A 72,089-nucleotide genomic window follows, 5' to 3' on the forward strand; every position below is an offset into this window, starting at 1 on the left:
GGAGGTTGCGATTATGTGTCGACATGAGGGTGGCCAACACAGCCATCCAAAGGGAAAGACACCCAGGTCTGTGTATCGAGGACATGATCGTACAACTGGACAATGCCCGCATGTTCTCAAAACTTGATCTGATACATGGTTATCACCAACTGGAACTACACCCCGACTCCAGAGGGATAGCGACCTTCGCCACCCACCAGGGGCTATTTCAATACCAGAGGCTGGGATTTCATTGGCAGCCGAGATCTTTCAGGAAGCTGTGCGACAAATCATCAGACAAATAGCAGGAACCCTAAACTGCAGTGATGACATTCTCATCTTCGGAGCCTCCAAAGAAGCTCATGATGCCGCACTCCTTGCAGCCTGCCAAACCATTAGCATAAACCATGGCCTCACAGTCAATATTGAAAAATGGCGATTTAGCAAGTCAAAACTAAAATTCTTCAGCCACGCCTTCTCAGGCGAAGGAATGACACCCGACCCAGAAAAGGTTGAAACCATCACCAAACTTAAAGAATCACAACAGATAGCGGACGTCCGATCCTTCCTTGGAATGGCCGGATATTGCGCTCGATACATCTCCCACTACGCCTCAATCACAGAACTGCTCAGAAAACTGCTCCAAAAAGACGCACTGTTCGAATGGTCCCTGGCATGCCAGCAGGCTTTTGACTCAATCAAGAGAGCTCTGACAGAAGCTCATCAGCTCGCCTATTTCAACCCATCCTGGCACACAGAAATTACAGTAGATGCCAGCCCGGTAGGCCTAGGAGCCATTTTAGCACAGACGAGTGGAGATGACGTCAACCCCAGACACGTGGTAGCATACGCCAGCAGAGCCCTCTCCACACCAGAGGCCGCGTACTCGCAGGCCGAAAAAGAGAGCCTGGCCACTATCTGGGCCTGTGAACACCTTCATAACTTCATAACTGGGAAAATATTCACCTTAATCACTGATCGCCAGGCACTACTATCATTAATTGGGAACCCGCGAACCAAGATGACCCCAAGAATTGAACGATGGGCATCAGACTGCAAGAGTACGATTATGACATCGTACACTGCCCCGGAGGTGACCTGAACCCAGCAGACTACCTCTCCTGTCATCCAGCGGGACTCCCAATCACTCGAGGAGGTGACATTTCATACATTGACTATGTCGTGGCCCACTCGCTTCCTCAGCACTGTCTCTAGAAGCAGTCGGAGCTGCATCAGCTGCAGACCCCACTACCTCACTTGCCATCAGCCTGACAACCGCTAACAAAAGGAGAGACTACTGACGAGCAATGCTAGCACACCCGGGGGCGAGCAAAGAGGAAATGGAGAGACTGGCGAGGGTGCAAGCCGAACTCCCTGTAAAAGACCACAACATACTGGTAATGGGTTGCCGGATCGTCATTCCTCCTGCACTGAGAGCGGACGTAGTCCGTACAGCACACGAAGGGCATAGAGGAGCCGAGAACACCAAGCGACAACTACGGTGCCATGTCTGGTTCTCATTCCTGGACTCGTTGGTTGATGAATGGATTAAGAACTGCCACGCTTGTCAATGCACAGGACCAGCCGAGTCACCAGCGCCCCTTCAACCCACACAGATCCCGGACCGACCCTGGGAAAGAGTGGCAGTTGATTTCTACGGACCACTGGAATTTGGAGAGTACTTCCTCCTCCTCATCGATGAGTACTCCCGATTCCCCATTGTCAAGTGGCTAGCCACCACCGCTTTCCCCCAGGTGGCCGCCACGCTGGATGAAGTACTCAGTGAATGGAGAATCCCCCGTGTGATCAAGTCGTACAACGGTCCGCCAATCAATGGACACGAGTTTGAAGCGCTGACCAAACACCTGGGGTTCAAGCATCTGCAGATAACCTTTAGCTGGCCCAAGGGCAAATGGCATGGCAGAGCGGTTCATGGCGTCAATGAAGAAAACGCTTGAGAGAGCCCGCCTTGAAGCCAACAATCCTCATCAAGCCCTGTGCCAGCTGGTAAGAGACTATCGAAACACCCCGCATGAAGCCATGAACGAGACCCCGGCAGAGTTCATGGTCCTCTACGATGTGCACACATGCATTGTACGCGACTCCTCAGAGTCTGGGGGCGCCAATGAAGAGGTGAGACAACGAGACGCTGAAGTAAAAGAGAGAACAAAACAAGAATCGGATGCAAGGAGAAAAGCAGTGCCCAAAGATTTCCAGGTTGGAGACGAAGTCCTCGTCCAACAGCCCATGATCAGGAAAACTGACTTTCGATTCGCCCCGAGCCTGATGAGAGTCACTGCAGTAAAAGGGACAATGGTGACGGCCCAGAACAGAGAATCTGGCATCACAAGGAACAGTTCATTGTTCAAACACTGTGTTAAGAGAGAGGACTGTGAGTCTCCCCCTTCGGAGCCAGATCCGGTACCAAGAGATGCCCGGGACAACCGGTGGGTTCTGCCAGGAGGAGAGAGGAGTCCTAAGCGAACCTGCGAGGGTCCATCAGTCGGAGAGGAATATGCGATCCAACAAGAGAGGCCCCAGTTACCAAGAAACCTTTACGCTGGGTTGAAGAGTGTTGACCTGGACGTTTGAACATAAATCCGGGGGTGATGTGCCCGTTGTTGTCCCTTTAAGGGACAAGCCCACCTCAAGAGAAGGCGGGGTTCTGTGACATGGGAGGGAGGAGGAGGTTGTTCAGCACCGTTCGTGCCAGTCACCGTTACCTTGCAATAAAGTAAAGTCATGATTCAGTTTCTCCGGCTACGCGTCCTTACTTTCTGCATATAGACCCAGTCCGGGTCACAAGCGATGTGTCATATTTCAATGAAAGTTGCTTATTCCACACGAGTTGCATGAATTCAAAATGTAAATGCACTGAAAGCTGGGTATGGTTCTGACACTGCAATTAAGGGACCACATGCAGTTTACTTTGTTCCTTGTTGATGTTGTCTACCAGTTTGTCGTGTCCATAGGTCAGGAAGCATAGCGGGAACAGCCCACAACTGCTCCTCCCTTGGTTCTAGCAACCATCACCTCATTCATCTGCTAGCCCCCCCAACACCCTGCAAGTACCTTGCATTCTTCCTTTCTATTCATTCATTCTTTCTACACATTCTATCATTCTATTTATGTTGCCTTGTCCTTCTTCCCATCCTACCCTTCTTCTCATCTCTTTCTATTTTCTATTTCCTTTCTTTTTCCCCCTTGCCAGGGCCCCCTTCCCCCCTTCAGCCCCCCTGTTTTATTCAATTTCCTGCCCCCTGGTTTCCATATTCAGAACTTCCTGTTCCCCAAGTTGTCTAACCCTCCCCCCCCCAGTTCATCCTAGGCCCCACCTCTTAGTTCCCCAAATGCTTTGCCTGCCCCCCAACTCGTTCTATTGCTATTCAAATCCATCCCCCAGTCCCCTTGAACGGGATGAACCCCAGCCGGCCCATTTGACTGGGGGTCTCAAAACAGCCCTTTAAGATGAGTAGCAGCATCCTCGAGATAGATGGGGATACAGATTCATACTCTTGCACCAAATAACTATGACAACTCAAAAGTTTGGCAAAGGGAGTCCATTTAATGACAAGTATGAAAAACGGGGAGTACAATGAACACCAGCAACCGCTCGATCTTCCTTCTCACTTCAACTCCACTTAATTTCAGAAAAAACACAGTATTTATATCAAAAACTCATCATCACTGACGTGAAATCTTAAAAACCTAACATGCAACGTGATTGGTTATAGGAAGGTAACTTTAACATAGGTACTATAACTGTATATGGTAACGTAGAGAGGGGATTGGATAATCAATGTCAGGTGGGGCAACTATGCCCTTCCTTCAAAATGGCCACTCTAAACATCACTAAAAGTACGACGTCTCATTGGTTCTACTCACTATGGACCCTAGATTACACGGTCCACTATGATTGGGTTGGCATCAACCCCACTCATACTTTTCCATTTACGTCTAGCAGCATGCAGAACAACCAGCCAGGAGCAGGGAGTTTGTCTGCACCCCAGCTTCCCTCCAATTATGTTACAATCATTCATCACCTCAGTGGTCATGTGTCAATTACTTCTTTGTAGTTTGGCCTCGAGTCTGCTTGATCTGAGAAAGTTAAGGAGTATGGGTATGGCAGGGATCCATGAGTAGGTGTGAAAGTCTCATCCCTTCCTGCCTGCCTTGTCACATGATTTGGACACTGTGAAATCGGCCTCTCCCGTGTATTTGATTTAATTCTGCCAGTCTCCTACCATCTGTGGCTTATCTTGATCTTTCTGAACAGGATACTCTGTTCTTTTTCTCTTTAATTGTATCCACTGTTAGCCTTTTCCAGCCGGATACGACCTTGGCTTCTTGGCATGGTTACCTTCAGCTGGGTTTCTCTCCATCTTAATTCTCGATTTGTTTGCTGCAACTCCTTCTTGAGACCTTTAGTAACCTTTGTCCAATTCTGCGCATGTGCATAGTGGATTTTCACTCATCTATACAGTGCTTTTGAGATATATATAAGTATTGTTGGCGCTTTCCGCAATCTATTTTACTACTAAGCATAAGCAAGCTTCACAATTTCTTTGCTTTTTGCGGTTTCTTTCTTCTGTACACATTTAAACTAACTGAATATCTTCATCATCATGTATATGGCATACGTTTCTGCATCTTGACATCAATGTCTTCATTTTAGGCTCAAGATGTCACTTATCCATGGTATTTCATCTCTTTGTCAGTATTCTTAAGTCATTATATCTTCTATATGTGAATCAGTTCGATTTATTATGACGTCACCATTCGTCTTCCTTTAGTATCTTCTTGGCTTCTTTGGGTTTTCCATTCTGACAAACATCATTCTGTCTTGACTGTAGATATGGTTTTCTCAATGGGTACCTTACTGTCCAGGTTTTCTTAGGTGTTGGTACTTCGATAGGTGCTGTTACTCTGATAGGCACTGGGCAGAGCCCGACTGTGGCTCTCTGCAGGTTTATCTGTTCTCAATACGTCACATATTTTGGCGTGAATGTACCTGGTACTAGGAAGGGGGTGGCTGGAATGTGGATGGTACTTGGCACTTCCTCTTCACTCTCAATATTTTCCTTTCCCGGATCTTCCAGTACTGCCAACCCCCGGCAAGTCTCTTCCAACTGGCTAATTCCCTCAAGAACTGAAAATTCCTTACTCCCCCCAGATGCCTTTCCATTCCCCACTCTTCCCATTCCCACAGATGCTTCTCCTTCCCCCAATTCTTTCCTTTCCCAACTCCTTCCTTACCCCCATCCTTATCCATTCCTCTAATCCATCCTTCCTTTACCCCATCCTCCTGCAACCCCCTTGTTCCCGTCCCCCACAACATCCTCCCTTTTCCCCCTGCATTGGAGTTCGGAGGACTTCCAATCCCCCAAAACTCCCAGGGGCCTCCCCTGAGTCTAGTACTCCTGGTCGCCGTACTTCTAAACTATTGGATGCGCAATCCCCTTTGGGATCTGTCAGCGCTTTTTCTTGGGATCACCATGTAACATCCGCTGGGCCGCTCTGGAAGAAAAAACTCAACACGTTTCAAAACAGTAACCTAACCATGCCTCAGTAGTGGGACGGGTGAGTAGTTTTTCCTCTGAGCTGGACCTGCTCCCCCCTCTGTCGCCCCCCTATGAAGTGCATCTGCCCCTTAACACTGCCCGTGGATGGGGGTCTATATCCTTGTCCTTCCTTCCTTTCCAGCTGTGTCGGCTGGGTGTGTCCGCACTAAGGGCGGCGCCCGCCATTGCCGTCCTGACGGCGTGATCGCCCGGCATTACTTAGGGAATATCTGGTAATGGTTAAACATGACTTTGCTTAGCTGATGCCCGGTTACATGTTTTGCTTTGAGGGGAATCTGTCGAACAGGGATTTCGCTTTCCAGACCTTGTTTGACCACGCTTGTTTATATTAGTCTTTTGAATTCATTTTCATGCACATTTCTTAGGTGACTAATGGAAAGCTAGTCGAATACAGCATGTCGCTATCACACTGACACCTTTTCATTTTCTAATTAAAATAGCTGAATTTGGTTTAAGAAACTCAAGCACATTGCCGGATTGTGGCGCCCTCTCTGAAATGTGTAATGGGGGTAGCTCGAAAGGGCATGGCATGCAACAAGTAAGTCATGAATGGGGAGGCTTGCACCCAGTCCTGAAAATGTACAAAATGTACTTTGGAAACACTGTAACCATTGGCGAGGCAAGGGAGGAGGGGTGATGGGCTGAGAGGCGTGGCCCCAACCAACCAGAGCCAGCATTAGCACTGTCAGCGCCCGGGGCGAGTCCCCTGCAGATGACTGGACTAAAGCTAACCTGTTTTAGGGGGCCAATCCCTGTTTAGAGAAGCACAAAGTGGAGGAGAAGTGGAAGACCCCAGGAAGGGGAAGTGGAGAGACCTATGTTAAAGGGTGTAAAGAAAAACAAGGGGGCAGTAATAAGGGATACGATTCTCAGGGAGGGGCTAAGAGAGAGACAGAGAAAGAGAGGCAGAGAGAAAGATAGGGAGAGAGGTAGAGAGAGAGAGAGAGAGAGAGAGAGAGAAAGAGAGAGAGAAGCAGGCATGCCATGCACCTGACACAAGAGATTTAAGGAGGGTCGGCGGTAAGAGCACACAGCAGAGCACAAAGGAGGAGCTAGAGAAAGCAAAGAGAGGTAATGGCAAGAAATAGGGAAGGTTCCTTTAGGAACAAGACCTTCTCAAATCTTCGAGGAAAAATAGGACTAAGGGTTGTTGTGAGTGCAAGGTATCTTACATCAGAAATAGGAGAGCAATGTTCTTCCACCCTCTGGGACTGTGGCTTGTTGGCTCCCAGCCTCCCTCGACCAGGACGATAATCAGAATAATAAAAGAGGAAGCAAGAAGCAAATGCGGGGTCACTTAAACACTTAAACTCCTAGACTGTGAGTGACTCAGACTGTGATCAACTGTGAAACCTTCAGTTCTTTCCAGAAGGAAACCCAGATTAAGAGACCTTTATTGAACCCTGAGTTCACTTTCCAGAAGGGAACCCAGATTGTGAAACCTTAATTGAACCCTGAGATCACTTTCCAGAAGGAAACCCAGATTGTGAATCCTTAATTGAACCCTGAGATCACTTTCCAGAAGGAAACCCAGATTAAGAGACCTTTATTGAACCCTGAGTTCACTTTCCAGAAGGGAACCCAGATTGTGAAACCTTAATTGAACCCTGAGATCACTTTCCAGAAGGGAACCCAGATTGTGAAACCTTAATTGAACCCTGAGATCACTTTCCAGAAGGAAACCCAGATTGTGAGACCTGTGTTGACCCCTGATATCTTTTGTAAAACCCCTTATTTTAGAGGAACCCATGGCAAGCCATACTGCAGTTTTGTTATCATTTGCTTTTCTTGGCCCAAGTTTGTGGTTAACCCCAATAAAACCATTGGTTAATACCCGACAGAGGTTGTATTGATGGCATTTTGGAATATTACATCACGAAACAGAAAGACTGAGAAACAATGCTCTAAAATACTGTTGGTCAAAGAAATAGCAGAACGGAAATTGAGTTGTGAGTGGAAAAAGATAAGCGTCATGAATACAATTGCTTCAATTCAGTAAGTTGGAGTTCACGTACTTGTAAAGCTCTTAATAGGCAGCACGGCCAGCTCTATAGGCACAGCCCACCTGCAGATTTATTTGGCAGCTCATTCTTCTCTTAACTCTCCATTCCTTCTTAAATTGTCATTTGAAGAAGTGCATTAACGCCTAGGGGGCGCTTTGGAAACACCTTGAAGCATCTGCTTCCTATCTTTATTACTTTGTGGTCAGCCATCAAAGAGGCTCCCCGTGTAAGCGAGTGACTGATTCATCCTACGACATGAAGCACAGTCACTGAGCTGTTATCAACCCAGGATTCACTGCTGGGAACCCTGATTAAGGGCTGGAGATAGAAGAGCTTTCTATAATCCTGCGGGAAAAAAAGTCTTCTTGGAGAGGCCTGGAAGAAGAGATTCATAGTCCGAAGTGAAAGTGATATTTCCCCCGCAAATGTGGCCTCACCAAGCACCTAAATCACTTCATTCAAAGTATGTGAGTTGCCAGAAGTTGTTCGGGCACTGAGCAAGTGAGCGCATCAAGCAAGTCTGCAATTAATTAGGCGGCTCGCGGCTTCCCGGAGAAAATGTTGTGAACAATGGAGGCCAAGACTTCATCCTACAAAACATTAAAAGAAATATACGGACCAAAACTCCATTCCGTTTTAAAGAGGAAGCTGATGGATGCAACGCTTCTCGGCCTGCCACAGCACCAAAGAGCATTCTCTTCTGCACCTATAAAAACAGCTATGTGCCATAGGAAATGGTATGCCATGTTCAACCAATCAATTCACAGCAGGCAGCCACTGGCTCTCTGATATACTGCGGTTCTGCAAAAATGAACATCTTATCATTAATCCTGTGCAAGGAGACAAATCTCTGCTATTCCGCTGCCAGTGACTATTCCATCATAACTCCTTTGCCGGCAAATCTAACACTCTGAGAAGTTCTGTAATGCACTCCCTATGCTTAGCCCTGTCTGCCTCTCTCTTGCCTTGGCAGTACCTCCTTTATAAACAAGATCTTGTCATTTCTGATCCTCCATTTTCAGTGGCAGCTGTTCCATACTGGGCAATGGGGCAGTTCCCCACGACACATTGTGCAGGGGACGAGGCTGCAGATATGCAGAACACTCATGTGATCAGCCTCATAGGTAATAAACTCCGAGACTGGTTTGCATGAGCATTGTGCAGGCAAGGCCAGGCCCATTAGTGTCCCAATCATGTAGCAGAAAACAAATTGTGCCCAGGCATATATGAGGCCATGCAGGGACACTGGCTCTGCAGGCACAGGGTGTCACAGGATAGCACAGTATGATAGGTATAACTGAGGGCATATTAAATTCATAGCTCAGGCACACAGAGAACATTATAGGTTCTTAAATTGCAACACCCTCAAGACTTTGCTTGGTGTTGGGGCGAATGGCGGAACTCGGTGACAGAGCTGTCAGTCAGGCAGCTCTCTCCCTGCTTCTGGTTTCTGCACCTACATGAGAGCAGTGCAGGAGCAGTGGGACAGGGCTGTCATGCACAGGAAAACATTGTGTGTGGGTATGTGTGTGTATATGTGAAAGTAGAATAAGTAATTTCAGTCAAGTCACACACGCCATAGTATCACCCAGTTGCCATCATTTAAAGTTCACATGCAATCATTGCAAGATGGCCGCCTAGTGAGGATGGTGCGTGGATCTGCGCTCCGTCATGTGCCCGACCCTCAAAATACACCTGTGCCATTATACTGAGCGATCCAGAGGGTGGATGATGGAAGATACTATAGGAGCACCCCCCCCCAATTATTGAAACAGCAAAACTCTGCAAAACTCCAACAAACCCCAGCAAAACCACAGCAGAGAGTAAGGCCATGGTGGGCCGCCAACCTACGGCGATCCGCCGTCTGCAGCGGGGTCTGAGTCGCGCGCAGAAACCGTTGTAGGCCACTTGGCTAAACCTACCCCCGGGTCTAGTGTAAAGAAGAAGAGCAGGCAGGGCACCGTTGGTTATGGGGACGTTTGACCCGGCAGATGATGAGCAGCACTGGCGGGCACCTGTGGCAGGCAAGGAGGTGGGCCCCGCGGCATGCAAATATATTGGAGGAAAGACTGTCAGAGCAAAGCTGTTGAAGACAGCACGACCGGGAGTCTAGCGGATCCCCCTTTGCACCCGCGCGGTCTAGCGGCTGAATCAAGAAGGAGACTGCAGTGTGGGAACAGAGGCAACACACAGTCAGGCAGCAGAAGGGAGACTGAAAAAAACCTGCAGCTGCATTAATAAGATCATCCAGGTCCTGCCAGGGCACTGAAGGAGGTATACTCTGACTCGGACAAAACAGCAAAGCGGGTCCCAGCACAAGCTGACAGGGAAAGAGGCAAGCACAAAAGAGAGCCCATCTGAGAAGCCGGCCATAGACTCTCCCCTCACCAGGAGGTGCTATAAGGAGGGCCATATAACAGTGTGTGACGCGGAGGAGGAGAGCGACGGCAGAGAGGGGGCCGCGCTATCTGGAAAAGAGTGGTGTAAGCGGGGGTCATGGTATACAGCACCCCAACGACTTTGTAGACCATCTTTATGACCGTGCTGGACCTACACCGTGTTAAAGGACTGGGCAAGACCGTCCAAGATACAGACCTTTGGAGTACGATACAGCAGTGCTTTGGCGATCTATTACTGGAAACTCCTGCGACGGCCATGGGGATCGACAAGGTCCACAGGGTGGGTCCTAAGAAAACAGTACCGGGAGCCAGGCCCAAAGATGTTCTGATTGCTATGTCCTTGTAAGGTCAAAAAGTGAGTATGCTGAGAGCAGCCTGGACACAGGGCAATATCACTATCAATGGAATTAACATTTAGTTATTCCAAGACTTGGCATTGCCAACCCTGCAAACGCATAGAGCTATGGGCCTGGTGGTGAGGGCGCTAAATGCTAAGCAGACCAAATATAAATGGACTTTTACCTTTGGCTTGCTCTTCACAATAGATGGGAAGCTGCACCAAATAACGGCATGTGAAGAGGGGCAGGCTCTGCTGCACGTGGACAAAGAGGAGGGCTGCGTGGCGAAACCATCCAAGTGCTCTCCCCCACAAGTGGCCAGGCAGTGGGAATGGTCTAGGAACCTTGGAGGCCAGGGAACAGGGGGACTCACCCAAAAGGGTTGTTGTCTTTAGCCAAGGATGCACCACAATGATGTGGGGAGGGTTGGTCTGTCAAAAGGAGAAGGAGCAGGAGGGGGCGGGGCATGTAACGAATGTTGCCAGGTGTGCATTGATACATGTGGGAGAACATAACCAGAATTGCTAGTCGTTCGGAAATGGTGCGAGTAAAGACAAGGGTGTTGAATAGAAAGAATCAGAAAAGGGCCAGGGTGGGTGCAGGATGCTGGGGGGTTTTCTTGGAATCTGCGAGGCGGTATTAGGAATCCTCCCAAAGTTTTTGCCTCAGGTAGTTCCTTAGGCCAGAGCCACAGGGTGAATCCCTGCGGGCATCATAGGATCTTTGGTTTGTGCCCGGGACATGGGCGTAGGACATGGGAAGGATAGGGGGGACATATCCACCGCGCAATTTTAAGTGGGGGGTATAATGGCATATGTCCCCCCGTAGAATCTCTCCCCTAGAAAGTCCCCCCCAGTGCACTGCCACTGTCTGCTGCTGCACATAATTCCTGGCTGAGCTGGGAATGACTGCCAGTGCCGGGCACAGGGCCATCACGAGGGGGGTGCAGGAGGGGCAATCTGCCCCAGGCCTCACACTTGGGGGGCCTTGCAGCGCATTCAATGACAGACCGTCATTCCACACCTATAGAGGCCCAGGGAACGCGGTCTCATGGAGCTCTGGCAAAGATGAGCAAGCTTGGCCACTATTGGACAGTGGCCCATCTTTTGGCTTGACTGCTTTATATCCCTGATAACTAGTGCGGTTTATAGTGACATTTTCGAATGTCACAATTTCGAATGCATTTTTGTTGAATTAAAAATGGCGAAAAAAAAATGTAGAATTTTTTTTTAATTATTATTTTTTTTAATGGGGGGGTTCCCCTCCCTGGGGGGGTTCCCCTCCCCAAACCCCCGTTTTTTTTATTGACCCTTTTTTTAATAACTAAACCCAAAAAACCCATATAAAATAAAAATAAAAATATTCAACTTTTTTTTTTCAACTTTATTTTTCCTCGACAAAAAGGCATTCGAAGTTTTAACTGGATACCAACTAGGGCGGTAGCAAGTCAAAGACTCTGAGAGCTTGTATCCTGTGACTGAGGTGACACATAACACACACACAAAAAACACACATACATACGCATGCGCTGTGAGAGTTAGACCTGCAGCATTGCGTAGATTTTACTAATCAATTACGGAACATCATCTTCAGAAAGATCAACGTCTCCTATTAAACTAAAGAACCAGAAAAAAACGAACCTGCTGCTGGCATTCCACACCACGCTCAGAAAGAGTGCTGCCGACCTTCCAAAACTCTAACAGGGTGGGATGTACTCTTGCCAACCTTTCAAACCACACTCAGGTTTATAATATGGAAACATTATATGCTCTGCATGAACCCACAATAACACGGAAGAGTGTTATGTACTGCATGAAACCACTACAAACAAGCACTGATAAAGCCAACAGATTTGGCTTTTGTGTAGCCATGGGATAGGCATTTGGCATGCACTGCCTGAATGGTGATACTTGACCATGATACGACAACGGCAGCGAAATGGTGTGAACACCTGGGCAAATGATACCAGTGCTAGGCGAATGCCTATGATACCTATACACAATCCATCCAAAACTGTTGTCTTTGAGAATGCTTGTTTTTCATATGACTTCAGTGCAAGGAAGAGATGCAAGGACACACACACTACTTATAAATCAAGTGGCTGAAGGCACTCTTGGTTAAGACACGTTCTATTACACCAGTAGCACAATTACAGCTGCAATTATTATTTGTATTTCTATTATTATTATTAGGGTATTTATTGAGCACAGACTGTGCTTCGGCAAACAACAAAGCACTTTGCAAGTCTAAGGAGAAAGTACACACTGAGGAAAGCAGAGATTCCACAGACCAGGGAGCGAAGAATGGGGGGTGGGAGAGGTTAGGCAGTTTGGCAGCAATGGATATGCAAGCAAACAGGGGAGGAAAAAGGAGGGAGCAGATCCCCAAGTCTCAGGATAGGTGGGGAGTTGAGCCAATAACTCTCAGAAGACTGCTTGGAAATAACACTGTAAGGTCCTCTACTGCAAAAAGTTTGGTGTTACTGTTTCATAGAGATTGCTCAAAGAGTTCTCACATATATGTTCTCATAGATATGTTTTGGTTGGGAAGATGCAGTTAGTGGGTTGGTATGGTGATAGGGATTATTAGCATGGGGTAGTCAATGGGGGAGTCAATAAACAAACAACACCCACAAGCTTTGTGCCTCTCCTGATATCCTATAGCTCTCCTATATGTAATCCAGTGTAATAGTTTTGGCTCATAGGTGGCGCGTAGGCACCACCTAATAACCAAAACTAATAAGGGGTGCCTCCTACCACTCTGAAACAGAGGGAAGAATCCACATATTGCATCAAGAACACTGATATTGAAATTAGCTATAGCCTTCAAACTTTGCAGCAAATATGAAAATGTAAAATGTGCCTTCTTCAAACCTCCCAGGCATCTGGCCCTGTGATCCACTCTGAGAACAATCAAACATGTACTGGCCTAAGAATAAATATATTGACAGCACAATACCTCTGAAAGACTTATAGGGCTGTTGCAGTGTCTTTCAGTGGTTAATCAGAGCCTGATGGGAGACTGGCAGAGTCTATCCCAACCCTGCTGACCTCTCAGAGGCACAGACCCTTTGAGAAATGCCCTAATGTGCCCAGCCATGGGGGAGCCAGCTTGCCCCCACACTGGGCTCCACAGTGGAGAAAACCTCCCATGTCCATGCTAATCCATATGGCAATGTCCACCCAGTTCTTGCCTACCCCCACCCAAAATACCTCCTCATTGGAACTCGTTCAGCTAACTTCATTCAAGCCTTACCATCAAACATTGCCCTCGAAGTGTCTGCGAGTGGTTTCTCAAACAAGTCTTCTGAGAGATAATGACTAATTGAAGTTGTAAACACGCCACTGCTCTAATAAATATTTCTTGACCAGGTCTGCCTTCAGCCACTTGATTTGAAAACACCACGTGTCTTTCACTGAAGTCATGTTAAAAACAAGCAAATGGCAAAGCCAACAGTTTTGGCTTGTGCATAAATATTAGGCATTTGCCAGGCACTGCTATTAGATGTTCAGGTACTCAAACCATTTTGCACCTGCTACCATCAACGGCAAGTTAATACCAATACAGCAGTGCCTTTCCCATGCCTACACAAACGCCCAAACGGTTGGCATTGCCAATGCTTGTTTTTCTTTCCCCTTGATTTACCGGACCATGCATCAAGGGTAAAGCAAATTGACTACTTGGCTAAACTGAAACACATTGAATATAGGCCGGTCTAGTCAGTAATAACATTTATGGTGCATAGTCAGCATGAACATAATTTCTTTTACTGGTTGTGAGTCCTTATATGGTAATAATGGCATATATTGGTGCAGCCTGAATAAAAATATATTTGTGCTGGAACAACCAGCACAAATATATTTTTATATTAGCATATGTTGTGTGCAAAAACGGCATGACATGTATTGGAAAATGTTCCTGTGCACGGTCGGTGATTGCAACTATTGGGTTTTTTCATGTGCTTCCGTACAAAACCAATTGCAAACTGTATAGATTTCTACCCAATTTTGCTAAGAAAGTGCTGTAAAATGCATCATTTTAACCCAATGTTTCAAACATTTTCTTGGGAGTGAGATACCCCTCAAACTCCTCTTGTTTGGTTTGGTCTCCCTCACTGTGCTTTGTCGATCCTGCATAATTGATGCAAACATTTAAGCCTCTTCAGTTCAGAAATTCACCAGCTGCCACTTTACATCATCTGTCACTGTTTATGATGTGTGTTTTAAAGTGCACACAGGGGCAGGATGCTCCTTAATGCTGGTGTGATGCACCACACGCCTAACCTTTCTTCAGTACAGAAATCTAACTTTGCTGTAGTTGATTTGCAGTTGTAATAATTACCCATATTTGGGTTCCTCCACATAAACTCAAGGGGAGATTTTTCGCGTCTCCTGTTTGCGGCGGTGCCGCCGCTGGCCAAGTGCAAAAAATGGTAAGGGGGCCTCACCCAATGTTTTGCCCCGTGCCTCACCACACCTTGTGACAGCCCTGGCCAGGCAGTTGTTTGCAACTTCACTTACATGCAAAGACGAAAGTTCTGCTCGTGGCGTGCCACGGCCCGAGCCACCCACCTGGCCATATTATGTCAGGCACTGCCTGGGCGAGAAACAAACTGCACATGCCCCTGCGCATTGCACCGCTGTGCAGCCTCTGAAGTCCCGTCACAGTGCTGCTGACTACTGTCATCGAAGCGAGCACGGAGCATGAGCGAGCAGGCTGACTGAGGCAGCAATGCCACGTGCTGAATCTCCGGCTGGGTAGGGACGGTCACATCGTATTTGCTTTTGCAGCAGCGACCAGTGAAATTTAAGTGGTTGCAGTCCCACTTGCTGCTTGCTGGGCTGTCTGGTGTGGGCGGAGGTAGCCCTGCAGCGGGGATTCTTGTGTGGACAGAGGTATCCCTGCAGCAGGGGTTCTGGTGTGGGTAGGGGTATGCCTGCAGCAGGGATTTGGGTGTGGGCAGAGGTCAGTGGTTGTTCATTGGATAGGTGGAAAAGTGTTTAATTTGGATCCATCTTTAAAAATATAAAAACCGCTTCTTATTTCTTCCACATTTGCCTATGTGTCTCCCGGCCTTTTCTGTCCCAGTTTTCTTCTATCCTGCCTCTTGTTCTCATGACCCTGTGCTTAAGGTGAGGTGATATATCATCTTTTTTCAGGAAACACATGTACGAAGGAAGGACAGAACCAATCTAAGACTTAGGCTATTCTCATGGATGTACCAGGCTAATACTCAGGGGAATGTGGCAGGGTTACTGATCGAATTCAAGGATTCCCTCACTGTGTACATTAAACACACCCAAGCGGACCCGGTGGGGTAGTACTTATTTATTCTTGGCGGTGATTGAATAACACAGTATAATGTAGGCAACAGTGTATGCACCCAACATAGGACAGCAGGAAGGGTTCCTGCGTAATGCAGAAGCTATGCTGGAGCAGTTTGCAGAGGGTGACATGATATTAACAGGGGATTTTAATCTTGCATGGGTCCCACAGGTTGATAGGCGCTGGGGGGCACAAAGAGGAATATTGAGTACTTCCAGCTCCCTACTGAAGATGTTTAAAGCAAGACCTTGCGGTATATGTGGCAGATTAAGAGGGGAGAGGCGAGATGGTATACATGTTTTTCCTATGTTCACCAATCGCTGTCCAGGATCAACTATGTGTGGCTATCGGCTAGGCTGATGGGAGATTTGGGGAAGGTGGGGCTGGGACCGATTTCCCTCTCCAATCATGCCCCTATATCTGTCGTCTTTCAAGCCTATAAGGAGCGAAGGGGATTTTGGGGCTCGGGGTTCCCGGTGGAACTACTGAAGGATAGGGTGATCATGCAGACAATAGGTGATCAAATAGACCAGTACTTTGCTGCCAATGATACCCCAGTAGTTAGTGTGGAAGGGGTGTGGGACTCGTTTAAAGGGCTACTATGGGGTGAGATGACTGCTTTAACTGCTCAGAGCGAGAAACAATGGGGGAAACTTGAAAAAGAGCTGGAGACTCAATTAAGGGAGGTAATCCAGGCGTTAGCAGAGAAACAAACGAGGGCCCCACAAAAGACACTAAGGCATATCCGGGGTAACTGGATTTGCTACATACGTGAAGAGCTGAAATATCCCTATTGCCTGCAAGACAGAGATATTATGTCAGTGCCAATAAGGCAAACCGCCAGCTGGAACGACAGTTAAAAACCTCTGATGCTGCTCAAAATTATAATTATAATTGTTTTTTTACTCTGCGCTTAATACCAAAGAGGTTTCTAAATGTGGACCCGGGATTCAAACCTGTGTTGCTCTGCGTCATCTTGCTTCCAAGACGACCCGTGCCTACGTGCATTCTCTGAACCACCATGAAAGACGAGTTGATAGTGGCAGAGACTGCATCCGTTATGGATACGTTTGCAGATTTCTATGAATCCCTGTATACCGCCTCCAGCCTGTCAACATAGCACGGTAGAGGCCTTCTTTGATGCAATCTCCTTACTGAAACGTACTCCTATGGAAAGGGAGAAGTTAGAGGCGGATATATAGGAAGAAGCAGTCGAGGCAGCAATTAAGTCTGTCCCGTTGAATAAGGCTCCTGGCCCAGACGGATACCCAGCTAAATTCAAAGCGAGGTTGGTTCCTAGGCTCACTAAATTGTTTAACTCCATAGCAACTAACGGTGCGATAATGCAGTCTGTGTCAGAAGCCAGAGTGGTGGTTTTCCTGAAGCCCAATAACGACCACTGCTCTGTGTGTGTTACAGACCCATTGCGCTAATGAATATTGACGCAAACATTTACACAGGTATCATGGCGAAACAGTTTTTGCCGTTGCTTCCGATGCTGATTGAACCTGATCAATATGGTTTATTGCCAGAAGACAGACTTTTGACAACACCAGGCGGATCTGCCACTTGATCACAAAAACAACGATAAAACAGATTCTGTCCGTACTGATATCATCAGATGCTGGAAAGGCATTTTGACCGTGTTGAATGACCATTCCTTTTCCATAATTTAGAGCATAAGGGTATTGGGGCCATATTCATACAGATGGTAAAAGCTACCTATATGAACCCCACAATACGTTTGCCGATCAATTCCCACCTCTCCAGATGCATTCCTATTCTCCACGGAACGAGGCAGGAGTGTCCCTTGCCCCCACTATTTTATGCTCCATACCTGAACCCTCTCCTTTCCAGAATAAGACACAATCCGGGAATAAAAGGTATTCCATTTGGCTCTCATCCCAGAACAGGCCAACCACTTACCGCTGTACTCCCCCTTTAGCTTGGCAGATGGAGGCTTAAAGTATTTGGTGGTAAACATTGCTAAAACTATGTCACAGATGTATGACCGGAATTAACCAGGAGTCCTATGACAGATCAAGGCAAACCTTGAGAGGTGGAATCCCTTGTCAATGTTGTTGCTGGGACGTGTTGCGCCGATAAAATTGGTTACACTTCTGAGGTTATTGTATTATTTCCAGGCTTCGCCCGTCCAAGTCCCGAAATCCGTTTTTGGCTTGTTAAATAAAATATTGTCAGCATTCATATGGCAGAACAAGCACCGCCAGGTTGCCATGCAGACACTGATGGCCATCAGAGAAAGGGGGGGCCTTGGACTCAGGAACTGCATCAAATATTATGAGGTGGCACAACTGAGGGTGGTGAGGGAATGGTTCTCCGACGACAGATCCAAGCTGTGGGTAAGGATGTACAGAGCAGTGGTGGGAAGGCCTCTGGAGGGCATCTTGTAGCTGAATCCGCAGGAAAGACCACCAAACATGTCAATAAGTCATATTTTATCGATTGTATTCGATATCTGGGACCAATTTCTGGGGAAGGTTGCCCTTTCTTCGGATGTCTCATGATTCACACCACTATTTGGGAATGGTACAGGGAGCTTGTGGGAAATAGCAGAAGATGGGTGGTGTGAATGCCTGCGAAATGATGCAGCCGGTCTGCAGATGTTTTTATACTGTGGGTTGGCATTTTGTGTTGAGTATCAAAGGTAAAGCAAACATTATAAGTGTTATTATGTGGCTAGACTTGCCTACATTCATGCATCCAGTCTTGATATATTTTATTAATCTGGCATGGCATCTTTTATTAGGCATCAAGAGTAAAGCAAACATGATAAGTGTTATTACGTGGCTAGCCTGTCCTACATTTGTGCAGCCCATCTTAATATACTTTCTTATTGTGGCATGACATGTTTTACTGCCCGTGAAATGTAAAGCAAACATTAACAGTGATCTTATGTGGCTATACTGGCTGGTATTTGATTATGCCAGTCTGGACACGTTTTCTTACTGTGGAACAGAATTATTTACTGGCCTCAAGGGTAAAGCAGACTTTATTAGTGCACTTACCTGACTACACTGGCCTATAATGGTGCACCCACTGTGGATATATTTTCTTAATGTGGCATGGCATTTTATACTGGCAAAGTCAACAAGAGCATGTTCTTGTATGGTGATACTGGCATATACTGGTGTACCGTGCATGGACATGCATGGACACAGCCAGCATGATAATATTTCCTATTCTGGTGTTTATTGCGGGCCACAGCATCATGACACTGCTTTGGAAAATTCCTCAGTGTGCTGTTAGTAACTTGCATCTGTTGGATTTCTTCAGGTGCTAACATACTAAACCAATTGCAAACTGTGTGACTTTTTCACAGAATGTATGCTGTTAAACTTACCATTTTAGCCCACTATTTTTGGATGGTTCGTTCTCCCTTTCTACACTCTGTCTCTCCTACACATACGGCAAACACTTATGCCCCCCCAATAAAAAATAAAAAAATCACCAGCTGCACAGAACCTTTACTGAAGGTAATTGCCTTTGCTGCTTGATTCCCTGAGCTCTGCTTTGTGGAGATTCCTCGATCTGTTCCTTCCCAAGTCCCAAACGTGGAGGGGATTTTTCTTGCATGCTAAAATGAGTTCTGCTTCAGGGCCGGTCGCCAGCTTCGGGCATTTTGACATGCTGGCGGCAGAGATCGACACTCTACAGACAGCTACCAGGCTTTGCCGGCTCACCCAGGGATATAACTGGAATGCTCACTCTCCCTAATTACAGACAGGACTGGGCATAACTCGTAAAGTCTCGTAGGGCTGGGTAGGGGTCGGTCACATTTTTGCTATTAGGACATGTTTTGATTTCTCTACAGGTCTGCCCTTCTCTGCTTTGAACCTCTCTGATCACGAAAAGAGGAGTGAGAGAGGCGAAACTACAGAACTATGAAAAGGCTTAAATCCCTTCTCCCCTCCTTTGTACATTTTGTGAATCCAACAAACTACTTACTATTTGGTTATCACTGCGAGATATTCTAATTAAATCCATTTACAAATACACTACTACTTTTTCCTTACTTGTCACATTTAACTTTTAAAGTGTTCATATATTTTGCACAATTATTACAACATGATCAAATTAAGAAGAGCTTAAAACAGGTTAAAGGTTTCCTGGATTGCAGAAACATAATAATGCAAACATGTAGGTTTTAAATAAAGGCTCCTTAGATGTATTAGTCATACATTGATAAGACGAAGTGCAACATCTCGGAGGCCATGCATGCACAATGAATGGGTCGACGATTCTCTCTTCAGGAATAACTTGGTAAATCTGTCTGGTAAATATCGAGGTTTAAAGATACTTTCGGTGGGTGCCAGATAGCCCCATCGTCTACATTCTGGTGTCTTTTGCTTTCTTTTCACAGTTTGTTTTTCTTTCCTTTTTGTTGTTTTTCGTTTTTACTTTTCACTGTGACCATTTCGATGCCTTTAGGCTCCCTTTCCCTTCCCTCCCTATCCTCCTTCCTTTTTTTCCGCCAGAAGGTTTTGCACAAGTGTACCCCTCTTTCACCTCCGCTGAGCTGAGTGCTAAGGCCTCTGTATTTGCGTACTCACCTTTCATGTAAAATGACATTCATGATCTCTGTTGAATTATAATCCAAAGAATTTAAAATGGGACATTCGGCCTCATTAACAGTACCGCGATACAGGTGAAACTGTGGTAAAATGGTGGTAATAGAATTACCACCACTTTACTCCCTCTTTACCGCACCCTCATGCTACGAGTTTTAGTGGTGAAGTGGAGGAGTTAGTTCCAGAAAAACGCCAGTGGTAAATCATTCACTTTACTGACAAAAATTGTTGGAAGCACTGTGGTGGAATTGCCGCTTATGGTCATGAAAACTCCCCATAGAATCCTACTGACCAAGAATGGGGATTTACACTGCCTCGAGACCACTCATAATCCTGTGGCAATTCCAGGGGACCGAGTATCAGTAACCGTATACAATGTGTATAGTAATTGTGTGCCAAAGTACAGCCAAAGGCATAATGAGGGCAATGGGCTAGGCCCCTATATGAATAGGCTATAATGTGACCTACACCAAGCCACTTTTCCTTTTTGAGAGCATTACAGCTATTCCGGTATTCCAAGCAGAAACACCTCATTGGTAATTACCGCTACCACCTGTGTTAACCTGAGGAGTGCCATGGAATTATAGCATTGCCCTCGTAAGGGAGGTAATGCTAAATCTGTTCAGAGTAGGTGGTGACGGCCACCTGTGAAAGCTCACATTTAGAAACCAGCAGCTCACTGTGCTGGCAGAGGAAGCGTGGAAGATGCCCTCCCTTGGCTTTTGGTACTCTAATGGGCACAATTACCCTTTGGGAGAATAATGATCTATGGCAGTGGGTCCAGCAAAACAGTGGCTGTCTCAAGCCACCCCTGGAGTGAGTGTTGACATCAGGATGTGATTGAATGACCTGTGGTCGTGAGTGAGGCCTCTACTTAGATCACTGACAAGACATCATGACTTCTGAAGGGGGCAGTGTGCTGCTGCTGGTCCTCCACCCATGAGAAGGTTGCCTAGGCCCCATGCCCTCCTGGTCTAGATGTCATGGGGAGTGAGAAAGTTGAAGATGGATCTCCTTCCTTGATTGGTAGATACCTAACCCATACATACAGTGCAAACTCATTTGAAGTGCAAACTTTGTTTCTGACAACATGCCATATGGCGAGCCATCAAGCACATCCCGTGCTTGAACCCACAGCATACATCAGTTATCTCCTTAACTGAGACAGGTTGAACCATTGAATTGACATGCATGAGGAAGACTGTGCAAAGAAACGTTTGACGCCATGTTTGTCCAGCATTAAAATCACACGAAATCCAAGTTATGATACATTTGCTTCGACTGACCGAAACTATTTGAAGTGAAGGAAGGACAGCTCTGATTCAAACCCAGGAACACAACAGTGCAGGTAGGATGGTCAGATTCTATGAAACCCATTGAAATGTTGCTATGTTTGCAGCATGGCTCTAGAAACAACCAACTAATGAAGTAAGATTGGACCCACCTTTGCCTCCCTACCATGCATCCCATGTCTGTGTCCCTCTGCATCTCCTCTCCCCATTTAGTTCCATGTGTAACCTTAATAGTCTTTGATTATGAATGTAACATGTTATCGTGTCCTCAGGTTGTATACTCTTTTACAACACTGTGTGGCTTCACAGCTAGGTTTGCACCATGTAAAAACAGCACAGATGTATTAGGATTGCCCCTTCTGTGCTTAAAGAGGCCTCTTCTGTGCTTTGAAATGCTTAGAGATCTGTCAGCATAGCTTTCCACTGCTCCAGGGCCTTGGAACTGGACCTGTTTGATATGACCCTGCTTAGAATACCTGCGGGGACAGCCATCGGGGTATACCTAGGTATGCAGGTAACCTAGCATTACAACTAGAAGAAAGCACATGCAGGTTAACACACATGTGGTACACTTAAAGCGTTTATGCCTACCTTGTTTAGCCAGCCCCGGATGCCCAAAGATATATGCTGGTAACCCTCCATTGCACCTCTACCTTCTTAACATAGCCACCTAGGCTATTGCACAGTGATGACAAGCAGATATCCGTGTCAAAGTGCTTATTACACTGCTTGGTTAGCATCTGCAGAATATGGGAGATATGTAGTCAGACTATAAAGGTAACCTGCCTATTGCACCCAGAGAATCCCATTAGCCTAGTTTCTATGTTAGCCGTTTTACCCCTCTGACAAGATGTTCTACCTCACCCAGTCTATTGCATTTGGTAGACTGGCAGGGTAGCCTGTCCATAGTGCCCCAAAAGTCTACGAGGGTAGTTTGCTTTTCTCCTCCAAAGAAGATTGGGTGGCACAGCAACATCGAAGATAAGCTTCCTCTGAGCTTAGGGTATGTGTAAACGCACCACTTCGGTGGACATCTGCTGCAGGCGCAGCTATCCATCCATGCGCTCTAGAATGCAGCTACGACTATGTCACATTCGGTCTAGCTGGTCACATAATGGTCTTGCACTGAAACACCAGACGTGCCGCAACACCTCAGCCATTATAATACAGCGACAAAGTATGACAAAATTTGGTCTAGCTGAATATTAATCAAGTCTCCTGCAGTAGGGCTCTGTCGTGACCTCCCGCAGCACCCGCCCACGTGTCTGACCTCTTGGGTTGCTTACTGGAGCCTAGCTAGCCCTCCTAAACCCTAATCTTGGCCACATGCACACACACACACACCCATCGCAAGCCTCCTCTTGGATGTTTCCCATACCTGGACTCCACGAGGGCGTTCCAACCACAAAACGAATTGTGGCCCTACAAAGGGAAAATGGCGCTATATAATTGACAACTACTATGCAATACATGCATAGAGCACACGCATTGGCTGCAGGAAGCATATGCAGGCAAGCAGTTCCCAGACGGCCATCTTATCTACAGAACAGGACCGACCCATAACGGTACTCAATGGAAAATGCAATGCTAGCACTGTTTCCAATTATATTTTCAGCAGGCGTGTATTATTCATACCAAACTGCTGCATGTAATGTCCTAAAATATGTAAGTCTTAAAGGAAGGACCGATAAGTGTGAAAAGGTATTAGTCGTATTGTAGGTACAGTTTTAAAGCTAAGAATTAAAAACACATAATTTGACATTCGAATGCATGGTTTCATATGTACCTCTCATCTGAGATGCCCTCATTTAGATGCCCTTTTCCCTCTTTTGCGCATTTGCTGAAATAAGGGGGCATTTGTGGGCATTTTGAAGTGCATCCCGAATTTACAAACAGGATGCACATTAAAATACCCAGAAAGGAGGGGCATACACCTGCGCCTATTAAAACATGCACAAGCGGAGGCACAAATCATGACACGGTCCTTTCCGACCCTGTCATGATTTATTTTTTTATGTGTGACAGCCATAGGGTAAACCACAGCTGTCACACTAACATTTCCATGCCTAGAACGTGTCTGGAGTGCCCTGAGGTGGGGTGATTTGCCACTGGTTCTGTGCAACTGGGAGGGCTTCAGCTGATCTCACACCAAGGCCCAGAGCCATAGGAAGATAGGTGGCCATCCTAGTGCTTTCACTGGATTTCTTGCAAGGCCCGCACCACCTCCAGCTCTCGTAGTCCTACCATTACAGCCCCCAACTCAATCTCTCCCTCATCTTCAATGTTCTTCCACATGCTTATACCTTCTCTTTTAGCTTCCCTTTTTCTTCACCTCCATCTCCTCAATTCTTTGCCACATACTAACTACAAGCTGGTGTTTCCCGGTTCTAACATGCGACCCTTTCCCACACTTATATTTCCACCTCCATCCTCCTCACCCCACTCCTGATCTTCCACCTCTCCGACCTTCTCATCCTCCTCCTCCTCCTTCCCTATCCATCATCTGATGTTCCATCTCTCCACCAGCCTTTTTTCCCTACCCTCCTCTTCCTTTCTCCAACTCCCCTGTCCTCCTGCCTCACTCTGTAGGCTCGACTCCAGATTTACTCCATCCCTAACACCCACCAACTTCTGAATTCCCTTTTTCTTTTTTTATAAAGCCCAGAACCTAGATATGTCACTTTAAAAAGAGTCACATACTCCACCAAAACAAATCATCTTGGAACAAACTTAGATTTACTAATGTGTGACATTAAATGACATTCGTGCAGTAGCACAATGTAAAAGATAATACACCAAAACATAGTACACATCATCAAATACAACATTAGACCCAAATAAGGAAGGTTAAACACACACTTTTAGAAACAACTATTTCTTTGCATAAACATCTTCTGTCAGGCTTCGGGAAATCCTGACTCAGAACTGGAATGGCAAGAGTCTGGAATGGCAAGAGCCTGCTACCACCCAGACTTTCAGAGAAATATCTGGTTAAGCGCCACATTACAAGTATCATGTTCACATAAACAATTAATGTATATGGTAAATACAAATGTACTCAGGAAACCCCTGGCCGGCCATAGAGCCGAGGTTTGCTCTGAGAGTACTTTAAGACGAGATAGCTGCACCTTGAGATGGATGGGGGTGCAGATTTATTACTCCAACACAAACCGTTAAGGACAACTTAATGGTTTGGCAAAAGGAGTCCATTTAATGGCAGGTACAAAAAACAGGGAGTCATGGCAATCAGCAGTGATGCGATAGTCCGTCTCGCTTCAACTCCAATGAACTTCATAAAAAACACATCATTTATACTGAAAATTCATCACAAGTGACGTGGAACACTCAAAAGTTAATAAGCATTTCTATTGGTTCGGAAAAGGTAACTTTAATATAGGTGCTATATCTGTACATGGTAACTGAGTGAGGGGATTGGGTGAATACTGTAAGGTGGCCGTCTAAGCCCTTGCTTCAAAATGACTACTGTAGACGTCACTAAAAGTATTATGTCCCATGTGTTCTACTACTATCGGACCCTAGATTGTGTGGTTCATTGTGATTGGGTTGGCACCAACCCCATGCATACATTTCCACTTTACTTAGCAGCACGCAGAATGGTCAGCCAGATGCAGGGTGCCCCCTCAGCTACCCGGCCTTCCTCCAATTAAGGTTACAATCAATCATCACTTCAATAACAATGTGTCAATTATGTTACTGTGGTTGGTCTCGAAACTGTATCTTCTGTCTGGGAAAGTTCTCATATCTCTTCCTGGGCGGATGCCAAACGTAGGTTTGAACTCGTGCTTCTCCTCGCTCGGATGGTCACGTGATGCAGACACCATTAATTTTCCTAGGTTCTCTCAATTCATGCATTTCATTCTTATTCAGCTTGCCACCTGCCTGCGCTTCCTTTTCTTGACCTTTCAGAGACAGGATATTCTGTTCTTAAGTTTCAATTAGATGTAGCTACTGTTCGTTCCTTCTATTGGTATGACCTTGGCTCTCTTGGCATGAGTTGCATCTGCTGTGTTTCGATTCAGCCGTCTCTTCTCATTTTGCTGGAATATGAATCTTGTCTTGTTTGGCCTCTAGTTACCTGAGTTGATTCTGCTTTTCGTGTAAGGTGGAATTGCACTTATAATAATGTGCTTCGTTTTGAGGTAGATTATGTACAATGGTGCTTGCTGCGCTATTCTTCTACTTAGCATAGCAAGCCACACTGTTTTCTTAGCTTTCTTGCAGTTTCAAGCATATGTACAGGCGTTAGCTGGTTGAATATCTTCATCCTGCTTACAGCTTAACTCTCTTACGCTTTGATAGCTTTCTATCACTTTAAGCTCATGATCTCTTTTCTCATGGTGTTTTGTCTCCTTAAGTCATACTTGGTTCCTCATTTGTTCTATCTGTGAGTTTGTCCGGGCTCTTGTGACGTCACCATTCGTCTTCCGTTAAGACCTTTTTGGTTTCTTCCGGGACGGTACTTAGGCAATCTTCATTTTGTCTCATTTGTTGGTAGGGTTTTCTCAATGGATACCTTACTGTCCATGGTTGACTGGGTATTGGTACTTCAATAGGTGTTGCTCTTCTGATGGGTACTGGGCAGAGCCCTACTACGGCTCTCTGCTGGTTTATTTGCTCATCATACATAACATATTTTGGTGTGAACGTTCCTGGTACTTCAAAATGGGCGATGGTAGTGCAGGCTTTATTTGAGACCTCTCCTACACTCCCCCTCTGGCCGATTCATCGACCACTTTCACCTCCTTCTTTGGATGCAATTCAATTGATTCTTCTATATTTATCTTCACTCCATCGCCTGTGTTCATTCCTTCTTCATCTTCTGGATCTATACATGATGGTTTGAAGAAGTGTCTCTTTGGAGTCCATATTTTTATTACTCCTTTCAGGCTTCCTGCTGTCCTTGCATGTTCGTCTTAATTCCATGTCATTAGTTGACATTGTCCATTTGGGCTACAGTAAACCCATCTTCCCACATAGTTTCTGTGCTTCTTGGTATAGAGAAACTTTGTACCTTCTGGCACGTGCCTGCTGGCCTTCACAAAGTCTCTTATTTCTTCATCAGTCAGTTCTTTGGGCTTCCATTCTGGCTTGACATCAATCATGATCTTCATCCCTATGGCTTTCTTCGCAGTTCTCTGGCAATGCGAGATTATTATCTTGATAACACAAAATCCTAGTAATATCATCACTAGCAGGGCTCCTAGAAACTTGAATATGTCTGCCATCCATTGTGGGACCCAACAGAATAGTGATCCAAACCAGCTATCATCATCAACGTTGTCAGTTTCATCGATCATCTGGTTCTGTAGCTTCATCAGAATACTTATGGCTTCTGTTAAAGTTCAATTTTCCTCGTCGTGAGAAGGTATAAATGTGCAACATGATTCTCCTATTTTTGCAAAAACTCCTCCATCCATGGCTGTGATCATGCCAAGCACATATCTATTCTGGAGAGTCATCAGTGGGATGGCTCTTAACTCTTCCTTTATTGCATTGAATCCTTTTATTGACGTATTGATGGTCTGCAGTTACCCCATCTGGTTATCTGTAACCATTTAGTATTTGCTCCAACTTGGAATCTTGTCATGAAAATTGTTGCGAACACTGATGAGGTGAGGCTCAATAGCCTGTGTTCATATGGGATTGCATGAAAAGCTTCTTCTGATTTAGCAGAGAAGTAATTCTCTCTCTTCATCCGAGTTATCAGTTCCACAGATATCTTCTTCCTCAGGTGAGCATCTGCTTTCGGGAAACTGTCAATATTCAGGTCACTTTTAGTTATCACCAATGCTGGAACGTGGACGTTCACTATCGTGCACATGCCTCCCCAGTCTCTTCGCAGTCTGATGTATGCTTTGGATCCACACGCCCAATAATAATCCATAATCACTGCAGCTCCATGTACCATTCATGGAGCGTCAACAACTCGTCCACAGTTCTGATTCTCACCCATCTACCTTATACCATTATTTCTGAAACAGAACTTTGGGCTTTCTAGTGGCACTATCTGCAAGGGTCCTCCTCTGTCTTCGACCCATGTCAGTAGTTTTGCAAGTTTTGGCCTTAATGGCTTGCATCCATTTCGACCATCCATGCTCAGCATATCACTACTCCTTTCTCACATCTGTCTGGTGAAAGCACTGTTCCCCAAATTTGCATTTGGCCTCGATTCTTCCATCTCCGAGCTTCTTCTGGAGTTTTTACTTGGACATTTAGCTTCTGATTTGCTTCTCTTCTGATCTCTGCTCCTTTAACTCCAGGCTTCTCATATCTGATCACAATGTGTTTCGTCTTTCCATTGTTTCTTGTCTTTATGTCCTGGACATAATTGTCTTGATTTGGATCAGTTGCTTCAGTTGCCCATTTCAGAGAGGCATCACTACCCATGAACTGGCCTCTGGTCTTGCACTTTGCTATGTGCGACATACAGTGTGCTATCTGGACATTGATTTCCACAGCTACGAAGATCTGCAATGTCTGCACTGTCCGGTCGCATGGAGTGCAAGTAGAATTATGATTTTATTTAAAAGATGGCTTTAATGTTCTGTATTTACTGGGTCTCTGAGGAATGTGAGTGTATCGGTTGTTCTCCCGATAAGAGTTGAACAGTCTTCGATTATGCAAAAGAACAGTGTGTTGATGAGCTCATCTATTTCCGCTGTTGTGTACAAGAAACATTATCAATTAAAACAGTACCAATAAAGCTACGAAGATCTTGGACTTCGTACCAATAAAAAATGTTAAGTAGTTCTGGTTTGTGCTCTGTACATACCGGCTCTATTTCTCGACATTGCTGTTTTCTTTTGGTCTTCTCTGGGTAGCTTTTCCTGAATGGAAGGTCCGTTGCATTATTCAGTGTGGGTTTGTTTGTGGCACATATAAAATGCGGATTCTATGAAGAGATGTGTGCACATAGTTAATTATTATTGTTGTTGAACTACAATATTTATAACATCACCCAATTTCATTAATGCAATTGAGGGTTGCTAGCAACTGTATACAGGTTCTTACCAATATAAAGTAATGTTGACCCGTAACACGGTACTTGAATGTTTTAGTTGTTATATTTGATTTACCTGCAACAATGATATACTTACTGCCATGATGTTTGTGCCATACTTTTTTTTTATTTCTGCTGACTTCGTAGCCCTACTTGGCTTAGCTATTTTTTTATTTAACAAAAGTAAGTTGGTTCCTCAGCTGTGATGTTCTTATTAGTTCAGGCGCAGCACGTTCTGAGGGACACCACAAAATGATCAAATGCAGCGGGACACAAAATAATCCTCCAGCCCCAATGTTCAGATAGGGACACCACAAACTGATCAATACACTGCAGAAAACACACACACACACACACACACTCTCTCTCTCTCTCTCTCTCTCTCTCTCTCTCTCTGTCTCTCTCTCTCTCTCTCTCTCTCTCATTTTCCAATCTAAAATACATTGGAAATTACTGTTTTCACAAAATGTTTATAAACCTGAGTATTCTGGCTTTGATAATTACGCAGGTCAGTCAAATCCAGGCATTTTAATGCATTCTAAAATGTGGGAAAGAGACCACTCAGTACTCACACACAGGATTCAGTGACAGGGGTTATCCATAGTGACTCCCCTACTACTCGTTCACACAACACACAAGCACACTGTATTAAAATGTGAATAGAAAATGTACTGTTGTTCAACTAGTGGAAGAGAAACACATATACCTCATACAACACCCTCACAAACCTTCACTCCTCAGGCTTATACTGCAAGAACAAATGGGACCAAAACATCAGTGGTATGTTGACCCAGTGATAGGGAATTTCTACCCATCCCATCCAAAACATACCACACATCCTCACCTATCTGATCTAACAAGAATGCAGACATACACGTAAGTGATGCAAAGGTTCACCCATGAAAAACACAAAACCTTAATAAGCAACAACATAATGCACTATGCACACGGCTTTTATAGTGACACCCCCAGCACTCAATCCCACCACACACAAACACACACAGCTCAAATATGAATCTCAATATTTATAATTCTCACAGGTTCACACTGCATCATAAAATGATTCAAAATATCATGGAACTGTTGAGAAAGTGAAGGGCAATTATTTACACACAACACACATCATATTATCACGCCGTGAGATCAAAAGATGCCACATTACATACAACACTCCCAGGAGAATTTTTACACCAGTAAGAAACATACAACGAATAACTGTCACATATTAAAACTACATTCATTATCAACTGAAACAAGAAAGAGAAATGCTGCCAACACTGCTCCACCAACACCGTACTCAACAGCAATGCCAGCACTGTGATTCCCGTAAGTAAATAGCACCAAATAAAAAAAGAAAGTAAAAACAGCTTAGATGTTACAGCAAGTGGTTACATCTCAGTTACAAAATTTTATTGAGATCAATTGTACATTAAGCCATTTGCAATCATGCTTTTGTTCGAAGCACAGAACAGAGATGGCCCCACTGTCTGTGTGGGATGAAATGTTGGAATAGAAGGGTGAGGGCGGTTTCACTTTGTTGGTCCGATCTGTTGCCTTAGACATGGAATCATTACATTCTTATCCACTGGCTTGAGCAGTATGGCAGGATTTCAAAGCCAGTGTCCAAATAGTTCCAATTTTTTCTATCAGAGAGGACTCAGCAGTGGACTTTAGGTCCCCATCGGTCTTCAAATAACTTCCTATTATGCAGAGTGCCACAGGGCTCTCCTCTATCCCTGCTATTATTTAATATCTTTATGAGGGTTCCATGTGTTCATATCCCCGCAAAAATATCACCATACAAAAATAGCGCCATATTTGTGTGACGATATTCAGGCATGGAACCTGCGGGGGCCCCCCCCCCCCGGCAAACCCTGCATTATTTTTAAAGGAGCAGAGGACACCCCTGCAACCCCCGCTCTCAAAACCCCCCAAAATTATCCCCCAAAAAATATCACCTATGGCCGTTCCAGACGACCATATATACAGTGATATTTTTGGTGGGGATAATATGTAGTGATACCTTTATGAGACCACTCTATGACATTTTTCAAGCAGTTTAATCTCGGTTCTCATGCCTATGCTGATGACACCAAGATTTACTTGAAATTAGTTCATAGCAACATGAGGGCTGATGTTTTCGGTTGAACGCTTGAACTAAGTGGAATCCTGTATAGTGGATAATGTGCTGCAACTGAAAAGAGGTTGTTGGTAATCCCCAATGCATATTTCTTGTGCAGAAAAGACCAACAATTCTCAGTAGCAGCCCCTAGATTACGGAATGCTCTGCCTCAACACATCCTGGATGTGGATAATTTCCTCCTATTCTGGATTTCAATTACAACCTGGATGTTTTGCTCATTTTGATAATCTTGTAGAACAGTGATACCATGTACTAAGTTGTGGCCTGTGGTGTTCTCGTGCAGTTTAATCTGTATGTGCAGTATTACAAATTCAAATTCAAACCTCTACATGGTCGCATGCCTCACATAGCAAAACCTTTGAAAGGCTGAGGTCCAAGGTAGCCCCTAAAAAGAAGACTCACAAGCAGTCCCTCTGCCATTCCCAATGATTTGCAACTCATGGCTAGAAATGGCTCCACCATCCTCGAGTTCAGCAAAACACTAAAAGTGTGGCTCTTTCAACAATACCTGCTGAATGTTCTAACAATTCCTTGCATGTTGGCCCTTCTCCCATGGCGGTGAACCCTTCTCCTGTGGCCAGGGCGGTGCGGCCAAAGTGCAATAATCCCCCTGGGGGTGGTGCACCACGGGAGGATCATAGGGGGAGGGAAAATCCTCATGGAATGAGGGATGACACCCTAAGAGAGACCCAGTATATTTCTACCACTGTCCCTGCTCCCACTGCTCTTGTCATCTTCAGAGTCCTGGAATCCCTCATATGTCTATGTACGCCAGCAAAGTGAAAGTTTGTCCTCCACTTTAGAGTACTGAGATGAAAAGATCAGTCATGAAATCCGACAAATATGTACTGAGATGAAGAAGATGCGCGGAGTGCGGAAGAGCACTCCACGGAACCACAGTGAGCAGACCAGCGTGAGTCAATTAGCCGAACCCAGCTATAGAATAAAAAGGAAAGAAGGACTTCCAACGAGGAGCATTCCTCCCTGGAGGAGCCACGAGGAAAGGCACTGTGTCTGCCGTGCATGGGAAGAAAGACAGGATACCCAGGAAGAAGCCGAGAGCTCTGGAGCTGGTCTGGAAATGCAGGAAGGGATGGCAGGTAGGTGGATGCAGGCAACAGGTGGTCCTGAGGCTGTGGAAGCACAACAACTTCCCGAAGAGTGGTTGGTGCTGTGGAGACACCAAAGTCCAAACAAAGCCTTGCCAAGCACCATGAGTCCTGCGGCCGACAAAGGAAGCCGGGAGAAGGCGCACACCCTCACGAACTGAGAAAGCAGGTACGAGAAAGGGCAGCGAGATGCTGGGAACCAGAGAAAGTGGTGGCAAGAGGAAAAGGGGGAGAAATATCGTGAACCTAGGGTCTGGGACCCTGGTAGTCAGAAGAAGTTGTTGTAAGTGGAAAAGGGGAAGAAATTTCCAAACCTAGTGTAGTGTCTGCTACCCTGAGAGTAAGAAGAAGTTGAGGCGAGTGGAAAAAGGGAAGAAATACCCTGAGCCTAGAGTCTGGGACCCTCAGAGTAAGAAGAAGATGTGGCAAACGGAGGAGGAGGAACAATAACCTGAGTTGAGGGTCTGGGACCCTGAAAGTAACATTGAAACAACTTTTCACATCATATATGGCAGTGCTTGGCAGGAGAGTAAACCAAGCCCTCCAAGGAAAAAACGTGCCAAAGACAGGCGAGTTTGAGACTCGCGCCCATAAGAGAAATATATCAGTTGCTCAGTTTCATAGTCACAGTACCTGTGAGGAAGGTGAACCAGGTTGGCTGTGCATTATGTAGTATTTGGCAGGAGAGTACACGAAGTCTACCTAGAATGAGAACTGTTGTAACCAAGCGAGTCTAGGACAGTTGTTACTACACTTCATAGTCATAGTACCGGGGAGAAGAGTGAACCCAGTTGGTTGTGCAAAGGAAGAGAAACCTGGCGAAGGGAGACAGCCCCTGGGATTGTGAACATTATGGCAAAGAGAAGGGGAGACATTCTTAGCTATTCAAGGAAGTGGAAAAGGTACCAAGAGAAAGAAGTCAATCCCCCTGGAACTTGTAATCTATGTGAGAAGTCAAGAGGAGGTAGACCTTCTTGAACCCTGTGGAACTTTGTTTGCTTATGCACCCTTTGGAACTTTATGTTTGGAACTTTGAAAACAACGATAAAGAAGCTGCTGAGAAGATGGTTTAGGTCTATTTGTTCGAAAATAATTGACCTTTTTTCGATTTGACCAAATTTGTTTTGTTTGTTTTTTTGTTTAAAAAAAGCAGGGGGAAACCCCCACTGCCCCCACCTTAACCTATTCCCTTACCCCACCCCACATCTATATTTAATAGAAATGTACCAAAATTCCTAAAGAATTTGAACAAAAAAATGTGGTCAATTCGGAAAAGGTCAATTGGGCCATGATCAAGTACGCTACTACAGAGAAGACAACTTCTTCGCACTTTATGTTGAGTTGTTAGCGTGAGGGCACAACAGTGCACTGGACTTATCTTTATTTTGGCATCCTGACCGACCCATTTGAGATTTATGTTGAGGCAGGGAAACCCCCTCTTAGCGTTCAGCCTAGTGAGGCTTTGTGATGCTGGTCATGGGCATCGTTCAAGGATTTTCAGATAGTTTCGCTCTCACCTTCAAAGCTTCTTGCAGGAATTTGTTGCTTTTGTGAAAAATTCTCCCAGAAGGATCATTATGGCCGACCTTTTGTCACAAGCAGCCTTCTCAACTTGCAGAGAAGCAAGATGTGTTGCATGCCTTCTTTGGACCTGACATCAAATATGCAGGAACATTTTTATGTTTTTGCACAGCATAGTTTTGTCACTGAATACCAATGGAAAAAGTCCCTTTTCTTGCGGATACAAAAGAATTTGGAGATGAAGTTAGGGGTGCAGACTTTGTAGGGAGCTCTCATTCCAAGGTAATGGTCTCAGATTTTCCACCTTCAATACTAGCTTTGCTCAAGTGGGCTGACTCACATTCGTTCCTCTTGGGGGTGCACTGCCAGTGCACTGGGGCTTGGTGGCTTCGTAGTTGCATTCAGCACTTTCTTCATATCCATCACTTGCATACTGGTTTTCCACCATTTGAGGCCTCTGGGTGGGATTTTAGCCTGAGTAATTGAGTCAGCACTTTGTTTATTGTGTTGCAAGATGGACTGTTGTGTTGGACACTCTTTCTGTTGTTGGTTGAAGGTTAGGCAATGTCTGCTTTTAGGGCTGTACATGTAAGTCATTAGAAGGGAGGATTACTTTCTTCCAAAGCCGTCTTTCGTTTATGCCTACTCTCTTGGGTGGGATAGACATCAAAACCTCATACCGCTGACCTATATGCAATGATTCGGCCATGCTTGTGTAATATTGCACCCTGACCAGAGGAAATGGCAGGAGCCCTTTCCTTTCCTTCAGTGCCGCATATCCCATGAGCTGCAGGAGCAGCTGACTGCGAGCGGGCACACAACAGTGCTCCGTCTCCCTTCGAGGTGAGATTGCTCATCTGGCCACCTACTTTGGCTGAATGCCCACCTGCTGATTCCATTCCTTCAGCGACGCATATCCCAGGAGCTGCAGGAGCAGCTAACTGCGAGCGGGCACACAACAGTGCTCCGTCTCACTTCGAGGTGAGATTGCTCATCTGGCCACATACTTTGGCTGAATGTCTATCTGCTGATTGCCCACCTGAATACCCATAGTCATCCACAACGATCCGCCGACACGGATCATTGCTGCGTTTTCATCCGTTTCATTTTTACCTGCTGCCTGCTCTCAAAATGGCCGTCCTGACCTCAAGGAGAAGCTAGTATTGTGTTGCCAAGCAACGCAGTGATTATTTAAATCACCTACTTCCGCTTGCAGGCAGACGCCAGCCTGCTTCCACAAAGGCCTGGCGAGATAAGGCCCTGTTGGTCCCCTGTTAGCGCACCAGAGCTCAAGGAATCAGCCCACCTTTGATTACCTTTTGGTAAGCATTTCCTAATGCCACAGATGCTAACTTTTACAAGTACTCTGTGACTCGCCCACAAACTATCTAGCCCTATTGCCTCCTTATTAACACTGCCCTCAAGCGAATACGGCCCCATATTGCACATGTACTCTACAAGGTATTTGGCACTACTTACTTTTGAGAGAAACAAAAAGTATTACTCGCTAGCTCTCTCATGCCTCCCTTCCTCACCACTCCTGTCCACTGTCCAGTATAAACGCAGGCAACAACAGCATATCGCCAGAAACCTACTGCATGCACATTATCCTCTGCCTACCGGATAGACCGATCTGCCTATCGTAACATGACAGGTCTACTGCATTTTGCCTGTTCTAATGCCCCATTGTTTGCACTCTCCATTTTGCTAAGGCCAACAACCCACTGTTTGCATATTATCTTTTTGCCTGTTCCAATGACCAATTGACTGGTCCATTGCATTTTGCCACCTTTTACATACTGTCTTTTGCCTGCCCTAGTGACCTATTTGCCTATTACACCCTGACTAGCCCATCGCATTTTATCTGGCTAGCCGCACATTGTTGTCCTACCGCATTCGGCTTAACCACCCCCTTGCCTGCTTATAGCATCCTGCCCAGCCCAGTGCCCTATTATCTAGCCTCTCTAAGAAGAGTGACACTCACAATGGCCACCATCCTCCCACTAGTCCATAACATATCACCTTCTAACCTCCCACCTGCCACACGGTATCAAGCATCTTATGCCACACCGACAATAGCCTCCCCCCCTTTAGAACCACCCTTGTCACCCGCAGAATGGATTACCAGATTTGCCACCCCCACACCACTCATACCTTGTCCCACACACTCTAGAAACGCAAGACTAGGCTCTCACATCAGCTTCAAGCCTAAGCCCCCTGTGACTCTCACCCAGTACACTTTGGACAAGAACTTGCTTCCACCAGTGGTTCATTCCAAGACATTTATTAGTGTCCCATGTCCCACACATTCGAGAAACGCAAGACTACGCGCTTGCACTAGTCTCAAGCACAATCCCCCAAGGGATCCTAAATTACACACTAGGAACTACAACCTACTCCTCCACTGCTACATACTGACACTCTTAATGAAAACAGTTTCCCCACATCTTCTGACCAACCACCAGGTCACCCAGTCACCACTGCCATTACAACAATCAAGGTTGCACTCATTAACGCTCGTTCCCTAGTGGCTCGTGCCCCGATATTACAGACCTGATCACAGCTAATCACTTGGACTTCCTCGCAGTTACTGAAACCTGGCTACATCCTGCTGCAGGACCTGCACTCTCAATCGCTATCCCAGAGAACTACACCATCTTCCGAGCAGACAGAAAGTCTGGGACTGGGGGTGGTGTGGCCCTCATTGCGAAATCCAATCTAAACTTCAGAGAAGTCTCCAATCCTGGTGTACCTTCCGCTGAACTTCTGTCTATCAAACTCCCACTCTCTAACACCCAGACTGTATTACTTCACCTTATTTACAGACCCCAAGGTGCTATTACCTCATTTGAGGAGGACATCTCCCATCGTCTGACATTCAATTATAAACCAGACTCACAAATTATTGTAATGGGCGACCTTAACCTAGGTCTCCACGACCCCAATGATGTGAATGCCTCCCTGCTTAATGACACTATCACTCAACCAGGTCTTACACAACGTATCAATAAGCACACACACTCAAAAGGTAGAACCTTGGACTGGTTGGCCGATTCCAACTGTGACATCTCCCTGATTGACATCACACTATGCGCCTGGACAGACCATCATTTCATCACCTTCACCATACCTAAAGATATTCTCAAAAGTGCACCTACATCCACTGCACCACAAATTATGTCTAGGAACAAACACAATATCACCATAGAGAATTTAAGGCCCCTACTACTTCCAATTAACAACACTCACACCATCACCAACTCTAACCCAACCTCGCTAGTCAAACTCTATAATGACACATTGGAACAAGCTCTAAACCAAATAGCACCACTTAAGTCTAGAAAGGCCAAACCACCTGCTCATCTGAACACATGGTTCTCAGCAGAACTAAACGCACTCCAGATCATTAAAAGAACATCTGAAGCCAGCTGGAGAAAATCTCCCTCGCTCTCCACTAAAGACGGGTTCTCCACTGCAGCAGCCACCTATAAAACTGTCATTAGCAATGCCAAAAAAGAGGTCTTCAACAAAAGAATTCACAATGACAAATCTGGCACTAAAGAATTAGTCTCCATCCTAAGAGAATTGAATTCGCCGGTGCATCCCACTGATGATTGCATAAAGAACAAAGCCTGGTGTGACAACATCCACCATGCTCCATCAAATAAAATAGCCCTCCTACAAGCCAAGATAGAATCTAAAAAAGCCAACCTCACCCCCATCAACCACTCTAGTACAGAACCTAACACCACTAAACCAGCCTGACCCCCCTTCCACTTCTCCCCAGTCACCGAAGACGAAGTAATCAACATAATTGCCAGCCTAAAACCCTCTAACTGCCAAGGTGGCCTGTGTCCTGCTTCAGTCATCAAGGATGGGCTAAAGATCTAGCTCATTTCATCACCACCCTGATCAATTCATCATTTGAGAACGTGTCTGTCCCTAACAACCTTAAAGAGGCATGAGCCCTACCACTTCTCAAAAAACCTAACATAGATCCCAATATACCGACCAACTACAGACCCATCACGACTGTCCCTTTTCTCCTGAAAATACCAGACAGAGTGGCATTCCTTCAAATACAGCAACATTTGGAAAACAATAACCACCTAGGTCTGCAACAATACGGCTTTAGACCCAGGCACGGGACTGAAACAGCACTCCTGGACATAAAAATCCAAATGGATGAAGCCAAAGACAAGGGCAAACTGGCCATCCTGCTCTTGTTGGATCTGTCTGCAGCCTTCGACCTGATCAACCATAAAATTCTGACCAAACACCTCTCCTCGGCTGCCGCATTCTCTCAGAATGCCACCAAATGGATTTGATCCTTCCTGTCTGACAGAACGACGAGGGTCTTTGCCCCCTCTGCCACGGCTGACCACATCCCAATCCAATGTGGAGTCCCCCAAGGGTCTTGTATTTCCCCCATGCTTTACAACATCTTTACCAAGCTCCTCTTTGACTGCCTTGATGGCCTCGGTGTCACATATACGAACTGTGCCAACAACACCTAGGTCCTCATCACTCTCACCGGAGGCTATGAGAAAGATGTTGCAAAACTAAATGAAATCTACCTTGAAATCCAAGCATGGATGGTGACCCATAGCCTGTGTTTAAATGACAAAAAGACAGAACTGCTGATTGTGGGCTGCCAGACCTGTCTAAAAAAACTCAACCCCCGGTACCAGTCTTTCACCATCGATGGAAATGTTATATAAGTCTCAAAAGAAGTGAAAACACTGGGTGTGTATCTTGACTCCACTCTCTCGCTTAAAAAACAAATAAACGCCACTATCTCATCCACTGCTTACACCAATAAACTTATCAACGCCTATAAACCATTTTTATCCACCAACAGTTGCCTTACACTGGCTAGAGCGCTGGTTCTGTCCAGATTGGATTATTGCAACACACTCTTTCTTGGTTCCTCTAATCATAATATGAATAGACTACAGGTTCTCCAGAATAACGTCCTCAGATGTGCCCTCAATCTTTCCCGCAAGGCCCACTTCTCCACTCAGAAAGGATGCTCACTGGCTCCCTATTCGTGACAGGATCAAATTACGCTCTCTCGTCATTACACATAAATGCCTATCCCTGACAGCCCCACGTTACTTATCAGACAAATTTACCAAACATAGCGCATCCAGACCGACTAGATCCCCATATCTGCACCAACTACACATCCCTAAATTCAACCTGAAAACAGCAGGGGGAGCAAGCGTCCCTGTGCTAGCTGCAAATCACTCGAACGCACTCCCTTCGGAAATCAGATCGGACTCCTCGTTCTGGTCTTTCAAAGCCAAGGTGAAGGCTTTGCTCACAACTCAGCAATAATTTTGTTACACGCTCTCATACCATAAGTGTGCCATCCATAGACTCGGGCCACCCTGTAACCCGATCTATCATTTAATTCTGGCGATAACCTTGAATCGGACCATCCTGTAACCTGGTCCTCAGGCTATTATTGTATTTATTATTGTAATCTGCTCTGTACTACATGCACAACCTTTATGTAACCTATGTTGTGCTTTAACTCTAATGTGCCCAGTTACCCCAGGGTTTGGCTGCGTTATACAAAAAACAACAAAACTAAACTAAACTAAACTAATATGACCAGTGGTTGCTGGTGAATTTTTTTATTTGGGCAGGGTGCGGGGGGTTGTAAATGTTTTGCATTGATATGCAGGCACAATGATGTACCATAATTAGGATTAGGGAGCCTGAACCAATAAAGGGGAGCTCGGGGGTCCTGCCTGTGAAAATGTTTTAAAAATAATGGCCCACAATTATGCATTTTACTCACACTTTCTGTGAAAACTTTGGTCAAAGGCCACACAGTTTGCAAATGGGGATGTAGGGTAACTCTTGAAAAATATTAAATAGATGCAAATCGCCAACAGAGTACAGCATCATTTTCTAATGCATTTTCTGCATTTTCTAATGCATTTTCACACAATATATACCAGTATTAAAATCTTTCACTTCACTGTGCCCATGAATGTCCTTGCTGGCAACAGCAACATATGCCAGTATTCCCATGCAATAACATACTCATGTTTGCTTTGCACATAATGCCAGTAATAATAATATAAGAAAACATGTCCATGCTGGCTCTGCAAACATATGTCGGTATCCCCCACATAAGAACATACTCCTGTTGGTTTTCAAAGTAAAAATGACCTACCACAGAAAAACACATGTCCAACCTGGCTGCACAATTGTAAGTCAGTATGGCTATGCAAGAACATTTCTCATACTGGATTTACCCTTGATGCTGAGTAGAAAAGGTCACAGTAAGAAGTCCAGTTGCACCAATGTAGGCCAGTCCAGCCACACAACAGCAGTTACCATGCTGACTTTAGCGTTGATGGCCAGAAAAATAGTATGCCATAGTAAGAAAATATACCCAGAAAGTCTATAACTGCAATAACCCATATCCGTTTGCTTTACCCTTGATACCAAGTAAAATATTCCATGCCATGGTAAGAAAATATATCCATGCTGTCTGCACCAACGTAGCCCCATCTGTCCGTATAATAACACTTATCATGTTTACTTTACACATGATGCCCAGAATAAAATGCCATACCGCAGCAAGAAATTAAATTCAGACTGGCTGTATCAATGTGGGCCAGTCTTGCCATGTAATAACACTTATCATGTATTCTTTACCCTTGATGCCCAGTGAAGACTGCAATGCTGCAGTAAGAAAATATATACATACTGGCTGCACCATTGTTGGCCAATCTAGCCACGTAATAACAGTTATGTTTATTTTCCCCTTGATGCCCAGTAAAAAGTACAATGCCACTGTAAGAAAATATATTTATATTTATTTGCATATTTAAAGCGCTCACACAGCCCCTGGTCATTGAGGCACTGTTACAGGAATAGGTCTCTTAGTTGCATAGTTATAACGCGCTTAATACCCAGAGGTTTCTAAACACGGACCCGGGGATCGAACCTATGTTGCTTCATGTCGTCTTGTTTCCAAGGCGAGCACGTTGCTGCTGAGCTATCTTCCCGGGATGTATCCACACTGGTTGCACCCATGTAGGGCAGTTTAGTCATGTAATAACCCCTATCATGTTTTCTTTACCCGTTATGCCTAGTAAAGATAGCTATACAACAGTAAAAAATATATACAGACTCACTGCACCATGGTACACCACTCTAGAGATATAAAAGCACATATCAGGTTTGCTCTACTATTGATGCTCATTAATGAATGCCGTGCCACAGTAAGAATGCATATCCAGAATGGCTACTGCACCAAGGAGTCCTGTTGCTGCCAAACCGCAGACCAAGCACAGATGCACGCACACACAAATTCATATAGCACACAATCACTCATACACGTACTGATTAACACGTGCACCCATGTAGCATACCTGTGCTCTCTCATTCACTGGTACAGCATACACTTGTTCATTCTTATACAGATCCATGTACCATACACTTGCTCATTCACACATGCATTCACATACAGATACTTACACATACATGTAGGCACACATATACCCACATATACACATACATTCACACACTTTCTTTCTTACTGCAGCCCTGGTCTGGACTGTGCTCATCTTCACACCACCTGCAACAAAGGCCCCCTGGCTGCCACATAGCATGAAATTCACTGGCGTAACAGGGGCCCTGCAGCCCCCGCGGTGCAGGGGGGGGCCCGCGACCACATGTTCTGGAAGAGGCCCCCACTTGGAGTTAAAAAAATAATATTTTTTTACATTTTTTGTTTTTTACATTTCCTTTTTGAATTCACTCTGCATTTCTAAAGAAATTATTTATGTAACAGAAATAATTTGTTTATGAAGGCAGAGTGAATACAAAAAGTCTGGTGGCTACCCCCCACCCCATGACATGAAGACCCTAGGCTGGAGGCCTCCATGTCATGGGGTGGGGGAACCCTATGACTTCAAAAATAAAAAAAGTCACTCTGCCTTCATAAAGACATTATTTCCGTTATGGTCAGTCCTTGACGGAAATAATTTCTTTAAGAAGTCAGAGTCCCTTCGGAAATCAGATCGGACTCCTCGTTCTGGTCTTTCAAAGCCAAGGTGAAGGCTTTGCTCACAACTCAGCAATAATTTTGTTACACGCTCTCATACCATAAGTGTGCCATCCATAGACTCGGACCACCCTGTAACCCGATCTATCATTTAATTCTGGCGATAACCTTGAATCGGACCATCCTGTAACCTGGTGCTCAGGCTATTATTGTATTTATTATTGTAATCTGCTCTGTACTACATGCACAACCTTTATGTAACCTATGTTGTGCTTTAACTCTAATGTGCCCAGTTACCCCAGGGTTTGGCTGCGTTATACAAAAAACAACAAAACTAAACTAAACTAAACTAATATGACCAGTGGTTGCTGGTGAATTTTTTTATTTGGGCAGGGTGCGGGGGGTTGTAAATGTTTTGCATTGATATGCAGGCACAATGATGTACCATAATTAGGATTAGGGAGCCTGAACCAATAAAGGGGAGCTCGGGGGTCCTGCCTGTGAAAATGTTTTAAAAATAATGGCCCACAATTATGCATTTTACTCACACTTTCTGTGAAAACTTTGGTCAAAGGCCACACAGTTTGCAAATGGGGATGTAGGGTAACTCTTGAAAAATATTAAATAGATGCAAATCGCCAACAGAGTACAGCATCATTTTCTAATGCATTTTCTGCATTTTCTAATGCATTTTCACACAATATATACCAGTATTAAAATCTTTCACTTCACTGTGCCCATGAATGTCCTTGCTGGCAACAGCAACATATGCCAGTATTCCCATGCAATAACATACTCATGTTTGCTTTGCACATAATGCCAGTAATAATAATATAAGAAAACATGTCCATGCTGGCTCTGCAAACATATGTCGGTATCCCCCACATAAGAACATACTCCTGTTGGTTTTCAAAGTAAAAATGACCTACCACAGAAAAACACATGTCCAACCTGGCTGCACAATTGTAAGTCAGTATGGCTATGCAAGAACATTTCTCATACTGGATTTACCCTTGATGCTGAGTAGAAAAGGTCACAGTAAGAAGTCCAGTTGCACCAATGTAGGCCAGTCCAGCCACACAACAGCAGTTACCATGCTGACTTTAGCGTTGATGGCCAGAAAAATAGTATGCCATAGTAAGAAAATATACCCAGAAAGTCTATAATTGCAATAACCCATATCCGTTTGCTTTACCCTTGATACCAAGTAAAATATTCCATGCCATGGTAAGAAAATATATCCATGCTGTCTGCACCAACGTAGCCCCATCTGTCCGTATAATAACACTTATCATGTTTACTTTACACATGATGCCCAGAATAAAATGCCATACCGCAGCAAGAAATTAAATTCAGACTGGCTGTATCAATGTGGGCCAGTCTCGCCATGTAATAACACTTATCATGTATTCTTTACCCTTGATGCCCAGTGAAGACTGCAATGCTGCATTAAGAAAATATATACAGACTGGCTGCACCATTGTTGGCCAATCTAGCCACGTAATAACAGTTATGTTTATTTTCCCCTTGATGCCCAGTAAAAAGTACAATGCCACTGTAAGAAAATATATTTATATTTATTTGCATATTTAAAGCGCTCACACAGCCCCTGGTCATCGAGGCACTGTTACAGGAATAGGTCTCTTAGTTGCATAGTTATAACGCGCTTAATACCCAGAGGTTTCTAAACACGGACCCGGGGATCGAACCTATGTTGCTTCATGTCGTCTTGTTTCCAAGGCGAGCACGTTGCTGCTGAGCTATCTTCCCGGGATGTATCCACACTGGTTGCACCCATGTAGGGCAGTTTAGTCATGTAATAACCCCTATCATGTTTTCTTTACCCGTTATGCCTAGTAAAGATAGCTATACAACACTAAACAATATACACAGACTCACTGCACCATGGTACACCACTCTAGCGATATAAAAGCACATATCAGGTTTGCTCTACTATTGATGCCCATTAATGAATGCCGTGCCACAGTAAGAATGCATATCCAGAATGGCTACTGCACCAAGGAGTCCTGTTGCTGCCAAACCGCAGACCAAGCACAGATGCACGCACACACAAATTCATATAGCACACAATCACTCATACACGTACTGATTAACACGTGCACCCATGTAGCATACCTGTGCTCTCTCATTCACTGGTACAGCATACACTTGTTCATTCTTATACAGATCCATGTACCATACAGTTGCTCATTCACACATGCATTCACATACAGATACTTACACATACATGTAGGCACACATATACCCACATATACACATACATTCACACACTTTCTTTCTTACTGCAGCCCTGGTCTGGACTGTGCTCATCTTCACACCACCTGCAACAAAGGCCCCCTGGCTGCCACATAGCATGAAATTCACTGGCGTAACAGGGGCCCTGCAGCCCCCGCGGTGCAGGGGGGGGGCCCGCGACCACATGTTCTGGAAGAGGCCCCCACTTGGAGTTAAAAAAATAATATTTTTTTACATTTTTTGTTTTTTACATTTCCTTTTTGAATTCACTCTGCATTTCTAAAGAAATTATTTATGTAACAGAAATAATTTGTTTATGAAGGCAGAGTGAATACAAAAAGTCTGGTGGCTACCCCCCACCCCATGACATGAAGACCCTAGGCTGGAGGCCTCCCTGTCATGGGGTGGGGGAACCCTATGACTTCAAAAATAAAAAAAAGTCACTCTGCCTTCATAAAGACATTATTTCTGTTATGGTTCAGTCCTTGACGGAAATAATTTCTTTAAGAAGTCAGAGTGACTTCAAAAAGAAACAATCGGCTTCATTACGAGCATGGCAGTAGCCGTGCCAGTATGGCAGGCTCGGCTACCGCCATGCTTGCTACCGGCACCCCCTCCTGCGATTGGGCAATACCGGGCCCATTACGAGATGAATGGGCTGATAATTGCCCATTCCCGGGTGGCGGTATTGCCAGGCTCCCGATCCTCATTCTGCCATATAGGGCAGAATGGGGGTGGGGAGCATGGTTGCGAGCCGGCGCAATTATGAGTTATGCTTGCGGGTGCCGCACCGCCCGCCAGGTAAGACCTGGCGGGCTGTCGGGAACGCGCAAACAGAACTCGTAATGCGGCGGGATGGTATGAACGGTGCCGGTGCCTTACCGGCACCATTCATACCGTCACCGCCAGGGTCCTAATAAGGCCCAATGTATTTTTGAAGTATTATGGCTCCCCTCAACCCATGGCGTGTCCGTGTGTAAGTGTATGGAGAAAGAGTGCACACAAATGTATGGGTGGCTGGGTATGCATGTGTGCGTGTACGGTGAAAGGATGCACAATTAAATGTATGGGTGGCTGTTTGGGTGTGCCTGTATGGTGAAAGTGTCCACACTTAAATGTGTAGGTGACTGTCTGTGTGAGGGTATGGTGAAAGGGTGCACATACATGTATGGGTGGCTAGGTGTGCCTGTATGGTGAAAGAGTGCACTCTTAAATATATGGATGGCTGGGTGTGGGTGTGTAAATATGGTGAATGGTGTGTGTGCTTGTGTTCAGGGGCGCAAAAAAACCTACATTTCAGGGGGGCTATCTTTTAAAATGTTTGGAGAGGTGCTAACGTCATGTGTGGTGGGGAGGAGCTAACTTATTTGTGTGGGGGCATCTAACTTCTTTACGCATTTTAATGAGACTATTCTAGTGCAGCTTGAATGTTACAAGCAGTTAACTCTCTCCTTTATGTCTGAAAGCACCCACTTATGGGCTGCTGTGAGAACGACTGGTCTCCTGTTTCCGCTCTACCCTTCCAATCACTCCCATGCCATGCAAGTACTAAACCTACATCACAATTTCAGTTACTTAAAAAATTGGGCATTTGAATGCAGGTACACACAGTGAAATGCTGTACATTAGTAATTGCTGGGCCGGGCCCTTGTTAACGGCAAAACCCAGGTGCAGTTTAACATCTGTGTCCTTTTCTGTCCGGACACAGGACTGCTCTGTAGGTCAGCCAGGTCAAGTCAACATAGCCCACAATTTCAGTGGGGGGGGAGTGCTGCAGCCCAGTCAGCTCAATGGTGTTGCACCACTACCTGTGTTTAATGCCTTGATTAATTATTGGTAATCTTCTTTACACCTAGCCCTATTCTTCCTCATCCCAGTACTGTGTATGAGGCACTATGCCTCATACACAGTACTGGGATAAGGTAGAGGTACATGAAGGTAATGCCTGACTTAACTACCTGTAATCTTCATTACTCCTAGTCCCACTCTTCCTCCAGTACTTACCAGTGAGGCAAGGAGCCTCATACGTAAGCACTGGGACAAGGAAGAGGGACTGAGGTAATTCTGGGCCAATTAGCTGATTTTGGAGGCTGGGGTAGGGGATGGGAGGGAGAAGGGATGTGTGGGGGGGGGTTGGGGTTGTGCAATAAATCATAATGGTCGTCCATGTCCATGCTAAGAAGGCATGATATGTGAAATTAGTGGCTAGAGAGGAATTTTGGTGCAGCCAGTCTAGTCATTCCTCAGTTTGGTATGACTTTTTTTAACTCAGCATTTCTGATAAAGCAGTCCTGCTAAGTGTAATTACCTGGCTAGACTGGCATTTGGGTTCTGACAGTCTAGCCGTTTCTTACTGCGACAGTGTATATTTTTCTGGGCATCTGTGATAAAATGATATGTTATGATATGATAAGTCATATATAACGCACCTGTACACAAGTGTTTTTAGGCACGACAAGACAAGAGAAGGAAAACTGAGGGAGGACAAGAAAGATTATCTTACTAAGCATTGTGTCATTCAGATCCTGCAATTTGAGAACGAGAAGTGCAAGGGGAAAGAGAGGGGGGAAGTGCAAGGGAGAGGGGAGGGGAAAACGGGGCAGCAATGCTCTGAGTAAGTGCCGCCAGGGCAGTGCCGCTCTGGGTAGTGCAAGGAGAACAAGGGACTGTAGGGTTACAGTTACAGCCCCTAACTGCGTGATAGTTCTGGAGGCAGTGCAAGGGTGACTGATCAAGAAAGAGCCTGGACTCAGTGAGACAGAGGGTAGCCAAGCAACCAGTTGGTACAGCGAACAGGTAGGTCAGGTAGTTCAGCAGGGGAGGGAGAGAGAGATAGCAGAGGAGTAGAGGAACTTTTTGAGCTGCTTCTGGAACTTCAGGTGGTCCGGCTCAAGTTTGGGAGGGTCAGGGAGGCCATTTCAGAGGGAGGCACCTGCATGGGAGAAGGATCTACCCCCCCCCCCACTCTCTGCCTGGAGAGCCATATAACCCTTAAGGCTCTAGAAGGAAGGTATTTTGGAAGATAGCTTTGGATGTAGTGCGGATCCCAGCCCCAGAAAACCTTGTGGACAATGAAAAGGGTCTTGAACTTGATCCTTGCAGCCACCAAGAGCCAGTGGAGAGATTTCATGGCTGGAGAGATACAGTCCCTGGGCTTGAGGCCAAGGATAAGTCTCGCAGTCCTGTTCTGGATTAGTTGCAGAGGGTGGAGAGTAGAGGAAGGCAGATTGAGAAAGTGGCTATTGCAGTAGTCCAGCCTAGAGAGAGAACCAGAGCTCTGGAGACAGTGAGCTTCTGGGGGGAAGTGAGAAATGGAAGAGTCCCTTTGAGGAGCTGCAGCTGGTAGTGGGACTTCTTGGTGACGTCCGAGATGTGAGGAGAGAAAGAGAGAGTGGAGTTGAAGATGACATCAGGAATGAGCGAGAGAGGAGAGTAGGCTGAGGGGAGCCTGAAGGAAAGCTGAGCGTCATCTGCATAACACTGTAAGTTAGAGGAGAAGGTAGAGATCAGGTGGGTCAAAGGGGCCAAGTAGAGGTTGAAAAACCAGGGTGAGAGGATAGAGCCCTGGAGAAAGCCACATGTAGAGAGAGGTGGCGGAGTGTAAGGGACAAAGTTGGACCTGGGAGGGGCTGTCCAAGAGGAAGGAGGTCAGCCACTCCAGGGCCTCATCCATGATGCCCAGGTTCTCACAGAGTCAATTGATCAGGATGGTGTGGTTGACCGTGTGGAAAGCAGAGAAAAGTTCCAGGATGATGTGGACAGAAGGAATACTGGAATCAAGGTTAGAGTTAAGATCTTCACAGGTGTTCAGGAGAGCAGTTTCCATGCCTCTGGCAGCTCTTAAGCCAGACTGATGGTCATGGAGACAACCAACAAATTCAGTGTGGAGAGTAAGCTGGCAGTTGACCAGCTTTTCCAAGAATTTCGGAGAGGGGAAAGTCCCAGTGGCCAAAGAATGATTACAGAAATCGGCCAGGGCTGGATCAAGGGTGTCAATGTGGTCCTGAATGGTTCTGGAGGAGCAGGCGAGCACCTGTTTCGACGACACTTCCATAGATGGGACTTGTCTAGAAACATTGTCAGGTGTTAGAGAGAAAGAGGAGAAAGGAGGAGGAGAGGGAGAGATAGCCAAAGGGGGCCGAGAGAAAAAGAGGGAGAGGAGGAGGAGATAGTAGACAGGATGTCCTGAGTTTTAACAGAGAAGCAAGAGGCCAAAGCCATACAGAGGGCCTGTTGAGGGAACAGGAGAGGTAGAAACCGTAACAGGATTGGCTAGTTCCTTGCAGATTTTAAAGAGTTAGGCTGTGTTGTTAGAGGACGCAGAGACTCGGGCTTGAATGTGTGCTCTCTTCTTGATGATTCTTATTGCTTCGACTGACATTTTGGTGCAACCAGTCTAGGTATATCTTAATGTGGCCTGGCATGCTTTACTGTAATGTTATAATGTGTCTACACTGGTCTACATTGTGCAGCCAGTTGGACATGTTTTCATTGTGCCATTGTGCCATGGCATTTGTAATAGCAAAGCATTAATGTTCATGTGCACTGTTGGTGACTTACATGTTTTGGATTGCTGTTACCCTACACAACAATAGCAAACACTGGTGGCTTTTTACCAAAATGTTCTCAGAAAGCGTGCTGTATATTGCATTAAAACACATATTTATATCTTTCTCCTAGTACAGTGTGTGGCATACCCCTTAAGCAACACGTTTTTGTGTATTGCGCATGCGTGGTAATCTAGGGCGGCCCAGAGTGTGGTGCGCCTCGTGATTTGTTGCAGAGTTGCGGGGGGGGGGCGGTCCTCAGCATGGCTTGCAGGAGGGTCCCCAGAGCTTGTGTTACGCCACTGATGAAATTCCTGGGCATGCATGATGAAGCCGGAGTGCCTCTATCACACCGCCATAGGCCTTCTGAATGTGCGCAAAGATGCAGGAGCTTCTCAATGCACATTCAAGCTCACAGTACCCCAGCCTCCTCCCTCAATGGGCCATGCAAGGATGGGGAAGCAATACACCCTCGGCCATGCATGACTCTTTTGACTTGAGTGCTGGGCTACTAGAACTGTCCAACGGAAACAATTTTTCCTGTACAGTTTAAAGCCATCCCAGTAGTGCCCCTAATGCAGCTGAAGGATCACTCACTGTTTTCCCTGGGCTGGCTGGACTCATCCATGATGTGTGGCAGTCAGTTCCCCGTCGCCTATTATGGACAAAACCACCCTGGACTTGACCCTGTGAATTATTTTGTTGCTTGAGTGCACATTTTCTCACAGCCTTGCCTCTTGTTTCGGGATTATAGAATTACTGCGCCCCGTTTACTGGGACCTGCAAAAATGCGGACTTTTCTTCTTATTTTAACCCTCTTTTCACCCCAAATCAGTGGTCGAAGTGTATGAAAAGAAGTAGTGGAACTATGTTCCCTGCTGGCCTGCACCCGCTCCCCACAAACCCCATCACCACACCCCCTCCCACACACAATACAAACCCCCAAAGGCATACACCTGCTGTTTAAGGGAACGTTCAGTGTAGTGCACAGAAAGTGCAAGTTTCAACTTCCTACACTTTTATTTTAAAACGAAACCATTACGGAACAATTTATTTTTATAGGAACAATAAAACTTATTTTTAAAAAGTAGAGGAGCACCACTCCCAACCGCTCGCGCACATTTTGACCACTCCCCTAGTTATATGTGGGGGGATGGGTACAGTATATAATGGATGAAAGGGGGGGCTGCAGGGGGTCTGCCTTGCATATATATGGGGTGAAAAGGGGGTCGAAATGGAAAATAAAACAGCATTTTCAGGGGTCGCAGTAAACGGGGGGGCAGTAATCACATAGGCCCGTTGTTTCTCCCTTTGAAATGATATGGGTGATGTGTGGTTTGCAACATAATTATGGGAGATTTGAATTGCCGAAATGTTCAGAAACCTGGCTTAACGATACATTGCACGCAGGGAGGATTGGCTCATCTGTATAGCGCAGTCACGTGCTGGGTAAGCCATTTATGGATGATACGTCTCTGGATTGTCATTGGTTAAGAGTGTAGATTGGTTTTAAGGGCTAGAATAAAGGCCAGTTTTACCTACTAGGAAGCAGCAACTAACTGGAAATGATGGCCAGATAAGTCAATTCTGATCTGTATTGAGCTATGATAAACTGCTATTATCAATTATTATAGGAGATTGTTCATGCCTTCTTTTAAAGGTCTCGTTTACAGAGGTTGGTGATCAAACACTGATGTAAAGTCCAGAAAGGCAACATGGAGTGGATTCAATGTAGTATAGGCAGCCAGGAAGCCTTTCTGGGCTTTCTTTATAATCAAGGTTCCACCAGCCAGCCATTTACTGACTTTCCAATAACATGAACACATTTTACAATCTGCACCTAAAAGACTGTTGGTGTCATATGGCTTGACATCACTCTGCGATCCCTCCTTATAGAGCGGTGTGATGATGCTTTTTGACCAGCTTGGGGGAGGATTGGGGTTGTGTAGCAAACTCTTGAAAACTCAATTTGGAAAATTGGAATCCACCATTTTAATAGGTGGCAGAGAATTGGAGTTTTGCCTTTCACAAAATGCTCTGGCTGCTTGTAGGCTGTTAGCTGAAAAGCAAGGTATGTGCAGTTGTAGAAATGTTGGAGTTCATGTTATTTCATTGTGCTATGCAGGTTTGTGGTATCTGGGGAAGTGTCGCGTCAGAAGCTGCTGTGTTTACAAAAGGAGCCCAGAGTCCACAATCTTTCAACATTCCTAGGTGCTTGACAATGACTCCCCTAAAAGCAGAAAAACGAAGGAATAATGGCTGTTTTGTTAGATTTGCTGGCACTAGCCCACCAGGGTGGCCCTAAATCACTTGAGAGTTGCTAGTTCCCACTCTGTTGTAAAAGGCGATGGGCACCAAAATGTATCCCATTGCTAAGCATTTATCTACACCATTCAGAGGCCTGAATTTCCGTTTAAAATATCCAGCAGGATGTCACCACTTTAAAACAATTTAAGGGGTTATCCTCTCAAAAGATCTTTTCAGACATGCCGTCTACCTGCCAAGAAGAGCTGTGTCACTTGCTGTGCCTGTGCTGGATTGAAGATGTGTTTTCAGAGGTTGGGTAAACCATTCTCCTGGCATTTTCTCCATTGCCTGGGAAACTAGGAGAATATCTGCCCCTCTGTTTTGGAAACATGCGTCTCCCTTGCTATTTGAGTCCCTATACCAGGTTGCCCTGCTGTAAACGCAACCTTGAAACTAGTGTCTGATTCCTCAAAACAAAAAAGCACAAGAGAAGAGAACAGAACCAGTCTATCTTTCGTGTATAGTAACAGAGAAGGTTATATGAGGCTGAGAACTGTGATCTCAATGTACTGCATCAAGTCCACAAGGGGCAGCTAGACAATGGCACTAACCAAACTGCTGCTGTGCAAGTTGTGTCAGGGCGTTTTGGAGTTTGTCATTTGGTGATGGAAGCAATGAAAATCACAGGTTTGAATCCCGACCCCACGCTTAGAAACCACTTGCTGGTATTAAGTGCATTATAAAAGAACAATTGTAATTATAATTATAAGAAGCGAGGAACTCACACGAGGCACTACAAAGAGCAGCCTGAAAAAGCCAAACGTGTGGCAACAGAACTTCGCAAATAATTCAGTATGAATTGGAGCTCCAAAGGGATCAACCAGGATGCTCTGGTGGTCTGATCTGAATAGGATAGAGGTGCATCTGCCTCCCTCAGAGCCGAACATCCGGCCTCTCATGTGCAATGACTTTATCACTGACCGCACAACCCTTATCCGAGAATGTACAGCTGGTGTTGGACTCCGCTTGCACTCAGTGCCTGCTCACAAGTCTAAACTTCCAGAAAAACACAAAAGGATCCAACAGGCAGAGACCCCACCAATGGATTTGACTGTTTCTCTCATGCGGGCTGAGATCAATAGTAAGAGCATTTCAGCTAGATATCTTCACCAGGGGCCACCGCACGTTCCAGGATATGCAGCCCAATTTAGATAACAACTGCAACTAGCTTTAGTTGGACGGTCGTAAGCTTCAGGATTTCATCTAAGTCCCAAGTTAATATTTAGAAGATCCCAAATAAAACCTTCAGGCGGGCCAATTCTTATTTTGGCTCACCCTGACATGTGCCAGGGGACTGATTTAAAGTCGCAGGAAGATAATTAAAAGCTTTCACAGGACTTCCACAGATTTACATGAGGGCCCATTGAACTTCATTATATTGTGGTCTCCATTGACTCACATTTTAAAACTCCAAATCATGTTACGATTACTTATTAACCAATTGACCTTATATTTACACATACTCTTTTTTTGGACTGGATATACTTTTTACATTCTCAATCATACTGTAATTGTGATTGGAAGTTGTGCATCTTCTGGTGCAGCTAAGCCTTCAGATCAGCCCGCGCTACCTATAGCTGAACCAGCAGTACTTCAAAAAAAAAACCTAAGGAAGACTTCTCCAAATATCAAGGACACTGGAAATTTAACATTCCAATGTTTAGCAGCTGTTTTGGATACATAGCAGAAAAAAAGGTGAATCAGCGCTAAATAACTACATATGTTTTTGATATTTATATTTGGAACAAAGACATTATTTTCATCATGACTTATGATTATCATAGCCCTTTTAGACAAGAAACCAGTAATAGGCCAAAGCTGTAACATTGTTTTGAATCATACAAAATTTATTTTTCATATTCATTACACAGTATTAGAAAATGTAACTGTTTAGAATAAATGTTTTATCATACCCCAATCAGTGGCAAATATTAAAACATGTAATTATGCGTAAGAGCTATCATCCAATGGACAGACAAAAATATGTTGCCTGTTCAAAGGTTACCTTGTTATCAATTCCGTCAAGGAAACACACTGTATGTTTTACATAACATAAGATGTCATGAATGTTTCAGCTGCAAATCTGATTGTTTCACATCCCTCTTAAGGACAAACTATGTATCTCGTTATTCAATTCTTCATAGAGTTTTTGTTTTTACAATTTGGTAACATTCAAATATTTGTTTTGAACATTCCAAAAGTTGAAATAATAGATATAAAAAATGCCATTAAATTACTTTGCAGATAATATTGGTTACGCAGCTGTTTTCAACCAGTTGTAAAGTGTTTTTTGGTGTCAGCTGCTCTCATCTCCTCTGTTAGTAATTCCACACCCTTTTGGTGATATCTATATTTATCAAAGTCAAATGTGTTTATGGGTTTGTGTCTTGGCAAAGCTTTGTTCCTTATACAATTCCACACTGTTTCACCAATCTGCACCCAATTGTGCATAGTTACCTGTCAGGACCCTCTGGACATTACTGGCTACATGACTTTTGGACACCCCACCCCTTTCCACAGATTTCAGCAAAAGTAAAAATGTGTGGATTTGTGGCTTAGTGAAGCGTTGTTCCTTATACAATTCCACACCGTTTCACCAATTTGCACCAAATGTTGCATTTACCTGTTAGTTCCCTCCGGACATTATTGGCTACATGACATTTGGACATGCCGCCCCTTTCCCTAGATTACAGCACCTTCATACATGAGATGGTTGCTGAAATTGGCGAAACATCAATGTTATCGTAGACAGACCGGTCTCGACACAATGAACAAAATTCAAGTTCCCTATGGGACCTCGAAACCACATTTCAAGACCCTAGGATGCACCGTATCTGAGATATTTGCACCACAATGCACAGCAATGAACTGCACCACGCCAGGGTGAGGTGACAGGTGGGGAGAGAGCACAGTAGGTTCCACTATGCAGCAGCATACTAACTCTTGCCTCCCCCCAACGTATGTCAGTGCAGTTTACTTCAGAGTGCAAAGCATATCAACCGATAAGCAAATCGGAACAGCGACCAACAGGACATGATATGATATGATAAGTTATTTATAGCGCGCTTAATACCCAGAGGTTTCTAAGCGCAGACCCATGGATCGAAACTGTGTTGCTCCGTGTCATCTTCTTTCCAAGGCGAGCACATTGCCCCGGAGCTATCCTACAGAGACAGGATAATTGATTTTCAACAATTGATGAGAGTGTTGTCAAGTCATTCTACAGAACCCATTGGGAGAACGGGTAAAAATGAGTCTCTTAAAAATGACATTTTTACAGCATCCATGAGTGCTGTATTGAACTAATAATTTCAATTTGTGATTTTGTGATACCTTGTTCTGATTCGAGTTTTGAGATTAATGCAGATCCTACCTTTTCTTAATTTGGTCAGCACAAATATGTGAATGCAAACAAATGATTATAGCATGATGGTATTCACAGCTTATTGACTACCAGTATCTAACGCCTGCCTTCCTGTGAAGTAATTCCGAATCCCACCCATCCCATTAGCCAGCTGCCTATCAGACTAGCGGATTAAAAAACAGTATGTTGAGATACGTTCAATTTGGTGACTTCAGCGTCATTCTGCAGCTCTGCGTGGCACCTTTTGCCATTCCACATGCGTCTGTGAAGGTGGCCGTCATCGTTCAACCCGAAACCAGAGACTGTCTTTGTCTTCTGCAGTCTGCGACTTTCCTGCACTGAGGCCGACTCTATGGTGGCTTTGCCGACCGCTGTTTAGAAGACGCCAGCTTCATCTTCATCGGCCTCCTTGCCGGCAGGCTGTGCGTCGTCCCCCAGTGAAGGCCACTACTTTAGACCCAATGCCTGCCTGGGCCTATCCAGCCTTGTTCAGTGCCTTAGCGCATTACTCTCGTCACTGCCTCCCTTGCTGTCTATCCATCAACACTCATCACCCTTGGCATGCCACTTGATGTGTCGCTTTGATGCCGCAACACGCTACATTCAAGGTAAAGAAGGTTGGTTCCCCTTCCTACAAGTTCTATCCCCTCTGGACTGTTAACGGTACATTTCTGCTACTTACATGACTTTTCTGCAATGTTGGCTGCTCCCGATTGCACTATATCCTGAACCCAGAGCCTTCTGCCAAATTGCAACGAACATTTCACTTTTCACAATCTCTGATTGCATCTGCACTTGATACCATGGCACTTTGTCTCCTCTGTGCCACTTCGTTCTATTTTCTGCAAGGCACTACTACTACTACACGGCTCTGTCGTGTCTGGTTATGTTTACCCTTCTGTGGCTGTTTTTCCCATACCCATATGGTGTTGCCATCCCACGTTCACCTCACTTATCATATTGTGGACATCTTGCCTTTGTTGCATCACATATTAATGTTCCCCGTGTATGATGTCCACCCGTGTATGCATACTTTGTATTATGTATGGCTTCTGCAGTCCCTCCTACTTAATCCCCTGACTCTGCCTAGTCCTCTGCCTTGGCCTGTTTTCTCTTCCCTTGTACTGTCGACCGCCATTCTGGATCATTACTGGATTCCCTCACCTTCCTGCCTGTACTGTCTTCCTTATGACTGATGTAGCTCCTCATTCATGAGAAGTGGCTTTTCCAGTCTGCAACCACTCATACTTGATTGTTATATTGCTCGTCTGCATGACTGATGTAGCCCCTCATTCATTAGGCGTGACTTTTCCAGTCTGCAGCCACTCATACCTGATTGTTATAATGCCTGTCCACATGAGTGATGTAGCCCCTCATTCATGGGGCATGGCATTTCCAGTCTGCAGCCACTCATACCTGATTGTTATAATGCCTGTCCACATGAGTGATGTAGCCCCTCATTCATGGGGCACGGCTTTTCCAGTCTGCAACCACTCATACCTGATTGTTATATTGCCTGTCTGCATGACTGATGTAGCCCCTAATTTATGAGTTGTTAAAACCATACCTGATCGTTATAATGCCTATCTGCATGACTGATGAAGCCCCTCATTCATGGGACACGGCTTTTCCAGTCTGCAGCCACTCATACCTGATTGTTATAATGCCTGTCCACATGAGTGATGTAGCCACTCATTCATGGGGCATGGCTTTTCCAGTCTGCAACGACTCATACCTGATTGTTATATTGCGTGTCTGCATGACTGATGTAGCCCCTCATTTATGAGTTGTTAAAACCCTACCTAATTGTTATAATGCCTATCCGCATGACTGATGTAGCCCCTCATTCATGAGGCGTGGCTTTTCCAGTCTGCAGCCACTTATGACTGATGTAACCCCTTATTCATGATGCGTGGCTTTTCCAGTCTGCAGCCACTCATACCTGATTGTCATAATGCCTGTCCGCATGACTGATGTAGCCCCTCATTCATGAGGCGTGGCTTTTCCAGTCTGCAGCCACTTATGACTGATGTAGCCCCTTATTCATGATGCGTGGCTTTTCCAGTCTGCAGCCACTCATACCTGATTGTTATAACACTTGTCTGCATGACTGATGTTGCCCTGCATTAATGGGGCGTGGCTTTTCCAGTATGCAGCCACCCACACCTGGCTGTCTTATTGCATGTCTGGTCTCCTCACAGGCAATTAACCTATTTGTTCCTGCATGTTTTCATATCTTGTTAATGTACCCTCAACCTCTCCCCCTCCTTCACTCCCCTTCCTCCCTCCTTTCTCCCTTTTTTCATGTTTCATCACTTGCACATTCTAAATCGTCTCACAACCTGGCCAAATGTTTTTGTCTTTTCGTCTCCCCTCTTCCCCCTTCCTGCACTTACCCTCCATCCCTTTTTCCCCTATACTCATGCCATAGCACTTGCACGCTCCAAATGTTTCAATGGCCTTTTAAGAACGTTATTGTTTTTGCATTGTACCTTGCTTTTCCCCATCCCTCATCTTGATGTGCTTTGAAACACAGTGGGGGTTATTCATAGAATTTAGTGCACAAGTGGCGCACGCGGCTGGCGCACAGTGTGCGCATGCAAATGTCTGCGCCAGCCGCGTGCGCTAAAATCCATTTCCGCGCACAGCGTATTCATGGATTGTCGCCTCCAAAACCAGCCGTGGCGCAGAGTGGCGCAGCGACCCTGCAGCAGCGCCAGTTACGCCCCCAAGAACGCCCCTAGTGCAAGGAAAAGCCATCAAAATCCCCAATCCAGCGCAAAGGGCTGGGCTAACCCTGGACCAGTTTACAGGGCTGCCAAACAGCAAACGCCAAGTGGGGAACGTGTATTACTGGGGTTCGCGTGAAGTTTCAAACGCGAAAGGGCCTGTGCGAGTGGGGTACGTGTATAACTGAGGTTCGCAGGAAGTTTCACACGCGATTTCAGCAGGGTATGTGTATTTCGGGGGTTCGCAGGAAGTTTCACACGTGAAAGGGCCTGTGCGAGTGGGGTACGTGTGTAACTGGGGTTCGCGGGAGGTTTCACACGAAATTTCAGCAGGGTACGTGTATTACGGGGGTTCGCGGGAAGTTTCACACGGGAAAGGGCCTGTGCGAGTGGGGTACGTGTATAACTGGGGTTCGCAGGAAGTTTCACATGTGATTTCAGCAGGGTACGTGTATTACGGCGGTTCGCAGGAAGTTTCACATGCGAAAGGGCCTGTGCGAGTGGGTTACGTGTATAACTGTGGTTCGTGTATAACTGGGGTTTGTGGGAAGTTTCACACGCGATTTCAGCAGGGTACGTGTATTTCTGGGGTTCACGGGAAGTTTCGCACATGATTTTGCTGTCAGAGCCGGGTACGTGAATTTCAGGGGTGGGCGGTGAGTACTACACGTGAATTGGCAGTGTGGGTCCTCCCAGGTGTTCCCTCTACACCCCCCACGACACCTGCAGGCAGCCCACACCACAGGGGACTACCCCACCACCCCTGGTCATGTCCCGCAGGCAGCCCATCCACCATGGGCATGCCCCCCAGCCAAGCCACATGTCAGCTTGCACCCCCACCCCCCAGCAGTCAGGGGCACCTGCCAGCAGGCCCCCACACATGTCCCCCTGAACCCCCACCCCCCAGCAGTCAGGGGCACCTGCCAGCAGGCCCCCACTCATGTCCCACACATGTCCCCCTGCACCCCCACCCCCCAGCAGTGCAGGGCACCTGCCAGCAGGCCCCCACACATGTCCCCCTGCACCCCCACCCCACAGCAGTCAGGGGCACCTGCCAGCAGGCCCCCACACATGTCCCCCTGCATTTCCAAATGAAAATGTGTCCAAAGTCACCGTCCAACAAAGCAAATCCAAAGGGAAAGAAAAGCGTAATATCCATTGCTCCATGGTGAAGAAAAATAAAGATGAAGGAGAAAAATCCACTGTAAAACTATGTACAAATAGCAAATCCAGGGTCCATGAGCCCAACGACATAAATGAAACCTACAATGAAACCTACCTAATTACTAACTATATACAAAAATGTGGGGCATAGTCCATGCGCCCCAAATGAAAGAAAAAAGAAATGAAACTTAACACTAATGAACTATATACAATGGCGGCAGGCAAGTCCAAAGGCTCACTTGTTGATGACATGGGCCAGGGCATCATCGAACTCCTGTTCAATGTCTTGGAGGTGGGCCTGTTCTCTGGCCCCGAGGTCTTGCAGGGATAACGCCATGTCCACCTCCAACTCCCTGCGAATTCCCTCGAGGCACTCAGCCCGCCTCAGCGCCCTGCGCATGGAGTTCTCCGCCCTGACCATCGTGAGCCGTGCCTCCTCCGCCCGCCACCGCTCCGCACCTATCTGCTGGCCCAACCGCTGCCACACGGAAGACACTCCCATTCCAGGGTCCTCCTGCCTTCCGGCTGATGCCTACCCCTCGGATGTAGATGGCCCTGAGCCATGATGCCTCCCGCGTTGAGCCTGCCGCTGCCTCCGACGCAACTGCCTCTGCCAGCACGACGGTATCCAGGCTGATGGAATCCACCAACGCCGTCGTGCACGTGCCCTGCTCGATGATGCCGGCACATCCTCCATCTCCTGGGGTCCAGTTGCTGTGGTGTCCACCCCTGCTGGACCTCCGTCTCCCGACTGTGGCAGGGATGGGATCCACACCGAGCTGGCTGCGTTGGTCAGGGCAGGTCCACAGGGGGCCCTGGTGGCATCTGGGCTGGAAGACGGCATGGAGAACAACTGGCGCATAGTCTCCACAGAGGAGGAGAGGGCCGCCAGAGTGGCCGACACATGTACAAAACCCCCGACCATGGACACTCCCAACTGGGCCACATTGGCACGCTGCTCTTCGCGATGAGGTGCGTGCTCCCCCGGGAAGCACGCATGTCATCATGAATGTCACATGTGCGCAACACGACACCAATCAGGACTTTCTCCATACGGCCAGGGGTCCCCTCGTCCGCAGGTAGAGGAGTGTCAGATGACATGGACATCCACCTTACCTGCGGACGGGCCTGGGATGGGGAATCCCTGCTGGTGCATGGTGGTGCAATCACAGTGTCAGGGACAGTGACATGCACAGGCCCCTCTGCAGCAACCTGTGCTGCCTCTTGCCCCTGCCCCTGGCCTGCACCACTTGGGCCAGTGGTACCACCCCCACCAGGCCTCATGTGTGGCTCAGTAGCGGCCTCCTCCTCCTCTGTGGAAACCACCAACCTGGATGGCTCCACACCGTCTTCCGCCGTTGCAAGCCCCTGTGGGGGTTCACCCACCCCTTCTGCTGCAGCCGTAGTGGCAGACGCAGCACCAGTCCCCTCACTCCCGGACGATGGTAAATTCTGGGAAGGTGACTGGGCCTTGCGTCGCCCGCCGGTGGGGGCATCCCCGCCGCTTTGCTCCACAGCGCCGTCTCCGCCCTCTTCATCACTTGCCGCTGTGTAGAGGGAGACATAGATCACAAGCATCAGGGCACTGTACAATGGACCCCTAGACAGGAAGCAATAGCAAATGAGTGGCACTGTCAAACATCACTTCCATCATGTCCCTCCACAACACATGGGTCAGTGCAGGCAAAACACATGCAGTAACAGGCATGGCACATGCTATGAACATTAGCATAGATGTCCAAGGGACTCTTGAAACATACAATGCTGGTTTGAAACTCACATGCATCATGGGTCATGCCTATTACATGCACACACTGCACCGTAGTTTCATCCATCTGGCCTTGCACACCCCAGACACAGTGGATACAAGGATGAGTAGGCTGGATCAGTGAATCTGAACATTGTCACAGACATGTGTCATGCATCCATGGCATTTACAAGTCACAGACCTCAAGTCCTCCCAGCGCTTCTTGACTTCCTTGATGTTGCGGGTTGCCACTCCCTCCGCGTTGATGGCAACCACAAAGTCGTCCCAGATCCTATCCCGTCCTTCCTTGTTGGCGCGTGATGTTCCAAAGAGGGCATCATAATGCCCCAGGACATGCTCCACCAGGGCACCAACTTCCTTCTGACTGAAGCTGGTGGCCCTCTGCCCCTCTGGCTCTCTGGCTGGGGGTCGCCAGTGGTCTCAGATGGTGTTTGCCCCGACATGGTGACCCCCGAGGCAGGCGTGGGTGGGCAACTGGGTCCTGAGGCTGGGCTGTGGAACAATGGTATCCCAGTCGGGAGTCTTGTGTTCCAGCAGGGGTGGATACAGCAACTGGACCCCTGCAGATGGCTGATGTGCAGGCACCAAATAGCAGGGCACGTGGGCAGCAGGCAGTCAGGCAGCAGCAGATGGCAGGTGGGAGCGTGCTCTAGGCTCTGGGGGGCAGGAAAATGGCCTTCAGGGCAGCAGCGTGCTCTTCCGTGTGTTTTCACGTGGCCAGCTTGATACGGAGTGATTTGGCACGTGAAAAAATTGCACGTCAGCGTGTAATTCGAGGAAAGGCCCTTAGTGCGTGAGCGCGTCAGCGATTTCATAGGACCAAAGGCCGTTCGCACGTAAGCGCTTCTGTGACGTGACGCGCGCGGGCTTGCACAGGCGTTTCCCCCGTGACGTGGGCATAGTGGATTAGCGCGCGCACAAAATAAATGCACATCCCCGTGTGAATGCGTGTAATCCGAGGAAAGGGCCTACGCGCGTAAGTGACGTGACACGCGCGGGCGTTTCCCTCAACATGGGTTAAAGGTGAGCGGGGCCAGCAGTTCGCTGTACGCGCCTTTCGTGGAGACCGACGTGTGTTGCTGCTTCGTGTTGTTTCGTGCGCCATCACAACTTCACAGCTATCAAGGACGTATCTCTTCTTTTGGCGGGGGTATTGGCTACGCCTGTTTTTCTGCATCGCGCTAGTCAGACGGTGAGTCGCGCACACTATTTTTCCCACTACGGGTGCCCCTGTGTATCGCACTGTTTTTGATGTCATAGTAGTCTGCGTGTCCCACGCGTACGCGCTTTTCGTGTTACTGGGTGCCACCGCGCAGTGCGGGAGATTGATTCCACGCACGTAGGGTGCAGGGTTGCATGCACGGTTTTCCAGCAGTTTTGGGGTGCCTGAGCGTTGCGTGACCCGTCACTACATCACCAGAGTCACATACAGCCTTGCAGGTGCAGGGGGGCTGTTAACATCTTGCTTCCCATCCCCTTCACCCCAATTGCCCAGGTCAATTGTGGTGTACACCTCCCACTGGCACTACTCCATCTGTGCCGGCACTACTACATCTGTGCCATGGCTGGGAGGACACCAAAGGTGAGGGGCACCTCTGCTGGGCATCCTCCTCATGGCGGGCGTGGTCAGGGACATGGCCGGGGTGACCAGGGAGTAGGGGGACTCCAGGGTGTCCAGAGCAGCCGCAGAGGTGGAAGAGGCAGGGGTGCGCCACTTGAGCACGATGTCGTGCCATGTGTCGGTGCAGTCATGCCACCACCCCCTGTGGTTTCGGGAGATGCAGCTTCTGCATCTGGCACTGGTGCCCGTGTGACCCGGCAGTCCGTTCCATCGACTGCCACGGGCCCAAGGGTAGTGGTAGCTGCAGGTGCAGCTGTGGACACCGCCACCCAGGCTCAGGGTCTGCCAGCGCACCCTGCGTTGGCACTTGAGGAGCCCTTGGAAGATTTCCAACAGGCCAGGAGGGAAACCGTAGGGGCATGCAGGGCTGCCCTGACCAAGACACGTGTCCCTGGGGCAGTTATGTCATCTACTGCCCCAAACAGCCGGGTGTTGGCAAGTGCAGGGGCAGATGCACCCAACAACACCCCGGTTGTGAGTCTGTCAACCAGGACAGTTGCGGTCAATGACCCTGCCACAGTGGATGTTGCTGTGCAGGGTCCATTAGAGGGCACCCAGCTGCCACTGACAGAAGTCACGCCTTTGGTCGTCCCTCCACCTGCCACTCCCTTGGCTCAATCCACCGAACCCACTGGCCATACTGGTCAGGGTGGCATTAGCCAGCCAGGGTCTGAGCCACAATCCAAGAGGAGGAAGGTTGCACCTGCAGCACAGGCTGGGACCTCACACACAGCCACGACCTCCTGCATGTCGAGGAAGAAGCCTTTCTGCAATCAGGAACTGGACTTCCTCGTGGGCTACGTGCAGGGCCACAGCTGTGACATGCTAGTGGGTGCAAATAGTCAGACTACGGCTGCCCAATGTGATACCCACTGGAAGCATGTTGCGGAACATGTAAGTGCATTCGGCCATGAGGTGCGCACGGCGCAAGAGTGCAAAAAGCGTTGGAATGACATCAAACCCAGCGCTAAGGCTAAGCGTGCCTCAAATTACAACTTGACTCTGGTGACTGGCGGTGGGCCTGCACCAGAGGAGGAAGTCCTCACTCCGCATGAGTCACTCGTTGCGGAGTTCATACCATCTGAATAGGTCGAAGGAGTGGGAGAGATGCCGGACTTTGATGCCCAGTCCAGTGAGTGTTCATGCGTGTTTGTTGCGGACGTGTGTCTTTTACTTGTGGGATGTGTTGTGCATGATTGCCACTACATGTCACGTGTACATGTTTCGGATGTGCAAGTAATGCAATGCTTCCGTGATGCATGTCTGCTATGCTGGATGGTGGACATGTGGAGCAGACGGGACTGTCCGCATTAACACTATTGCACCCTACTCACATGCTGGTTACCAGTATGCCCCTCCTGTCCATGTCCCAGCTCACTGGCCCTTCTGCATGTAGCGTGGGGTGACCTTCCTCTAAGCCCAGGCACAATGTCATAGCATGACTGACGTGCATGTGTCCTCTGCCTGCATGCGGGTGCTCCATGTAGGCATGCTCACTTGCCCCTCCACCCCCCGCTCTGCACCCCAATTCCACCTTTGCACTGGTCTGCTTCAATATTGCCATTGGGTACTTCCCTGTTAATGCGTCCTGTGTACATGCTAACTTCCGGCAACCAATCTGCCAGACATATGCTGTGTGGTACAGCCTTAGTACTTGATGTATGGTATCTCACTTGTACTGTGCAGGGGTCAGATGCCCCTGAGGGACATGAGTGCCCATTCATGCTCCATGTGCATTGCACGCATGCCCCTATGTGTCCTTGACTGGATGATCACTGTAATACAAGTCCTGGGTGACATACATTGCATGGCATTTCATCAGCCTTCCCATGTCTACTGTGGCTCAGTACTGCGTTGCACACATGTTTAGGGTCTGACAATCTGGGTGGGTCACAGGCCTCAGCCTGTTTAATGGCCAATGACTCTGTCCAACTGGTGTTGTGTCTTCTTCACACGTGGGTGGCCTCCAGACGTTTCATCATGTGTCCTGCTTACTGTCCCATCATCATTTGCATTGTTGTCACTTGACTCACATGAAGCTGTTGATGCTAGTCAACACTGCCTGTCAATGCACAGGTCTATGGTCAGCCTTTTGATAACATGCTAGGAATCCATGCTTTTGCACTTGGGTGGAGGGGTGCTTTGCTTGTAGATATGCTACCCATTGAATGCACATTGCACGTGATGCCTGAAGTTGACCTTGCACTGCCTTCACATTTTCTGACAGACACCATGAAGTACTTGTACATGTAGGTAGTGAGTAACATACACATTGGCTGCACTGCATAGACCCACTTCAATGCAAACTGCCACCTTTCAACAGGTCTGATCACAGAAGCAATTCCAAGTTGACCCAGCATGCATGCCAGGTTCTATTTTGTGTGTCACATGTCTGCCTGATGTTGTTGGTGTGTGTGTGTGTTGTGTGCTTCTGACATGTATGGTGACCTTTTTTCTCTCTATTTTTCAGATGATGATGCAATAGAGCCGGAGGATGGTGTTGTCATGCCAGGCACAGGGTTGGTATCACTACATCAACCCGGCACAAGTAGGGGTCGTGGGGTGGCAGGCCACGAAAACCCCCAAGTGCTACAGGCCATCTTGTCTCTGCTGCCTATGAGTCCAGCCCTGATGACGACTCTGACATCCATGTCGAGTTGGATGAGCATCAGGTCCATGTGTCAGGGGTGATTGATTCTGATGTGGACACTCCTCTGTCCGCGACACCTGCACTGAGGGGTCAGACAGTCTTGGAACCTCCGCCCATGGTGGATCGGGATGCCGGGTCACCCTCCACACCAGTCACTGATGTGCCTGGGACATCACGTCGACGGGGGCATGTAGTCGTGCAGCCGCGGGCGGTGCCAACACGACGAGGACACCCGGTCCTTGGGTCCCACAGGGGTCAAGCCCAGCAACGCGGTCGCTGCACGCAACCGCTGTATACTGAGTGGGAGCAAGACATGACTGCCAATTCAGAACGGCAGGGGGCAGCAATGGAGAACATCGCTGAGAGCATGGAGCGTGTGGCCCGATTTGTGCTCCCCCCTTCTAGGCAGGTGCTTCTCCAGCAGCAGGCGGCACGGTCCACGGCCCGCTTGCTCAGGCTGGGCATGGCGGCCTCAGACAGGGCACGCCAGGCTGAAATGTCGTCTCTGCGTCAAGCAATTGCTGCTCATGCAGAGGCACACATGGAGGCCCTGAGGGAGGAGTATGCTTCCCTCAAATCCACTCTGGGTGTCCTTCTGATGTCCCAGAGGGAGCGGTCAGAGGAGAGGTTTGACCAGCTTGAGCGTACCATCTCGGCTGAGCTACAGGCTTGCCGGGAGGTGCAGCGGTTGTCCAGCTAGGCCTTGCAGGAGGAACTCCGTGTTACACGTGCTACCTTGCAAGAGGAAGCACGTGTATCACAGGCGGTTCTGCATGCAGACCTACAAGTCATCGCCACACAGAACCAGGCTCACCCATCCGGCAGACTTGCTGCCGACGAGGGGCAAGCTGCGGGTAGGCGTGGCCATGCTACTGTGCCACGTCCTCCTTTCCAGGATGAGCCAGACCGGGTCGTATGTGGCCATTTTTTATTTTTCTTTTAGTTTAGTTAGTTAAGTTTCTGTTTGATAGTTAGTTTAATTAGGTAATGTAGGTTTTTCATAGTTAGTGTAATTAGTTAATATAGTTTAAAATTGCTTGTCTATTGTGCTTTCATGTGATAGTGGTGCTTTGTGGCTTTCGAAAGCATCCACTGTCTGTTCCAGCTGGGCCCTTCGGGCTTGTCTAGTGTATGTGTTTGCTGCTTGGGATCCTTGACTCACATATGCCACTCCTGCTTCCCTTATCCATGGGCTCACAAGGATGGTTCGGTGTAACAGCCTATTACACAAGGGATTTGGACTGTCATATCTGTGGCATGTCTGCTGCTGTGGAACTTGTGTTAACACCCCTAGTGGGGATGATTGGGGTGTTATTGACCACTGTTCTGCTTTTGCTAGATGGGATGTTTCATGATTCATGTGTACATTCATTGCTATGCATTGTGTAGTATGTTTATCTTTACTGTACATGTGCTTGTTGCAATTCATGCCGTAGATAGTGTGTTCCACACTTTGGCTGTGAAAGACGGACTGATGGTGTGATTTCTGATGTACTTCTCTGACATGGTCCAGTGATGTGATGCCTGAAGAGACACACACAGATGAATCTAATGGATTAATCATGTGTTTCATGCCCTTTCTGCAGGGGGATGAGCCTCCAGACCACCTTTGCCAGCAGACATGGGCCATTGGACGTCTGGAATCTGGACACGTTTGGTGGTGCCCACATGCACATGTGTGCGCAAGAAGAGGCACAGGGATTGCAATCATACATCCTAAAACTGCTGACGTGTTTCAAGGGACTCCAGGCAAGGTGAGCAGCACAGGGGGGCCACAACACAGCAATCCTTCCACCAGGCCAGTTTCACATGCATGCTTAGTAACAGCACTGAGGGTGTGGACTCATGGCTAGTTGATTGTAAGGTTGGCTGGGGCACCTGCAGGGGCAGTGGCACATACCCTCTGGTCCACCATGGTCCATTGAGGCACTTGTATCACCCATGTAGCATTCTGAGACATGGAAAGAAGCAGCTCACAGGGACAGACTGCAAGGGACAGACTCGGGTGCAGTGCATTTCATTTCCATGTAGAATTTGAAACATGCACTGCCTACTTTATTTCGGTCATGGTGGAACACTACTTGTTCAGAAGTCATACCTTACTATATGTTTCTGTGTCTGCTTACCCAGGGAACATTGCATGTTGTGTGAATCATGACACATTGGTGTTCCATTTCCAACGCACCCACCGGCGCCTGACTTACTGCATTGACTGTGTATGAACCATCACAGGGGTAATGTTACGTATGGGTACGAAGCATCCACACCAGATTGTTTGTTTGTAGAGTAGTTTGTTACTTTGGGGCATATTTGGTGGTGTGTTTGTGTGTTATGGGCACGCACAGATATTTAACTGTGGCTCTCTTTGCAGCATTGAAGTGCTCCTGTTACCGGACCTGAGAGTGCGCAGGCAGGAGGCCAGCATTCACCCCAGAGATAAGTTTCTCTTTGACTTCCATTTCAGTGAATTGCTGCTATGTGCATGATGAACAAGTTTGGTATGATTGTGTATGTGTTAATGTGAGTACTACATTTTTGGGCATTCCCTACTTTCCCCTGTCAATCCTACTCCCCTCTCCTGCCCCTCATTCCGGTTATCCAGTATGCCAACACTTGTCCCGACTGCATATACCTGACCCTCCTTCCCCACCAGGGTCTCAGAGGCCTGTGTGAGGTTGTCCTTGCAGCCACCCAGACCACGGTGGGGATGGTTGGTTTGTGCCACTCCTGCGCCTGTACACGGGAGCAGTGACAGTACACATCCGTTTGTGGTGCATCATTCTATGTTATGTACCACACATGGTACACATCCTGTTGTGACATTGTTTTACTGTGCTACCTTGGTTGTTACGTCATTGTGGTAGTACTTGAGCTTTGTGAGGTACTGCTACTTCAAGTCATCTACTGGAGGCTGTTCTGGTTAGTTTTTCTGCCTGCAGGATTTTTGCTTGGCTTCTGTGTTGGCCTGCATTGAGTTCTCTTGGATGTAGGGTTTTACACACAAGGTGGGAGATGGTGACAAAGGGGAAGGGTGATCCTGTGGCCAGGTGAAATTCAAGGATGAAGGCTCCATAACCCGGTGCAGTTGTTCAGTGGGTCATGGTGATTTGTGAGGGAGGGGGGTGCTTTGTTGGTGATAGTTGCCTTACCCTGCAGTGTGATGGGCACCCTGACATTGTAATTGTGGTATCCTATGTACATGATGTGTTCTGCTGATCAATGCCTGTTCATGTGTTGTGTTTTCCTTTCAGGTGTGAGGGGATAGTTGTGGTTTGACATGCTGGGGTGTACACGTGGTGAATGTTCACATGTGATGTGTAGAGGACACTGATGGTGACTTGATTGCACATGCATATGTTGAGTGCATGTCCCTACTGACCCACACACTCTCACTATAATGCACTACATGTACAACCACCCTTCAATGTCCACGTGTACACTCTGTTTTCCTTCTGGTGCCAACTGTGTCCCTGCAGCACATGTCCTATGACCAATTGTGGATCCTGTACATGCCTAATTTGCTTTTTGATGTGGTTTGTCGCTTAGATGTGATGCTCAGGGTGTGCATCATACGCAATGGCTGTTAACTGTGCTGTGCACTGAGCAGTGTGTTGCAGGAAGTGGACACGGCACACAGAAGCTGCAGTGTTGATTTTGCAATGCACAATGTGGATGTAGACAGGCATTCATTGTTATGTTACAACTACGACTTTTGGAATGCATTTGGGTATGACTTATTTTGGGTGGGAGGTTGTTGGTCAGTCATTTCATCTGATTCCGTGTCAGGCATCATTGTCTGATGCCAATTTACATTTTTCACATGGCAATGTGTACCTTATTGTTACTGTGTTGGTGTATGGCTATTGCTAGCCATGTCATGTTGTGGTTTGGGAGGGTTTGAGTTACATACCAGTGATAGTCATGGCCTGTTTTGCAGGTGTGTGTGATTCACACCTTGCATGTGTGCCTTTTGGTCACACAGGATTGCTTGTGTTTAAGTAGCTAGGGATGCACACAATGTGGAACTTCCATGGCAACAATCTCAGGGTGGTAAGGTTGTGACAGTTGACTGTCTCTTTGTCTTCATTGATTGTCACCTGGTATGTGCCAGGCCTGTGTGCACTCCGCAGGGGTGGGAGTTTAGGTGAAAAATGTGTCCACATTCTGGGTCCTGGCTTCCTCGCCACGTGCCCTATCCCCACCCATGGGCAGCGCCTGTGCCTGTGGTTGGGGGTTTGGGGGAACCACCATGTCCACCGGTACGCCCTGCAGTGTTGCAACATTGTGCAGGACACATGCTGCCACAATGATCCTGCACACTACTGGGGGTGCATAGAGTAGCTGCCTGCCAGAGCGGTCAAGGGAGCGGAAGCGTGACTTGAGCACTCCGAATGTGCGCTCCACTATGGCCCTGGTTGAAATATGGGCCGTGTTGTATCTTACCTGGGGTGGTGTGGTGGGGTTCCGGATTGGCGTCATCATGTGGTTGCTCAGAGGGTAGGCACTGTCCCCTGGAGAGGTGATAATGGTTGTGATTATTGGGGTTTGTGTATTTGTGTGTATGTGTGTGACATGCATGCATGTGCAAGGGCATTTGTACTCACCTAGGAGCCATGTGTCACCATGCTGCCCAGCTTCCAGGGCCCGGGTCAGGGCGGACATTCTGTATATGAAACTGTCATGGGTGGAGCCAGGGTAGTTTGCATAGACAGAGGTGATGATTCCCTTTGCATCGCATACCACCTGTACATTGATGGAATGCCAGTGCTTGCGGTTTCGGTAGATGTGCTCAGTGGCCCTAGGTGGACGTAGGGCCACATGGGTGCAATCTATGGCACCAAGCACTTTGGGGAAGTGTGCCACCCTGTAAAAGTCCAGGACAATGGCTTGCCTTTCTGCGGGTGTTCTGGGCATGTATATGTGCCGGCGGACTGAGGGGCGCGCTGTCATGATTGCCAAGACCTGGTGTAGGCAGTGTGACTGCGTGGCCTGTGAGACACCCCCCACTATGGCAGTAGTCCGCTGAAATGACCCAGTGGCCAAAAAATGCAGGACATTGAGCACCTTCTCCAAGGGGCTCAATGCTTGGGAGCAAAGGGTGGGGGATGTAAGGTCATCTTCCCACTCCCTGACCAGGTCTAGGATGATACGGGGTGGAAACCAATACCTGCCGTAGAACTGGTTGTCAGGCATCCCAAAAAGGCTTGTCCGTGGTGAAAAAATGCGTACCCTGGCTATTCTCCTCCTCCTGAGGTGTCCCACGATCAGTGCTGCGACAAATGGGGCATTCATCGTAGCTGTATATACGTGTTTGTTGTTTGTGCGCACTTTTATACGGTGCGCGGGACGCTTCCGCCTGCCTTCGTGTGGCAGACGCGTTCACGCCTGTGTGCGTCTTTTGCCGTGCGCGGGTTTCCCGTATTCAAATCCATGAATACGGGTTGTTCGCGTGCGTGTGGGCGTTCCGTGTAGTTCCCTGCAGTACTTCCCCAGTAACGCCTTCTTTTTCACGCGTTATTCCCCATTCCGCATGTTACGCCCACTGTTCCGCCTACTTTTGTTTTGTGCGCTGCGCTATGTGCGCTTTTGCTGTGCGCGTAGCGCACGCCGTTTGATGACGTGTGTGCCCATGTGCGACATGCACCGATTTGGCGCACAACCAGTGGGAAACAAGCGCAGCGCCTTCCTTGAATCGCAGGCGTGCGCGTGCGCTTGCTTTCTCATGCTTGTGCCACCTTGCGCCAGCTTGCGCTGGGATTTTCTGCACACGTTTGTTCCATGAATCGTCCCCAGTGTGTTTAGTGCGCATTACAAATTACCAATAAATAAAATAAATAAACATTATACTTACTCTGCCCGACATGTGAGCAAGGATTTGTCAGGATCTACACATGTATTCTTTACCATCTAGAAATCGGTAGCACATGTGTCCACCTTTTCAATGTCTGAAAACAATACTTCTTCACCCAGCCAATGGGTGAGTTACCCTGAAGGTGAACTATGCCAGCAGGTAGCCTGTGCTGACACCTTAAAGAACCCATTTAGCCTTTCACATGAGCTTGATCTAGACTTTGAAGGTTTCACAGACTATTTTTGATGTGTGTTCCTTTTTAGCATTGGTGTCTCTTCTCTTTGTATAAACATGCTGGTGCACTTTTTGCCTTTTCTTCAATTTTGTTTCAAGTTAATGTTATTAGTAGTAATGCATACCACATGTAAAACAAGCACCGTTTTAACTTGTTCTTGGCGTTGACTCTTAATTAAATCTTTGACATCAGCATCTACTGGCACCTTTGCCAATGTTAAGCTTTTGAGCTCAGCTGGAGCAGCCACTAATGAGCCAAGGGAGTATTATTTACTTGACCCTGAACAATGTTGAGGACACGCAGTTAAAGCGTGTGTTAAACATCGGGACCCTCTCATTAATGCCACCTTATTCCAGATTTTTGGCACTCTATCACTATACCCAGGCTTGATCATTCCATCTCTCTGCTTCTACCTTTTTACTAACATGCTCCCTCTCTGTCGCTCTCTCTCTCGCTCCGTCTCTCTATCTCTCCGTCTCTCTCTCTCTTTCTCTCTCTCCGACTCTCTCGCTCTCTCTCTTTATCTCTTTCCATGGATGCCAACCAATTCACCCTTAGCCCATTAGTGCCTCAGCCTCTCTCTTCGTTCTTCTATTTCCAACCCCTCTCTTCCTTTCACACTTCTCTTTCCCTCTCATCTCCTCGCTTGATTTTTCCTCTGGCTTCTCTATGAACCCTCTCTTTTATTCTTTTTCCCTCACTTCCATTGTCTCTCATCTTTCCCCACCCCCATTCACTCCTTTCTCTCTCTTTCACTTTCCTCTTCCCCACCGTCCCTCTCCACTTTCAATGTTCTCTTCTCATCATTCCACCTCTTTCTTGATATCTCCTTTCTCTATGTGACTGTGTTCCCTCCTCCCTGTGACTCCTCATGCCTACCTCCACTACTTCCCCTGTCTCACTAACCTCTTTCACTCTGTTCCTTTCTCTTCCTGCCTTTGTGTCACTGTGGGTCATTGTGATTGCCTGTGCACATTGCATGGGTCATCACAATGACCCACAGTGAGATTGACAGAGGGCCCTGGGTAGAAGGAGCTTAAGGTGGGAGTAGTTATTGGCTATCACAAGTTCGACATGTATGAACTGTTGGGGCAAATGTTCCATGTATTGTAATCTGTTAACATCACTAATCACCTCCCATTGTAAATGGACTGCTCGCTGAGCCTGTTAAAAGGATAAGATTTCAATTGGAATGTGAGAAAGGCGGACCAGGGGGCCCGTGGGCGTCTTTCCCCTGCCTTAGTGTTAAATACGCCTCTGATGGAGAGGACTGGATCCATTTGCTCTTTCGTGCACAACGTCCCTCCGTACAATGCTCCTTATTTTCACAACATTGTGGGAAAGTGAGGGGTGAAAGATAGGCAAAAAGTTGGTGGACAAGTGTAAATGCCTCCCAAATAGAAAATGTGGGAGGCATTTACAATGGATTCCTACTGACTCCGCTTGCTTTTAACAAGTGGTAATTTCAGGCAGATTCCATAGGAAACCTTTGCTCTACCATCCGCATGCAAAATACATGCTGGCTGTGCGGCTCGTGCATTTCCAAGGCAGACAGGGATATGGGGAAGGACACAGTTGTTCCGCCTCATTCCCCAACTCCACCTTGTAAATTCACAAAAATCTGGCGTATAGGAAAAAATGGTATTAAATAGGTTTACCCCAATTATTTACAATCCACCTCACAACAACAACAAAAAAACACAGTGGCCCTCATTACGAGTTCGGCGGTAACCATGCAGCTATTGGCGGCATGGCTGCCGCCGAAATCGCGTCGGGGTCCGGGTCCTCGGAATGAGGACTTACCGGGCCATTCTGAGTTCGGAAGGCCCGGTAATTCCTCCCTCCGAGGACCCGGATACGGTCCTTCCCCATTCCCATTTCAGCCCCCATAGGGCTGAATGGGAGAGGGAGCAAACAACGGGCCATTACGAGATGGCCCGTTGTTTGCTCCCTCTTCCCCTCACGGGACCCGGTAAGCACGCCTGGTTTTCCAAGGCGTGCTTACCATGTCCCGCGAGGGGAACTCGTAATGCGGCGGTACGGAGTGAACGGCGCTGGCACCTTTTACGGCGCCATTCACTCCGTACCGCCAGGGTCGTAATGAGGCCCAGTGTCTTGTAATTATTTATTTTGTATTTATTTGTTATTTATCTAGCACCTTACGCCAAGCCGCTGTACGAAACCAATTAACAGTACAATTAAAATGAAACCGGTAGTACAATAAAAAATGTCTTACAATGGGAATTAAAATATACAATTAA

Source organism: Ambystoma mexicanum, chromosome 10 (genome assembly GCF_040938575.1).
Source record: "Ambystoma mexicanum isolate Mex_15411 chromosome 10, UKY_AmexF1_1, whole genome shotgun sequence".
NCBI lineage: Eukaryota > Metazoa > Chordata > Amphibia > Caudata > Ambystomatidae > Ambystoma > Ambystoma mexicanum.